Here is a 72089-nt window from a genome sequence, read left to right on the forward strand (position 1 = left end):
AAGGTAACCTGTGACTAGACTTTAAGGACATTTTGGACATTTGATGACTTTTTGACCGTGAACTTTGTAATAAATATACATTCTTTTTGCAAACTGGTTTCAAAGAGTCATATATGTTGCACTCACACCACCCCTAGGGTGGGGGTCGTAACATATTTGGGGGCTCGTGCCGGTTTAGACACCCTTTTTGGTAATTTGCATATATTTAAGTTAATTTATGGTGATAAGTAACATATATGTGAAAAATCGTCTAAACAGTTAATTAGTGGCTCATTTGATGGTAAATGGAAAAAGGTGCATTCGTTAGTGAACGTTTGGTTTTTGGAAAACATGTTTGAGACTATATGATTTGTTAATTGTTTGGGTTTTTTGTTTTCAGTTGGGTCAGTGGTTAGCCGAATGGATGTGTTTTCGGCAGGTGGAGGTAAGCAGGGTTTGTGTGGACTTTTTGGTAACTTGGAGAACTTGGTTCTTTTAATTCGGTTCTCATGTTCACACGGTCTGGGAGATCGGCTGGTAGGATCTTAACTAGGGCTTCTCTAGAAAAGTGTAATAAGAGACAGTTATTGGCCATTGCTAAAGAGTTCAGGCTGCTGGTGATAGCAGGCCAAAAGCAACAAATCCTCAATAGTGTGGTGGATCAACTAAGAAGGAGGGGTATTCTGGAGTCACAGCCAGAGAACAAAGAGAGTGGCACACAGGGTACTAGTGGAGCAATGACGACTGAGGCCGCAAATGTCTCAGGCTCACTAGGAACTCCTGGGGGTCCGGGGATTTCTCTTGTAGAAGGCTCGGGCTCGACCACTCAGACATCACCAGATGGCACACCTGGGGGGGAATTGGAGGAGAACATGCAGCTGAAACTCCGTCTCAGAGAGACAGAGTGCAAGTTAATGCGTGAGGAACGCTTAAAAAGTGAGCAGGAAAGGTTAAAAAGTGAGCAGGAAAGGTTAAGGAGTGAGTTGGAACTAAAAAAAGAGGAGGTTAAATTGCAACAGCAACAAAAGGAGTTGGAACTCATGCATATGAGAGCTAGGTTGCCGGCTGCATCCCCCCAGGTTACTACTCCGCTGGAAGCTCCAGAAAGCAACAGCACTACCCCCAGAGCAGTGTTCGATGTGGGCAGGCACATTGCCCTTGTGCCACCCTTCAGAGAAGGTGAGGTTGACTCCTACTTTCATGCGTTTGAACGCATAGCAAATACACTGAAATGGCCAGAGAATATGTGGGCTTTGTTATTGCAGTGCAAACTAAGTGGTAAAGCGCAGGAGGTCTGTACCAGCCTGACCCTAGACCAGAGTCTCGACTATGAGACGGTGAAAAAAAGCATTTTGCGTACTTATGAATTGGTCCCAGAGGCATATCGCCAAAAATTTCGTTCCACTGAAAAACCTGCTGACCAGTCATTTGTCGAATTTGCTCAGGTGAAAACGGTGTTGTTCAATAAGTGGTGTACAGCAAGCAAAGTGGCTGACTTTGAGCAGCTCAGGGAATTAATTCTATTGGAGGAATTTAAGAACTGCATTCCAGAGCGCATTGTCATGTACCTTAACGAGCAGAAAGTTAACACCGTGTCTAAAGCTGCCGTTTGTGCAGATGAGTTTGTGTTAACACACAGGTCAAACTTTTCTCCTATGCACCGGGAGTCCAGGGGTAACCACGGGAAAAATGGGAAACCTTGGAATAAAGCAAAGTCACCAAACAGTCCGCCGCGTAACGGCAATGGTAATGGTGCGGGCGGGGCTGGGAACAGTGGGGAAGCACGCAAGTGTTTTGCTTGTCATGAGGAAGGCCATTTAATTCGGGAGTGTCCAACACGCTCACAGAGCAACGAAAAAGAAGGTCAAAATCAGAAATACAGGAAGTCAAAAGCAGTGTCGTTTGTGCGTAATGTTGCTCAGTGTCAGCCTGAGGCAGTGTCTGTCCGGGCGGAGACTGAGGAATGTTTCGGTCCTTTTCTATTTAAAGGTACTGTGTCTCTGTGCGATGGTGAGAAAGAACAAATTCCCATTACCATCTTACGTGACACAGGTGCGGCACAGTCGCTGATGTTACAGTCTGTTTTGCCTTTTTCAGAAGGCTCTTCCTGTGGTTCTGATGCGTTGCTGCTGGGTGTGGAGATGGCATCCTCTCGTGCGCCTCTCCATAGGGTGTTTTTGCGCTCACCGTTGGTTACGGGCCTTGTGCAGGTGGGCATACGGGAAGGTTTACCAGTAGAGGGGATCGCGTTGATCCTTGGTAACGACTTGGCAGGTGATAAAGTTTTCCCTACTTTTGAGGTGATAGAGCATCCAGTGATTTCTGAGTTTGTGTGCGAGGGCGCACAGAATGTTTTTCCTGCTTGTGCTGTGACTCGTGCGCAGGCTAGGAAAAACGCTGAGGAAATTAGTCTGAGTGATTCGTTTTTCTGTAGTGATGATCCGTTGTGCACTTCTGCTACTAGCCCCAAGAAAAAGGTGGAAAACGTGTTGCCTATTAAGCCAGATTTTGCGTTCGATGTAAAGAGGGATTCATTTGTGTTTGCGCAGCAGAATGACCCGTCCTTGGCTTCATGCTGGGAAGCAAGCCGTGTGGGGGGCACAGATTGTGCCTACGGTCTGGATGGTGATATTCTGGTGCGTAAATGGTGTCCATCGTCTGCTGTGGAGGCAGAGTGGAACACGGTGTACCAAATTGTTGTCCCCAAAACATTTCGTTCTCAAATTCTGAGTTTGTCTCATGATAATTTTTCTGGGCACTTGGGTGTTCGGAAAACTTATCAGCGCATTTTGCGCTACTTCTTTTGGCCTGGATTGAAAACCGACGTGTCTGATTTTTGTCGCTCGTGTCATGTGTGCCAGGTGATGGGGAAACCTAACCAGGTGATTCCCCCGGCTCCGTTAAAACCTGTCCCTGCTATGGGGGAGCCATTTGAGCACATTATTATTGACTGCGTGGGGCCGTTGCCCAAAACGAAATCTGGCCACCGTTTTCTGCTTACTTTGATGTGTGTCGCCACTCGCTATCCAGAGGCGATCCCGCTGCGCACAATTAAAGCTAAACCGGTGATCAAAGCGCTGACTAATTTCTTTTCGACTTTTGGTTTAGCTCGTTTTTTGCAGAGTGACAACGGATCTAATTTCACGTCCAGAGTGTTTTCTCAGGTGATGGAATCACTTGCTATTAAGCACATTAAATCTAGTGCCTATCACCCAGAGAGTCAGGGCGCGCTTGAGCGTTTTCATCAGACTCTTAAAGCTATGCTGAAGAAATTTTGTCTAGAAACAGGCAGACAGTGGGATGAGGGATTGCCCTTTCTAATGCTAGCTGCGAGGGAATCAGTGCAGGAGTCGCTGGGATTTAGCCCAGCAGAACTAGTCTTTGGACACACAGTCCGAGATCCTTTGCGTGTGCTGAGAGACAGTGTGTTGGCCAAGCCAACAAGCCCAGCAAAAGGTGTGTTAAGTTACGTGAGCAAATTTCGTGAGCGCCTGCACAAGGCTCGTGAGGTTGCTACGGCTGCATTAAAGCAGTGCCAGGATCAAATGAAGGAACGTTTTGATAAAAAAGCAGTTCAGAGGGAATTTGCGGTGGGACAAAAGGTTCTTGCTCTCCTCCCGATTCCTAGTTCAGCTTTTCAATCAAAATTTTGTGGTCCATATGTAGTTCAGAAGAAACTATGTGAAACTGATTATGTGGTGGAAACACCAGACAGAAAAAGGAAAACGAGAGTGTGTCATGTGAATATGCTGAAGCCATACGTGGCCCGTGCGTCTGTTGCGCCGGTGGCAGTGGCCACTGTTGCGCCAGCGGCTCCCTCACTCTATACCCCCGAGAGTGATGGGCTGCGGGTTAAGAATTCTGCTGGTGCACGTTTGCAGAATTCTGATGTGCTGCGAGACTTGCCGACATTTTTGTCTCATTTGGATAAGGGTGCACAAGCAGACATTATGGCATTAATTAAAAATAACATGGGTTTGTTTTCAGATACGCCATCCCGCACCACAGTCCTGGCTCATGATGTGGATGTGAGGGGGCACTCGCCTATTAAGCAGCATGCTTATCGTGTTAATCCCACGAAACGGGAATTGATAAAGAAAGAAATTGATTATTTATTGGGGAATAATTTGGCTATTCCGAGCTCAAGTGCCTGGAGCTCTCCTTGTCTGCTAGTGCCCAAATCCGATGGCAGCATGCGTTTTTGCACGGATTATAGAAAAGTGAATAATGTAACAGTGGCTGATTCTTATCCTCTTCCGCGCATGGAGGATTGCGTCGACCGGGTCGGCGCCGCCAAATTTGTTACTAAATTGGATTTACTCAAAGGCTACTGGCAAGTGCCTTTGACTGAGCGTGCGTCTGATATTTCGGCTTTTGTTACACCCGATGGGTTGTACCAGTACACAGTGATGCCTTTTGGCCTCCGTAACGCGCCGGCTACTTTTCAAAGGTTGATGCGCACAGTTCTGAGCGGAGTAAAAGACTGCGAGGTCTATTTGGATGATGTGGTGGTTTTTTCTAATACATGGGCTGAACATATTCACACGCTAAGGGAGGTTTTTGAAAAGTTACTGGGGGCTAATCTCACAGTGAATGTGGCTAAATGTGAGTTTGCCCGTGCCACGGTAACATATCTTGGAAGGCAGGTGGGACAAGGCAAAGTGCGTGCATTGGACGCAAAGATCAAAGCAATACTTGACTATCCAGTACCTAAAACCAGGCGGGAACTTCGCCGGTTTATTGGTATGAGTAGCTTTTATAGGTCTTATTGCAAAAATTTCGCAGCAGTGGTTGTACCACTGACTAGTATGACTAGTGAGAAGAAGCCTTACGTCTGGTCACCTGCCTGCCAACACTCTTTTGAGTCCTGTAAAGCGCTCCTCTGCAGTGCGCCTGTCCTGGCGGCGCCTGACTTCAGACGTCCATTCAAGCTGGAGGTAGACGCCTGTGACAGCGGTGCGGGTGCTGTGTTGCTGCAGGAGGACGAGCTGGGCATCGACCATCCCGTCTGCTACTACTCGAAGAAGTTCGGTGGGGCTCAGTTGAACTACAGCACAGTGGAAAAGGAGGCTTTGGCCTTGGTTTTAGCTTTGCAGTTTTTTGAAGTGTATGTAGGTTCAAGTCCATTGCCAGTGCTTGTGTATACTGACCATAACCCTTTGGTTTTTCTGAAACAGATGCAGAACTCGAACCAGAGACTAATGAGATGGTCTCTATTGGTACAGGATTTTAATATTGAGATACGCCACAAGAAAGGGCTGGATAATGTCCTTGCAGACGCCCTGTCAAGAGTTTATTGTTAATGTTTTTTTTTTGTGTCTTTTTCCCTATAGATACATTACAGGTGGAGGTCCTTATTGAGTGAACTTCATCTGGGGGAGATGAAGTTCCCTCTTGAGGGGGAGGTGTTACGGTCAGGTGACCTTATGATTATGTATTATTATGATGTATGAGTAATATATTATTGACATGTATGAGGAAGAGGTGACTGACTGCATGTTTCTTCCTTATCATGCAGGAGGTGTCTGTCATGGGTGAGGAGGAGTGAGAGAAGGCTCTAAATCCCACTGTGATTGGCTAGACTCTGCTATAGAGGTGCAATTGGCTAATGGGCTGTGTGCTCCACAGGTGGACTTGATCACCCATCATGTGATGGCTATAAAAGCACTGCAGGCAGCTAATTCATTGAGATGAGACCTTCCCTGTCCTCTCCACCACTGACCCCTCGTTTGTTTGGTTTGTTAAAGTATGGTTTGAGCCCTTAGGAAAGGCTGACTTTGACTTAATGTTTGGATAACCCTTTTGAGTGATTTAACAGTCTTTGTTTTTGTTTCCTTTTCAATTGGCCAGTTAACTTGTTTTTGTTTTCTTTTGTTTTGCTTATTTACCTGCAGCCACAATAGCATATGTTGATATTGTTAAAAGGTAAAAGGTAACCTGTGACTAGACTTTAAGGACATTTTGGACATTTGATGACTTTTTGACCGTGAACTTTGTAATAAATATACATTCTTTTTGCAAACTGGTTTCAAAGAGTCATATATGTTGCACTCACACCACCCCTAGGGTGGGGGTCGTAACAGTCATGTACGACTATAAAAACATATCACTGACAGAGAGCTTGTGATTCAGTGTAATGTTTAATGTTTATATGTTTATCTTTAGGCAACAACTATGAAGTAATCGATGGATCTGGTGCCCTTGAAGATGATGTTAAATGTTTGTGTGATGTACTGTTTAGGTTGTCTGTTAGTTTGTCTGGTTGTCTGTGATGTATTAAGAAATACATCACAATGAGAATGAGAATTGAACAAAAGTCTGTCAACCAAATGAGAGATGTTGAATACACCAACATCTTCATTAAACTGTTCAAATATGACCCACATTCTGTAATGCTGCTACAGTAATTGTTTTGAACTCATGTTTTACTCACAGTACCATCAAGACCTAACTGTTAAACTTATCCAACTTATTCAAATCTGGAATAAGTCTACTAACTGAATGTCGAGGTTAAATCTTGGATAAATGTGAAAGATTTTTTTGTTCAGAAGTATTGGATATACATTTCCCATTATGAACAACAAAGGGTTTATTGGGAGGTAAGATAGAGTAACTTCAAAAGAATTACAATATTTGATTAAGATGGAACCTTTCTCTCAATTAAGTATAATACGGTACTTAATTATGTTTAACTATAGATAATTGGAAGATGACAAAATTGAATGTCATTATAGAAAGCTGGATTGAAGATTATCTGGATTTGGTATCTATGGATAGATACGATAGACCTTATTGTAGAATATCTATGGAGCCAGCAGCATTGCTTCTTCAAGATCTGGGCAGTGACTTGAGTCTGATCATGTCAGTTTTGAACAAACCTTTTATTAATTAGGATGCACATGGCTAATAACATCCAGTCAGAGTCCCTGTTTTTTTCTTATCTCTTATTTGTATTTTTTTGTTTTGTTTGTACTTTTACTTAAAGTACAAACATATGTATGTGATCATTTTCAATGAGCATACATGGTTGCTGGTCCCCAAAACCAGGATGTAATTATATTGTATAATGTATGTTGGTGTATTATATAAGCCTGAATACAATCTGGGAACCCATCGCCAAATAAAAAGGAAAAACAGCGCCCTCTGCTGTTTTTTTACTTATTCACTTTGCTCTGGGAGGAGCTCAACGAAGCACCTGTGCGCAAGGAAACCGGAGTTTTTGGTCTGCCTTCAGCCTTTCACTTCCGGTGGTGCGACTATGTTTTCATTCCCACTAACAATATTTCTCCACGGAACACTAACACCAATTCTCCCAAAGAACATGGATCGTTTTGGTTATAAGCCCACTTGTTTCTATGATAGAGAAATTTAAAATGTTACTAACTTTCCGTGGTCTTGTCGGTTTCGAGGACGCTGTTGTTAAATGAGTTTCGGTTTGTTTCTAGTGGGGAAGGAACGGCACACACGTAAATCCCGCCCAATACATTTAATTGGGTAAAGTGCGGCCTGCTTCCTGATCTGATGCATGCCCACTTGTAACCAATGCGCACGGGCTGTCAACATGGCTACTGACAGATTCAAACGCAGAGCAGAATCTGTTCTTGAGAGATTAGCCTGAATATAGATTATAGAGTTTATTTTATATCCATATTGTGAACCCAGGAGGTGAGATGTAATCATCAGGACACAAGGTGGTTTCCTTCCTTCCCCAAATTATGAAAATGTTTTTGTTATATTGTATGTTCTCAGATGGTGTTAATATGCTTTTGTTTTTTATTATTGCATAAATATGTTTTCAGATGGTTTTGAGATGGACGGAAATGTTTTAGATCTATTGTAAAAAGAAATTCAGATGATTTTAATGTATGAAAATGTATTTGTTTTAGTGTCTCCGACAGGCCGAAAGGCATGGCGAGAGTATTTTTTGCACCCTGTCCGTCTGTCCATGTGTCCGACTGTCCGTGTGTCCGTCCGTGTGTCTGTCCGTCCGTCCGTCCGTCCGTCCGTGTATCTGTCTGTGAACAGCTAATCTCCGGCCCGGCCGCTGCGAAACTGTGCACAGACACTCCCTGGATGCGAATATTTCAGATTGGCCTGTTATAGCGCCACCAGGAAAACACATTTTTGGATATCACTCCTACAGACTTTGTCCAAACCTCACGCAAATCGGTACACATTATCTCTATAGTCATGTGATCAACACTGATCTGTCCGATTTTCCATATTCTATCCTGATTGGCTAAGATTGGCTTCCAAAGTTTGCAGGATTGCAGGTGCATTTTGAACAAAATGCCTCAAATCATCAACGTACCATGAAATTTTGTGCTCACTTTTCCACCAGGCCGAGGAAGAAATACCACCCTTTTCACATTGGCCTGTTATAGCGCCACCAGTAGTTCTAATTTAGCAAAACACATTTTTGGAACAAAATGCCTCAAATCATGAATGCAGTGTCCGATTGAAAGGCCTAAGAAGAAAAGGCACCATTTACACATTGGCCTATTATAGCGCCACCAGGAGGCCACAATAACCTACCTGACCTGGCGGAGACCTGTGCTCAGAGCAGCACTTTTTCTAGTTGTGTTTTAAGAAATGATAACTTTTTTGTTTTATTGTAAAAATGTTTTCAAATGTGCTTAAGATATGAAGCCTGTTGTTGTGTAGCTGCTCACACAACCACAACATTACCATTGTCTGTTGCTTTTATAGCTTTGTATTATTATATTACAGTCAATTTGTAAAAGCAGGGAATTTGTTGAAATCATTATTCCATGTGTCATTTAACCATGAACACTGATCATTACATAAAACATCCGTTTACAGGTAAATGGAATTTTCTACAGGCTAAACAGAAGTTACTTTGGCCTGTAATGTGAGAATAAATGTATATGTTTCTGCTAAACTCTACAGACTTAAAATATGAACTTTGGAAACCGGCGATAATCTCTTCCATCCACTATGCAGGCTGCTCGCCACAGGCACTCGCTCACCTAGCAGCTCACTCAGGTGCACCTCATGCAACTGCAAGGCCTCACTGTGGCAAGCCCTGTCTTGTCTTTTAACCCATTTAGACCGGGAAAGAATCTTTATTTTTTTTTATTTCTTTGGGCTATTAACCCTTGCATTGTGTTACCCACTGGTGGTGTTAGCGGGTCAAATTTGACCCGTGATTTAAATCAGCCCAAAATACAAAAAATAAATTAAAAAAAACATTAATTTATTTCTCCCACCTCATAGCTGACTTGTAATGCATTCATATCGATGTAAACACTTTTAAAAATATTATGTTGAGTTAGGGCTAGGGTTTCATCTTTCAATATATCTCGTTTTCTATTATAAAAATGTTAAAATTCACTCATTAAATTTCCTAACATGAAGGCAATGGATAATGATGTTATGTAGCTATAATAGAATAATTAAGAATAATAATTAGAACACATTTCCTCAAAAAAATATTTAAAAAATACTTGTTTTCGTTTTTTAACTTTAAAAAATGTTATTATTAAAAATAGTGACACTATACTAGTGGTGTTAGGGTAATTTTTGACCCGTATACCATAGAAGGTAAAAAGTCATTTATTTTTCATAAACTCAAACTTTATTTTACTCCTGATAGCAAATGCTAATTGAGGACAAGTCTCTCTCACTCTCAAACATGTTAACATTGAATATTGACAATTTGGGGGGAATTGAGCCACACTTCTCTGCCGCGTCATTTCGGACCCTAAAGGCGGTTACACACCAGCGAATATACGCAAAATTCGGACTCGTTCCGAATAATTAAAAGACGCTTTTTCGCTTCGCTTTTTCGCTCCATGTAAGCTTGCATTGACTTTATAAGGTTTTTTAAAAAAACGTATTATTCGCATGAAAAAAATCGCCCCGGTGTGTAAGGACCTTAACACCACAAGTGTCTTCGTTCCAATGAAGTGTAAAGGGTACTTTTTACCTATTTTAACTTGAAAACTGGTCAAAAATGACCCTAACACAATGGAAGGGTTAAAGAATAGCAGATATACAAGCTTGTAGCGCGGCATGAGCTTGTAGATCTGCTATTTTTGAAAAATCACGACATTTTTGCAAATCTTTGAATATATATAATATATTTTTAAAGCAGCAAACATTTTTAACCCAAATATTTGCTTCATGTGTGTGTGTGTGTGTGTGTGTGTGTGTGTGTGTGTGTGTGTGTGTGTGTGTGTGTGTGTGTGTGTGTGTGTGTGTGTGTGTGTCAGATTTCTGAAAAAACGTACAGTATGTTATAATATCAGTGGTTCTCAAACTTTTTCATGTCAAGGACCCCCAAAATTATATGTATTTGGCCGCGGACACCCATCTCAAAATATGTTGTTCCAGGGACCCCCCCCAGAAGCAAAGATTTGAGTTAAAAATATTCACTTTAAAATATATATTCAAAGATTTGCACAAAGAAATACATGATTTTTCAAAAATAGCCAAAGAAATCTTAAAATGACAGAGATGCGTCCCCGGATTGAATGGGTTAAGACATGTAAAAAGTCATGCATGTAAAACCATCCTTTATTCACTTGAATTCACGTGAAACAAAACAAAACATCAGCGCTCTCCCTGACCCCGGCCCATCCAATCTATTGATAACCGTATCATTGCAATTGAAATCATCTCTTCCATCTACCACGGTTTGTCAACTCAGGTGCACCTCATGAGCCTCAAGGCCTTGCCGTCGCCACGCCCGCCTTGTTTTGAAGTGATGTACAAATACATGTATGTAAAACCATTCTTTATTTAGTTGAGAGTGATTTCCATATAGCAATACATTATTTGCCCTGATCCCCCCTATGTTTTTGTTGTTGTTGCAAAAATAGCCAATATACAAGCTCACATCGTGTGACGCACTGTGAACTCGTAGATATTTTCACAAGAAGGGGTAGAGGAGGACATGGTACCGTACGATCAGCTGGGGTAGCGTTTTATCTTTTTTTATACACCAGTGTCTTTTTGAGATTCTGAATTCTTAGCCCCCCTCCCCCTCCCTGAAGTTTTGACAGTAGTTTAAAAAAATATTAGTCATTTGTACCATTACTGTATTTTGTGAAATAAACAGCTTTATTATTTACACATTTCACAGATAGTAATATTAAAGGTAGGGTAAGTGATTTGCGTTGGTTAAAAAAATTGTTAAATAGCTCTATATTCTGATAGTACTCATTGCTATAAAGTGTTTGTTCAGCATTAGGAGTCTACTTGTATCTCCAGCTCTTTATAAAACAGAAACTGCTTTTTCGTTTCAGTTTCAGTTTCATTTCCAATTTTATCCAACCAGGACAGAGAACTCAATCAGGATACAGATTAAACAAGTGAAATTGGAAGTGATGACACTAAGAAATGAGCATGCAAAATTGGAACTGGAACACTATACAAATTAAGCTTAAAATGGGTACTTTCTCCTGATTGGCTGGGATTTTGACACCTACCGAAAAATGTATTTTCTGTTTATTAAAGAGCTGGAGAGACGGGGAGACTCCTGTTACTGAACAAACACTCTATAGCAATGATTACTATCAGAATATAGTATTTTAACCTTTTAACAAAATACTTTTTGTTTTAACCAAAAAATATCACTTACCCTACCTTTAAGTATTGAAATTGAATTATTTATGTGGACTTAAAATTATTGTTTTATTTGTTTGATGGCCTTCCTGCCCTGGAATTTGGCCTTTGTGCCCTCAAAATATTTACATCACCAAAAGCCAAGTGGCCGTGCCCATAATATGATGAAATTCCAGGCCTGATATGATGATTATATCATCATATCATAGATATGATGATGTAGCATTATTCTAGCATTATTCTAATGAAAACTGCTGTTTTGTATCAGGGTTTAGATGATAATGTTTGAGAAATACTATATTGAGATATCAGGCCATGTGAGGGAAAATATAATTTACTGGAGGTTCGGGCCGCTACGAGGCCCTCACACCTACGTTGCACCGCCGATCCGACCGATATGTCTGAGTCATAGTGTCAGGGGCTTTGTCAGAGCACCTGTTGTACCCGTCTATCTGTGTCCCTTCTGTGCCCATACTGTACAGGTATATGGAGATCTCTTTATCTGTCTGTCTACCTGTCTCCCTTTTATGTCCATGTATGGAGATCCCTGATGTCATCAGTATATGCCCATAATATTGGCATGTCCATATATGGGCATATCGGTTCGATCAGCGGTTCTGGACAACTGGATATCTATTTTGCCTATTGACATATTGGTCGGATTCTGGAAACCACAACGCTCTACCACCTGAGCCACTGCAGTTATTGTTAACTGAGCCATTCATTGTTTATAGTCATAGTCCATAGTTCAGAATACCACAGACCACCAGCATACAGGTACCATGCATGCATATGGGGAAAATGTAATGTTTATAAATTTTGACCAAACGAAAAACTGTGCTTTTTACTCTCCGCAGGAGAGTATTGTTTTCACTTTCTAAATATGACACACCGATTGGTCAAGCCTCACGTGACACGTGACAATACGGTGAAATACTGTATAAATACATGGCGTCACTTTGACAGTGTCTCTGCCACTGTCAAAGTGAGGTAAGACAGGAACCATCACAAAATGGCTGCATGGCTGATACATAATTGGCAGATAGGACAGATAGGACACTTATATAGACAGGAGGGATATGACACTTACACAGACGGATAGGACACTTACAGTACACAGACAGGACGGATAGGACACTTATACAGACAGGACGGATAGGACACTTATACAGACAGGACGGATAGGACACTTATACAGACAGGACGGATATAACACTTACACAGACAGGACGGATAGGACACTTACATAGACAGGAGGGATATGACACTTACACAGACAGGACGGATAGGACACTTACAGTATACAGACAGGACGGATAGGACACTTACAGTATACAGACAGGACGGATAGGACACTTATACAGACAGGAGGGATAGGACACTTACACAGACAGGAGGGATAGGACACTTACATAGACAGGACGGATAGGACACTTATACAGACAAGACGGATAGGACACTTATACAGACGGATAGGACACTTATACAGACAGGACGGATCGGACACTTATACAGACAGGATGGATAGGACAGTTAGAACATAAGAATTAGAACATTCCCAACATTCCCAACACAAGTCTGGTAAGAGTGAGGTAAGACAGGAACAATCACGAAATGGTTGAGAAATGGCGGATACTGTAACAATTGGATAGGACACTTACACAGACAGGACGGATAGGACACTTACACAGACAGGACGGATAGGACACTTACATAGACAGGACGGATAGGACACTTATACAGACAGGAGGGATAGGACACTTATACAGACAGGACGGATAGGACACTTATACAGATAGAACATTCCCAACATTCCCAACAGCGGAGAGTTGTGCTCCGAGGAGCACTTTTTCTAGTTTATTTTGGGTTGATGTAGATTAGTTTTAGAGGAGGACAGTCCTACTGGACTTGTCTGTATCATTAACAGCTTTAAACGTGCTTCAACTGATGAAGACCACTTGAAAATATAGACATGCATGACATCAGTCACAGGCACAATATAACAGTTAAGTATAACTGGTAAGTAAGTATGGAGCTTGAACAAAACATTACAATAATTTAACACACTTCTTTACCACATACACCTGTGATGTGACAATAAAGCTGATTCTGAACCAAGTGGTTAATATGTGACTTGTTGCTGATAACAATATCTTACACTCGGGGTTACAGTCTAACCGATGGAACACAAACACACCTAGTAAAAGAAAAAGAAAAAATAAGGAATTAAGTCATTTAGATCATATCTACAGTAAATCAGCCAGACGGAAGTCAAAGGTCGTTTAAAGACGCAGTGCCACAATTTGGGTGTTTCTTACTGTTCTGTGTCTATGGAGTTGATTCACAGGCGGACTCACAGACGGACAAGTGGACAGGAGTGAAAATATAACGTCTGGCTAACTGGTAATGTCAGTATGCACTTGTGTATTCTATTGCGATTTGTACAACATTGGACAATGTTTTGCTTTAGTGGTTATTTTATATTGTACAGTATAAGTTCCTTTTTCCAGAACTAGTGGGGGGTTGGCTAATTCAGCTTCCTGCATTTATTATTTATTTCACACATCAAATAGAGTAGTACTGCGCTGAATACCAGTGCATACACGTTAAATAAAGTATTTATGTCTGAATACCAGCACCCACAAGTCAAATGGACCCTTACAGATCTGTAATTCTGAGAGTGTACAAATGGAACCAAATGAACCCTTACAGCTGTGTAACTCAGAGAGTGTACAAATGGAACCGAATGAACAATTACATGTCCATATGGTTCCATTTGCACGCTTTAAGAGTTCAATTAACACTGAGGACAATACAGTGTAGATTGGGGTCCTAGAGATTAAAAACAATTATATCAAATGGTGGTCCGTGGCCTAATGTATGGGGGTCATTGAACTGCAGAACGTTGAGAATCACTGAGTAAGAGTAATACGTAAGAGTAAATGATGATTATCACATGTTAACCTATAATATCATTACATTGATCTGAAAGCCTTGCATTAGAGCAGGGGTCTTCAAAGTTCCCCTTAGAATAGGGATTCAAGGGTTCAAGTGGCAAGTGTAAAAACAAATATTCTATCACACAAAGATTTGGCGGACCCCTTGTAGTAACTCTGAGGACCCCCTAGGGGTCCCGGACCCCCTGTTGAAAACCCCTGCATTAGAGAACTGGAGGAGGAGATGGAGGCCAAGGTTGAGAAGCAGAGGGATGACCACTCCAGGGAGCAGGAGGAGATCAGTGAGAGTCTGGAGGAGGAGGAGGAGGAGGAGGAGGAGGAGGCTGGTGGAGCCACCGCTGCTCAGATGGACATGAACAACCAGCAGGTAGAATGCATGTGTACGATCCTGAAGAAAAAACTAAACAAATCACACACTCCTATAGTAACAAATTGGGGAGGGAAAATGACAGGGGTACAAAAGTGATGCATTGGGAATGGGCTAGAGCTTCAAATAACACCCGAAACAATGGCCCCTAACCCTAAAACCTAACCCTAACCCTTTAGTGTATGCGGTCTAACTTAGGTTGGACGCCCCTGCCATTCACAGTCCCCAGTGAATATGCCTCACAATATTCACTGGTACTATCTTGTTATTGCTTTTAACCATCTTGGTGCACTGTATGTTTATCTTTTATGAGGCCGCCATCTGGTGGCCAAAGGAATAAACAATAGATTTTTTTTATTGGAGGCAGTTTTTAGGAACAACTGATATAGGCCATTGCAACAGAGCATTTAACTTGCCTTTTTAAACACCTCCCACTAACACTAGCCCTAAGGTTAGTGGGGAACATAGAACCCGGGGAACATAGAACCTGGGGAACATAGGGATGACTCAGCTGGAACAGCAAGCTCAGTGGCGTAGTCACTTTGAGAGCTTAGTCTGCAACCCTAATTGAATCTAGCCTTGGGTGTGCCTTTTGTTCCCCACTCCAAAGCACGTCGCAACAAATGGCTGTTTTTGATTACTGTGAGGTTAGGTTTATGCATCATTTTTTGTGAGGTTTTGGTTAGGGTTTGGGTTAGGGGTGGGCATAGTTTCGCCAACATGTGACGTCGCACTGGGTCATGTCAAATGTTGACATTAAAGGGCTACTGATAGAGCTGCAAAATGTGCCATTTTGGGAGTGAGAACGGGTAGCAATGAAGGTTTTTGGTGTAAGTGAAGTACATTCAATAACTACATTTGTTTTACTTGTATTCTCAGCATGTACAAATGGACTCTCCCCCCAGCAGTCTCGCGTCCCTGTGTCCGTGTGGTCTGGGTATGTCCACCACTCCATGTGGACACTGCAACACCTGTATCAAGGTTAAAGAATCAAATCAGCAGAAAACACCTTCTGACACAAACCAAGAACCTGCTAAACCAGATAAAGAGAAAACTGCCAACAAAAACCAAGAACCTGCTGAACCTTCCCTAACCCAAATCCTAACTGTACTTGGTGTAATCCTAGCCATAATCCTAGCCTCAACCCTTTATCCGTCCAGCACTGAGTCAGATCACAAGTTACATCAATTTGGACCTCTGATGAAGGAATATGAAGGAAAGATGGCTGAGCTGGTAAAGACAGAGGCTGCGGTTCAGCAGAAGATCCAGGAGAGACGACTGAAGATTCAGGAGGTCAAACACTCAGTAGAACTCAACAAGAAAGATGCAGACACAGTGATAGCAGACAGTGTGCAGGTCTTCACTGCTCTGATCAGCTGTATTGAGAGAAGCCAGGCTGAGGTCATTGATGGGATTGAAGAGAAGCAGAAAACAACAAAGAAACAGGCTGAAGGCTTCATTAATGAGCTGCAACAGGAAATCACTGAATTAACAAAGAGAAGCTCTGAGCTGAAGCAGCTCTCACACATTGAAGACCACCTCCAACTAGTCCTCCTCCTCCAGAGCGTCCCAGCCATCAACACCCTTCCACCCACCAAGGACTGGACAAAGGTCAATGTCCATCAGTCTTCATATGTGGAGACTGTGAGGACAGCCGTGGCTCAGCTGGAGAAGACAGTCAGTCAAGAGATGGAGAAGCTGCGTGATGCTGAGCTACGGAAGATCCAGCAATATGCAGTGGATGTAACTCTGGACCCTGAGACAGCAAATCCCTTTCTCATCCTGTCTGAGGATGGAAAACAAGTGAGTTGCGGAAACATAATGAAGAATCTCCCAGACAACAAAGAGAGATTCTCTCACTGTGTCGATGTCTTAGGAAAACAAAGCTTCTCCTCAGGAAGGTTTTACTATGAGGTTCAGGTTAAAGGGAAGACTAAGTGGAGTTTAGGAGTGGCCAGAGAGTCCATCAACAGGAAGGGAACAATCACACTGAGTCCCAAGAACGGTTACTGGACTATATGGTTGAGGAATGGAAATGAGTACGAGGCTCTTGCTGGCCCGGTTGTCCTCCTCTCTGTAAGAGAGGAGCTCCAGACAGTGGGAGTGTTTGTGAATTATGAGGAGGGTCTGGTCTCCTTTTATGATGTGGGGGCCAGAGTTCATCTCTACTCTTTCACTGGCTGCACCTTCACTGAGAAACTCTATCCATTCTTCAGTCCTGAGCCTAATGCTGGTGGTACAAACTCTGCTCCACTGATCATCTCTCCTGTTAGTTTGGCCTAAATTTGGTATCGCAATAATATTTTCTTATCTTTCTTTTTAAATGTTTTTCTTATTTACTTTTTGAGTTTTTATGACACCACAGATCATATCAGGAATAGCATACTCACGTACACAAAATAAACGCCATACACAAAAAGGGAAAAACAAAACAAACAAAAAACATATTTTTAATGTAGGCCTACTGTATAAAATGTGTTCTGTACAGAACTGTACAGAGTGTGTGTGTGTGTGTGTGTGTGTGTGTGTGTGTGTGTGTGTGTGTGTGTGTGTGTGTGTGTGTGTGTGTGTGTGTGTGTGTGTGTGTGTGTGTGTGTGTGTGTGTGTGTGTGTGTGTGCCTAGGCTAAGTCGTTGCTGTTGGGTGGAAACCTTGTATGTCCAAAACATTTCCTATATTTTAATTATTTAAAAAAAACATTTTTAAATTGTGAGTAGACAGTAGATCTACAAGCTCACAACAAGGTGACTGGCACAGTGATATGCTTGTGGTTCAAGAACGTAGGGCTACAAAATAAAAGTCTATCTTTGAAAAAGTCGTTGTCATGGTTAATCATTTACCAACCATTTACCAACTATTGTAGCCTATATCTAAGCTAAAACTGAATTTCTGGTTATTTGAAGAGGTTCTTCAACCCTCTCCAGCTGTCTATCAATCCCCCCCCCCCCACCACGTATTTGCCAGGCCTTACTCAAGGCATCCTGTGTCTGCGCCTGGTCTTCATAAAAGAAGGGGGGGAGCACAGGAAAAAGCACAGTTCAATACAAGGTCAGCTAAGAGGATTTAAAACTCAAGAAAGCCCAAGGCTTGAAGTTGTTTCCGTTGGGGTCCTATCTACTGATAGTATCCTTCACATTTCCTAAAAAAAGAATCCTGATGGTAATTATCAATGTTGCAGATGAGCACAATGTCAATTAACCTACAAATGTCACACATTTAAAACAGTTTAACATTTTCATCAAATCAGTCAGTAGAAACTCTATTTTATAGTATCATAAAGATTTTTAAATGATCTACCTTCTCCTGAAATAATATCCTGTATGTCAGAATAGAATATAGAATAGATTTTATTAAGTGGAATGCATTCAGTTATCTCTGCTTTGTGAATAGACACAATAAGCTAAAACCTTTTATCATTATCAGTGGTGTAAAGTAAATAAGTACATTTACTCAAGTACTGTACTTAAGTACAATTTGGAGGTACTTTTACTTTACTGGAGTATTTCCTATTTTCAATACTTTTACTTCTACTCCACTACATCTCAGAGGCAAATATTATACTTTTACTCCACTACAATTATTTGAAAACTTTAGTTACTTTACTTTGCAGATATAAATTATTATATAATAAAACACACATTAACCACTTCAGCCCTATTTTTACATACTGTAGGCTATTTAATTGAAAATAGCAGATCTACAAGCTCACAACGCGTCGCGTCACAACGTGTTGTGAGCTTGTAGATCTGCTATTTTCAAACATTTTTGTACTTTTACTTTTGGTACTTTAGGTGTATTTTGATGCCAGTACGTTTGTACTTTTATTATTTTACTCAAGTTGAACATAGGCCTTTTACTTGTAACAGATCTACTTCTACATTGTGGTATTGGTACTTTAAAAAAAAGAAAATGTAAAAAATGTCAGTACTTTTTCCACCACACTGCACTTCATCTAGAACTCAGTAAAGACAGCTGAGCAACATGTGACCTCTACTGGTAACACTATTTAATAGCAGGTGAATTCGAAAGCAAAAAGTGACAGTACTGAAGGAACAGGATGCCGTCTACCTCGGTCTCTTGTTTGTTGTTGTAAATGGTGCATTTATATATTGTTGTAAAATCAACCATGAGGAGGATTTCTTTACATATGTTCCTGGTAACTTGGACCAGCTGGTTCACTACACCTGTAGCCCCTGCAACATCTGTAACATCTGTAACAGGTAAGACTAGTGGTGTAAAGTAAGTAGTAACTAAGTACATTTACTCAAGTACTGTACCTAAGTACAATTTTGAGGTACTTTTACTTTACTGGAGTATATTTCCAATTGTCTATGCTTTTACTTCTACTCCACTACATCTCAGAGGCAAATATTGTACTTTTACTCCACTACAATACTTTCAAAACTTTAGTAGTTACTTTGCATATATACATTATTACGTTATAAAACATACATTATCCACTTCAGCCCTATTTTTAAACCTAGGCCATTTGAAAATAGCCGATCTACAGATCTGCTATTTTCAAACATTTTAGTACTTTTACTTTTGGTACTTTAAGTACATTTTGATACCAATACTTTTGTACTTTTACTCAAGTAAAGTTTTTAATTCCAGACTTTTATTTGTAACAGCTCTCTCTTGTCTATGAGCCACATATAATCCACTTCACTGTCAGTCTATAGCCCTGGTCCAGAGCGTTATTTAGGCGCGCTGGCAGACTCAAAGACCGAAAATGCTTTTAATTGCATTTAATTTTTGTATTTACTCCACTGCACGCTCTACAAATCTGATCAATGGTAATTTATATTCACCAGATCTGTAGAGGGCGCAGTGGAGTAAAATAAACAATTTCCGTCTGGTGGACATATTTTATTTTCTGCCCGAAAAGTGTATTCTACAGAGAAGGTGGGGTGCTAAGATGCTTCCCACCCTGGAGAATAGACTTTCAACAACACAAAACAGCCTTTGCACCTTGCACGGTAGTGTAATGTTGGGTCTATGAGTAAAGCAGGGTGGCTGGCAGAGCGTTTGAGAGAACTCACTAAATAAAAGGTTCTGGACCAGGGCTCTGTCAGTCCATTCTGTAGAGCAGTGGACAGTGGTTCTCAACCTTTTCAGGCCGTGACCCCCCCCCCCCCCCCCTTCTATCACTCAGAAGATTAGACCTAACCAAATTATAACTAAAGAAAAATGTAAATACATCACTTATTGGAATGAACTTACACAATCACAACACAAACTAAAAACATATTTGGCCATAAACAGACAGTATACTGTGGCAAACTACCTAAGCACAGTAACTGATACAATCCTGAGAAAGACATTGACAATGTACAGACTGAGAGATCATACTGTTTGGCAATAGAGAAGGGCAGACACAGACAGACCTGGCTGCCCAGAGAGGAGAGGCTGTGCTCATTGTGATGAGGAAGCTGTAGAGACTGTTACAATTTATTTACAATGTACAATTACACTTCCTAACACAATGTAAAAACTACACAAAATTGGGAGGAGTTCTTTCCAAATGTTTAAATTAAAATGACAGAAAGGGAGAGAGAGAGAGAGAGAGTGTGTGTGAGTGAGTCACTGAGAGGGAGAGAGAAAGCGAGAGCGAGAGAGAGTGAACCCCCCCCCCCCCACCCTCGTTTACTTCCTGTACTTCCTGTAATACCAGCTTTCACTGGATGCGCCCGTCACTACCGCCCATTTAGGAATACAGGGAACTTCCAACAGAATCTGACACAGACGGTATTAAAACACATATATCTATTGAAAAATAAGGGCTAATACAGTGTAACAGTGTACAGTCAGCAGTCAGCACTTTAACTATTTTTTTTTTGTACATGTACACACAGGGCCGTGTTTAAGCACAGGCAATCTAGGCACATGCCTATGTCTTGTCGGGGGGGGGGGGCGAAAAATGCACCCATAAAAAAAATAAAAGCGTTTTTGTTTTTTTTTCTCTAAATTAAATAACATAAGCCTAACCTAACCCTAACCCTAACCCTAAAACCGAAATAAAGTAACAAAGAAACGCCCAAAAACGGCCACAATCCACAAAATAACCGCAAAATTTTGCGCGCGCATTGGTCGCGCACATGCACGCGCACGCTGGGGGGGGCCCGAAAATTGTCCGTTGCCTAGTGCGCATTTTGACCCTGTGTACACACACAGGCACACACACACACACACACACACACTTGTGAGGACATCAACATTGTAGGATAGACTGAAGGAGAGGGATTTTGTTTTCACCCCTGCAAGTCCGTCTGTCCGACAGTTGATTAGACTGTTTTCTCCTCTTGTCTCTTTCCTGTCAGTTTGCTTTTTAGACACCAGTGATGGTGTTTTGATTGATTGATTGATTGATTGATTGATTGATTGATTGATTGATTGATTGATTGATTGATTGATTGATTGATTGATTGAATAAATACTTTATTGGTCAGAAATGTAATCAACACGTGGTACAGAATGTCATTTTGAATTGTGAAATCCAAAGCTACAGTACATTTAAAATGTAATCATCCTTAACCCGTACATTTGTACCCCAGTTTATGATTTCCATGGACATATCATTTTATTTGGGGAGGGAGTTGCTGAACAGCATACGTAAATCTGAATATGAATTAAACATTACACATTAATATCACTACACTAAATCCTTTTTGTTTTGTTTTAAGGACATCGGGTGATTGGTTCATCTCAGCCTGTAACGGTCAAAGTGGGAGATGATGTCATCCTTCCTTGTCATTTTGAACCTCCTCTCAACATGGAGCAGGAGACGGTGGAGTGGATCAGACATGACCTGGGGTGGTTGTCACCATACGTGCACCTTCTCCAAGATGGACATGTGAATTCTAAGGATCAGAACCCGTCATACGAACAGAGGACGTCCCTGTTTGATGATGAGTTGTCTCATGGTAACATCTCACTGAAGCTGACCAGGGTGAAGCTCTCAGATCAGGGAACATACTGGTGTTCTGTTCCACACCTGAACAAAAGCATTGGGATCCAGCTCATTGTTGGTAAGATTTACTCTTCAAAACATGAATGAAAAAACAACAATAAAAGAGCAGTACTAAATAGTTTTCATTTACCCTCTATGGCAGGCGTCTTCAACAGGTGATTTGTATGATCAATAAGGAGACTAAATTAGTGTTTGAAGTTCCAACTCATAATTGTAGTTGTAATTGTTTAACAGTAAATAATAAAACAATGACATCCCTGAACTATTTTAATGCTATAAGATTATACTTATAATCATCACAGGATTGTTTTCTCCCTGGGAATAATCACATTCTAACACTACAGAAAATGTGTTCTCTATCTCTCCGACCAACATATTCTGTGAGAAGACTACTTACGAGTGTTGGCAGCCTATATAATCCAGTAAATCCACTGCAGTGTGCAGTTCATAGAGCTGGCGTTGAGTCGCCCCTCTCTGGGTTGCTGTCGGGGCTTGGTTGTAGGTACAACAAACAAAATCCTTGGGAATCGGACGCAGTCTATTCGGTACACCATACAAACATATTGCTGCCGAGTTCGGCCAGCTTCCGCGTTCAGGTGTAGTTCTGTCTGTGGATCTGGGTCCAGTGACACAGACAGAATGTGCTGGGTCTGTTGAACTTTCCTTTCAAATTGGGCAGTCATTATAGCACACATAATTATGAGTGACACATCACTGACAAAGCTGCACTCAGATCACATTAATTATATTCCAGTTCTTAATGTACTTTGGTGTTAAAGAAAATCTATTTGGTACAAATTCTCAGATCCAGGGCCATCAACTGTGACCTTTTTGTCAAGATACAATAACATTCAGCTTCAAAGATTAGGACATGGAGCTAACTTTAAACTGAGTCCATCTGTTAAAAAATAATAATAATAATAATAATGAATGCATAGTGTAACTGTCATGAAGGGCGTTTTGATTACAGTGATTACACATATTATTTCACCAGATCATAAGTAACATCTGGTGATATGACACAATACCTCATACAGCCTTCTTTGTGACCACATTCTCTGCTCTCATGAGAGCAGAGGATGTGGTCACAAAGAAGAAGCTGTTATATGCAGTTTCATAATGTACGTTACCTACACGCACAACCGTTAACCGTCAACCGTCAAAACAAGATGACGCCGACATGCACAGCGGCAAACTTCACACTGTCAAAACAAGATGGCACAGAGACAAGCCGACTTGCTTGGTCTCCACACAAATAACATTTGATTTCCTATACTAACACATCTGGTCGAAATTCACCTCAGATCCTGTAGGTGAGACATGACCTTTGCCACGATCTACATGTCTCAATAGAATAGCAAGGAGACAAAATATAACCGCCCCAATTGTATAAGTTATATTGTATTAATATACTCTACCATACAGATTGGACAAAATTGTATTCATTAAACAAAAGTTACATAGTGCCTCTTTAAGTAAAGTAAAAGTAAAAGTAGACGTATATTTCTTAATTCTAATATCAATGAATTGCTGTAATGTTTTCACAATGAATTTCTAGGACCTTGTAACTCTTGTTTCAGAGAAGTAACTCTCTGAAACCCCCTGCACTGATGTGCTTGCTTGTAGATCCACTACGTTATACAAAGCCTGCAGAAACACCTATAAAAACGAAAATAGAAATGACCTATACACCCATACAGGATGTAACACAAAGAGGCGAGCGGAGGGGGAAGCCAGAAACACGGCTAGTGTGAGAGCAGCATGTGGAAAAAAGAAACAGCCAACCTAGAAATGTACCTAAGTAAAAGTAAAATGTATTATTATTATTTAGTATAAAAAAAATCTAATACTCAAGTAAAGTACAGATCCTCAGAATCTGTACTTAAGTACAGTACTCAAGTACATTTACTCCGTTAATGTCCACCACTGCATGTCTGCATGTCCCGTCATACGAACAGAGGACGTCCCTGTTTGATGATGAGTTGTCTCATGGTAACATCTCACTGAAGCTGTCCACGGTGAAGCTCTCAGATGACGGGAGATACAGGTGTTATGTTCCATTCCTGGACAACTACAGTTACATCTATCTCCATCTGGGTAAGATTTACTGTTCAAAACATGGATGAAAAAACAATAATAAAAGAGCTTGACTAAATAGTTTTCATTAACCCTCTATGGTATTACTTTTTCTTTTTGGGGGAGAATATTGTACCAATGTTGTGGTAGTATGGGTGTTCCTGATAATATATCAATAATAATAAATCAGTTCTTCCTGATAGCTGTTATTAATTCAACAAGGACTGTCACATCTACCCCCCCTCCTCCATAGCATGTCATGTTAGGCTATATGGGACTATACTTTGTAATAATGCTTTAATATCTACAACATCAGTCAGTATCCTAAAGGGATGTTGAATTGTTTATGGTTTGGATTCAGTTCAGCAGCATTATATTTATATTTATCAATTATAAATCTGTTCATGGAATTTAAAGTAGGTATTTTGTGCTACAGGATCATAATAAAACTACTAGTTGAAACAAATAAATGATAGGCTTAAAACTTTGGGACTGTTAACCGCTGGTCTAAGTGACATCCTATTTTAATAACTATATGTTAATACAGTATGTTGATAAGTGAACAACATACATCTATGTAAAAAAAATAAAAAAAATAAATAAACATGAACTTTGGACCTGTGCCGACAAAACGTTAGTGGCGGATTTTCCATAAGTGAAGAAGAAGAAGAAGAGTGAATAATGCCAATAACAAAACGGAGCCTTGCTCTGCAGAGCCTGGCCCCGTAATTGCACATTAATATCACTCTAAATCCATTTGGTTTTGTTTATAGGACATCAGGTGATTGGTTCATCTCAGCCTGTGGAGGCCAAAGTGGGAGATGATGTCATCCTTCCTTGTCACATTGAACCTCCTCTCAACATGGAGGAGAAGACGATAGAGTGGATCCGACGTGACCTGGAGAGGTCATCCGTGCACCTTCTCCAAGATGGACGTGTGAATTCAGAACGTCAGAACCCGTCATACGAACAGAGGACGTCCATGTTGGATGATGAGTTGTCTCATGGTAACATCTCACTGAAGCTGTCCAGCGTGAAGCTCTCAGATCAGGGGAAGTACAGGTGTTATGTTCCAGACCTGGACAGAGGCACTGGCAGAAGCAGTGATCTCCGTGTTGGTAAGATTTACTGTTCAAAACCTGGAAGGAAAAACAACAGTAAAATAACATGACAATAATGTTTTCATTAACCCTCTGGCATGAATGTATGTATTATTTATGTATATATTATGATGATTATTAATAATTGTATTTTATTTGTATAATTTTTTTAGGGGGTACTGTACCCATTTTTGTGGTAGTGATAATGTATCAATATTAATATATCAATTAATTATAACACATTACTGTTATTAATTCAATACTAAAAAGCCCAGGGGCCTATACAGTGATAAAAGTACTCGTTATGCAGAATGTGCTATTTCCCATTCTTGTTTAACAATCCAACTATAAATGCGCAGAATTCCACAAAATTGTGCTAATTTAACGTAATAATATCATAAAGAAAAGAAAAGAAGAACAACATTAAGAATATACAATGAAACATATACCATAATGATAAAATACTGGATGTAATATAATATATTTATTTGTTTTTGCAGGGGCTGTGTCTCAGCCGGTGATCTCTTTAACTGGAAAAAAAGGTAATCTCTTATCTTGGAGATGTGATTCTAGGTGCTGGTTTCCTAAACCTGAGGTGTCCTGGTTGGACCGTGATGGAAAAAACATCACTGCTGAACCCTCAGTGACAGAGAAACCTTCTGATCACTGTTATGTTGTCCAGAGGACTGTGACAGTGGCTCTAACAGAGCATGTGACCTGTAGAGTTCACCTACCACACATCAACCACACTGCTGTCATCTCATCAGGTAATGAACATGTCCAACATTCTTTAACACCTTGAAGAACCTCTGTAAACACCTCTGTCATACTGTTGCATTCAGTTTTGTACTGTTATATTGTCATTTTTGCAGTGGTGTAAAGTAACTAAGTACATTTACTCAAGTATTGTAATTAAGTATCATTTTGAGGTACTTTTACTTTACTGGAGTATTTCCAATTGTCTATACTTTTACATGTGGCAGCGGTGGCCTAGTGGTTAGAGGGGCGCCCTTGATACCGGAAGGTCCCTAGTTCGATTCCCCAATTCATCACATCAATCACGAATCACCGCTGTATAGCCCTTGAGCAAGGCTTCCATGCAGGGTCTGGCTGTAAATAAGTTCCGCACTTAGTCCAACACCCTGGGTAAACAACAAACTTTGCTTTGCTTACATAAACATTTGAGTACTTTTTCCACCACTGCATTATTTTGGACGGAGATCCGTCTCCGTCGCAAAATAAACGGTCCGCAAGAAAGGGGCGTGCACTTCTATTCATATTTATACACCTACCCAGGAAAGGGGGCGTGGCTGTGGAAAGGGGGCACTGTTGATTTGATTGATTTCATTTCATAACGTTAATACCAGTTGTCACTGTCTTTCAGAGTGGAGTACCATTACAGATGACTGTGATGTGACTCACAATCATCTGTATGCAGGGATTATTATTTTTATTGCAGGGATTATCATCATCCTGGTGTGGCGAGCGCTGTGCCAAACTAGTAAGTATTCAACTCAATTATTCATAATTATTAAGTCATCAATATATGTATCTAATAATGCATCTGATAATGATAACAATGTGGAACATGAACATTAGTAGAGTGACTCCAGATTCAGTAGAGTTTATAAGAGTTGGCATCATGTGTAAATAATGTATACCTTTTTTTAATTATAACCTCATGATTATGTCTCCATGATTACCATAACAGGATCACCAAAACCACTAGAATGGCATCAAATCAGTAAAAGATGGAGGCCACAGTTAGAGAAGCTTGCGAAACTTGCGAACATTGGTGACTGTAAAGTTAAGAAAGTTGGCAGTCTTGTGTTTGTGGAAGACGATGAATTCCTCATTGCAAATGGAATGGATGGAAATACTCAGGTCTTCTTGGGGTTAAAAGACGATGGCACCGAAGTTGCAGTGAAGAGAATGTCTACGTCCAACTATAAAGTGCTGGAGAACGAGAAAGACTTGGTACGTCTTCCAGAGCTTGATGATCCTTCGATTGTACGATATGTGTACTCTGCAAAGGACAAGAACTTTGGTTACCTTGCTCTTCAGCTGTATGAATGCAACCTGGAAGAATACATCAAGAAAGGAATTGAGTTTCCTGGCGGCCGTCTTTCTGACCGGGAGCTTGCAGAACAGGTTGTCAAGGGCTTAAAGTTACTCCATCAGCAGAATCCTCCAATTCTCCACCGTGATATCAAGCCCCAGAATGTCTTGATTGGTATGATACAAAAATAAAAATAAAATTAGCGGCTGATTCTTTTTTTTTTTTTAACTTAAATCATTCATTATATTTATCTACCCAATTTACCTTGCGATATTGGCTGCTTTTAGTATAAGCAGACAGTCGCCCAGAGGACAAACAGTAAGCAACAAGCAGTGCTTGTTTAAGATGTTTCTCAATCTAAATCATCATTATATTGATCCTTACAGATATTAAAAATAAAGCAAAATTGGCAGATTTTGGAATAAGCCGTCGATTTCTCCAAGGACAAAGCACCCTCCTTACAAGAGGTGCAGGAACATCCTGCTGGATGGCTACAGAGATTTTGAAGATGAAGGAGGATGGTGGTGATATCCCACACAAAACTAGCACTGATATCCAGGTTGTAGTTTTTTTATTCTGCATGAGAACAATTCAATTGTTGACAACAACATAACAATCTTCTTACTAATTTTCGTTGTCTATTGTAAAGGTGGCTGGGATGTTGATATATTACATCCTGTCTGGAGGACACCATCCATTTGGCCAAAGTGTTGAATGTGAATACAACATCTATAGAGGCCACTACAACCTGCACCATGTTCAGGATGAGGTTGCCAAGGATCTTATCGAGAGGATGATCAATACAGAGCCAAAGGGAAGACCTACAGTGGAGGAATGCTTGGATCATCCCTACTTCTGGGAAAATGAAAAGTATGAGAAACAGTCAAATCTTTTCCATTGTACATACAGTATTTTATTATACACTCACTGACACCTCAATGCTATTTATTCCTGCTTCTAGTGACTGATATTGTCCTTCTAAGACATTCCCTTTTTTCCATTTAAAAAACATATTTTTCATAATAAGTCATTGAAAGATGGTCTCATCATGCATTAGAAGGACAATATCAGTCACTAGAAGCAGAGACGTGTGTTTTAATGAGTCTAACATTCATTGGAAGGACAATATCAGTCACCAGAAGCAGAGACGTGTGTTTTAATGAGTCTAACACTCATTACAAGGACAATATCAGTCACTAGAAGCAGAGACATGTGTTTTAATGAGTCTAACATTCAGTAGAAGGACAATATCAGTCAGGCTTCAAGTGGTTAATAAAAACATGGAGGGGAAAAGTTCCTTTCACACAAAGGTTTGGCGCCCCCCCTTGTAGTAACTCTGAGATCCCCTTAGGGGTTTAAAAGTGTTTTAAGGTGAAATACCATTTTAAGCCCTATTTTCAAAAGTAGTAAATACCTGATTCCATGCTCTCAACCTTGCATCACATTTTGTGAGCTTGTAGATCTGCTATTTTTGCTAGCTATCTCTTTTTCTTTTTTTCATTTGTAATGACATTTTAAACATACATATATCAGGTTTAAAGTAGTTAACGGTTTGATCTAACAGTAACCTTTCTACCAACAAAGTCCAACATGTTTTATGAGTGATGGTTTCAGTATATTATTTTTGTTTTGTAAAATCTTCCAGGAGAGTAGATTTCCTGAAACTGGTTGGAAATGAAGAGGAAGTAGAGAAGCACTACACAAACCCAGACCACCAGAAACTCATGGCAGTATTGCTCCAGCGTGCTGAGAGGGGACTGTTTGATGGATGGAAAGGCAAAATGAAAGACAAGGTAACTAAAGCATATTTAGAGGTTAACATGTCTTGACGTCTATTAGACTAGTCCATGGGTTCCCAAACCTTTCAGGCCACGCCCCCAAAAATAATCATATTTGAACTGGGGACCCCTCACCCTGACAAGCACTTGGAATTGTAGGCATTACCTTTAGTTTGACTCGGTTCCACAGATAAATATTGTGAAAATAGCCGATCTACAAGCTTGTAGGCTATTTTGACAATGTTTGGCTCTTTCTTGACAATTTGTCCAATTTGGTATTGAGGTCTTAAGACATTAAATTATAACTTTATAAATGTGCAGATACTCTGTATACACTTATACTGTATGTTGGTTTGTTTACTGTTGAGTGAGAAAACAATGTTGCACATTAAGATAATCATCTGCTCATGTAAGCTCATGTAATATTTAAGTGTGTTTTCCAGTTGCCATCCAAGGTGTTCCAGGAGATGGAGAAAAGGAGGGGGAAGACAGGATACTCTGAGAATGAACCATTTGAATTGCTGCGCTTCATACGCAATCTCTATGCACACCAGTAAGTTGAATTTAATTACAAAATAACAGTGTTGTCGCTCCCATTCATTTCTAAGTACAAATATATATTTGTTCTATTGAGATCATTTCCCTGGGTGTGTAGTCTAAAGTGGGATAGGATCTACTTTATAAAGCAGCAGTTAGATAGATGTCAGTGTGTTCAGTACTTTATAAAGCAGCAGATAGATAGATGTCAGTGTGTTCAGTACTTTATAAAGCAGCAGATAGATAGATGTCAGTATGTTCAGTACTTTATAAAGCAGCAGTTATATAGATGTCAGTGTGTTCATCATAACATGTAGTGTTCAGTGATCATTGCTTTGTGGGTTTACAGCAGTGGTGGAAAAAGTACTCAAATTCTTTACTTAAGTAAAAGTATCAATACTGCAATATAGAAATACTCTGTTACAAGTAAAAGTCCAGAATTCAAAATTTACTTGAATAAAAGTACAAAAGTATTGGCATTAAAATGTACTTAAAGTACCAAAAGTAAAAGTACTAAAATCGGCTATTTTCAAATAGCCTATGTATAAAATAGGTCTAAAGTGGTTAATATATGTTTCATAATATCATAATGTATATCTGCAAAGTAACTAATAACTAAAGTTTTCAAATAATTGTAATGGAGTAAAAGTACAATATTTGCCTCTGAGATGTAGTGGAGTAGAAGTAAGAGTATTGGAAATTGGAAATACTCAAGTAAAGTACAAATACCTCAAAATTGTACTTAAGTACAGTACTTAAGTAAATGTACTTAATTACTTTCCACCATTGGTTTACAGTGAGGCTGCTGCTGCTGACATTGACCTGATGGAGATGTTTCCTGGTCTGCTTCTCTGTGTCTACCTGTTTGTCAAAGATCAAGGCTGGAATGAACGACGTACTCTGAAGAAGATGTTACGGCCGACGTCCACACATCTTAAGGACAGTGGTGCTTCTAGCTCTGATGGTGTCCTGGATGAAGCCTTCATTCAGCCCCTCGCCCCAAACCGGCCCAGAGCTTCTAGCTCTGATCCCCCCGCCCCAAAAAGTCCCAGAGCTTCTAGCTCTGATGGTGCCCTGGGTGAACCCTCCATTCAGCCTCTCGCCCCATAAAGACCCCATAAATCTGCGTGATGTAGACGTCATTTAACTCAACTCTGACAGTAGAGATATCCTGCATTATAATGACAGGAGAAATGACTGTATTTGATGTATTTGATTTGCACAACATTGTATTGTATACATATACAGGAAATGTTCATTCTTTCCAAGGGATTTATTTAGTTGTGCCAGGAAACCCTGGGGGGCTTATGTGAGAACCTCACCGTTTACATATACATACATATAATTAGATTAGTTTAATATTAAAAGCAAAAGACAAACAACAAAAAAACAACAGCAAAAGAAAAAATATGTATACATTTATATAGAAACATATATTAGAGAATAGTTCAAATGATAAATATAAATGTACAAAACTGGGCAGAAGAGACAGAAACAAAAACATGATGCCGTTACATATTTATGTGAACATAAAGATTAAGATGGGTCTAATTATCCACTATGGTATTCAATTTACTTATCAGGCTTATTTTATACTGTAGGTAGCTATGTGGTACCTATCAGATGGAAATGTGCGTTCCACAGTGAAACTCCTCTATATTTTATGGCGAACTGCCCCCTACTGGTGGTACACAGTGGGACATGCTGTTGTTGGTTTGCTTGTCTGGTTGGATACTGGTGAAAGCTGGAATTTGGCTGGAAATACATTTTGAATTATAGGTGAATAGACATAAGTATATATTAGGCTGTAGTAAAGGGTTTTTAGACAGGCTCTATTTAGAAATGGGCTGATTTTTCTAATAATCCCACTAATTTTGAAACCTTTTTTGTTACCTGGTCCATGTGTTCTTTCCAGCTGTATTTTTCATCAATCATTATTCCCAAGAATGGGGTGGAGGCTACTCTACCCCATTCTCTGTGTGTGTGTGTGTGTGTGTGTGTGTGTGTGTGTGTGTGTGTGTGTGTGTGTGTGTGTGTGTGTGTGTGTGTGTGTGTGTGTGTGTGTGTGTGTGTGTGTGTGTGTGTGTGTGTGTGTGTGTGTGTGTGTGTGTGTGTGTGTGTGTGTGGCTACTCTACTTATCAATACTGAGCTTAGTTTCCTCTGGGTTGAATTTCTTCCTACCAGAAAATATTATAAATGTAGTTGTTTTTATGTTTAATGACAGTTTATTAAGTTGTAACCATTTGGAGAGTATTTGCAAATCTTGATTAGCTTCATTGATGAGTGTATTGAGATTTTTGTGGGAAAGGATGAAAGGATGACACTTGTGTCGTCGGCAAATAGGATTGAAAACAAAGTATTTGATGCTGCCGGTAGATCATTTATATAAATTAGAAATAGCAGTGGGCCAAGAATCGATCCTTGCGCCACTCCACATGATAATATTTCTCTGGATGATTCAGTATTTTTGACTGTCTGTCAGTGAAGACAGGACCACCACCACCAAACACATATATAGACACTTTTGTAAGCAGTATATTATAATTGACCGTGTCAAAAGTCTGGGAAAGATCCAGAAAAAGTCCCAGCGCATATTCCTTGTTATCTAGTGCATTTGATATTTTCTCAGTGAGGTCAAGTAAAGCCATGTAAGCAGAGTGTTTTTTACGGAAGCCATATTGATGGTTGTAAAGTATATTATTTGAGTTTATATGTTGGAGGATTCTTTTGTAAACACGTTTTTCTAGAATCTTTTGAAAAAGACGATAATATTGATTTAGGGCGATAGTTGGTAAAGTGGTTGTGATCCTCTGATTTAAAAAAAAGACTTTAGCTATTTTTAGGTCACTTGGTACCACTCCAGTTTTCAGTGAGATAGTACAGATAACAGTTAGTGGGTCTATGATTTTTTGGATTGGTTCTCTGGGGTTATATACATTTTATAGAGTCCGTTTTTTTCCCTTGATGACTTCTGCAATCCGGGGATAAACCAGGGCTTAGTTGCAAGGCTCCTGATTTTTAAGGTTTCGAGGCCAATAGGCTCGAAGCCTTATTACATCTGTAAGAGTTCATGATCTTCCGCCGGTTTTGCCAGTTCTGGCCTAACCGCGTGGTCACTTTTTATGAAATTCGGCAATATGGTAGAGGGCTATGCCAAACGGCGAAAACCCGAAACTCACAAACATTGGCCAAAGGGTGGCGCTGTAGCACTCAATTGAATATGCCAACTTTGAACAGGTACAGCTCATGCCCTGTTTCACCTACAGTCATGAAACTTTGATACACACATGCGTCTCCTCATGCCTAACAACTTTCACTGTTTGACTTTTGACCTCTGACCTTTAGATCTCCCACCATTTCGAATTCTATGAAAAGCAGTAAAAAGCAGTAAAAAGCCTACTCCTCCTGGGATTTATGAGCAATCTGTACGAAACTGTATACACATGAACTTTGGACCAATGCCGACAGACGTAACCAAGCGGATTTTCCATAAGTGAAAACGTTAAGCTTTTATAAGCCAATGAAAATTGCAGCTTTTTTTAAATTATTCATCTGCCCCTAACACATACATGCAGACTCACATTTGTTTGACACTTTGCAATATTGTAGAGGGTCCTTCCAGGTATCACTGAAACCAATCTTACTACAATTGGTCAAAGGGGGGCGCTATAGCAATTTTCTGAAAATGCAAACTTTAAACAGGCAAAAGTCATGCCTCGTTTGGCCGACAGCCGTTAAACCTGCTTACACATGTGCCTTGACTCATGAGGAACACATGTATCACTTTGACCAGTAAGCTCTGCCCTTAGATTGTCTGCAATTTTGAGCAGTTTGAAAAACATTTAAATCCAGGATTTCTGAGCAATTTGCATGAAACTGTGTCAAATACATGTTTGAGGCCCTTTTTCACAGGTTCAGGTGTGTTGGTTCAATAGCTTGATCGCTTAATCATCTGCCTTGAAACCATAGGGTAGCCGGTTCGAATCCCACCTCAGGTAGACTTAATTATAATTGCATTGCACACAACATGACTATATCAATGAATACATGTGCAATTGTTAAAGATGACGAGAAATGCATACTTGAAAGTAGTTATTTTCAATGTATGACGTACTTCATTCGCGCTTTTGTTTTGTTTTGTTGGATTCTCCCTTTTCACTGTCTAAGGCTGTGTATTGGATAGCTCCACCAGTAGAGTGTGAGTCTCATGTGCCGAAGGTCCCTGGTTCGAATCCCACTTATTACAGTTCACATTTAAATTGCATTGTACAAAACATGACCCTGTTAATTCAGACAAGTGCAATGTTTAGACAATAACACGAAATGCTTTTGAGAGTAGTTTTTTTTTATGTATGACATACTTTCTTGTGAAAATAGCCGATCTACAATCTCACACCTTTTTAGATAGCAACGCGTTGTGAGCTTGTAGATCGACTATTTTCCACTAGTTTCCATTCCGAAATATATTGAGCAGTTTGAAAAACATTTAAACCAAGGATTTCTGAGCAATTTGCGTGAAAGTGTGTCATGTGTGTGAACTCCCTTTTCACTAGTACAGGTCTGTTGGCCCAATGGCTTAATCATCTGCCTTGAAACCACAGGGTTCCTGGTTCGAATCCCACGTCATGTAGAATTCATTATAATTGCATTGCACACAACATGACTGTATCAATGAATGCATGTGCAATTGTTAACCAGTAAACTCCGTCCTTAGATTGTCTGCAATTTTGAGCAGTTTGAAAAACATTGAAATCCAGTATTTCTGAGCAATTTGCGTGAAAGTGTGTCATGTGTGTGAACTCCCTTGTCATCAGTTCGGGTCTGTTGGCCCAATGGCTTAATCATCTGCCTTGATACCAGAGCGTCGCCGGTTCAAATCTCACCTCATGCAGACCTCAACTCAATTGCATTACACACAACATGACTGTATCAATGAATAAACATGCAATTGTTAAATGAAACGCTTATTGAGAGTAGTTGTTTTCAATGTATGATGTACTTCATTCCCTCTTTTGTTTTGTTTTGTTTTGTTGGATTCTCCCTTCTCACTGACCAAGGCTGTGGATTGAATAGCTTGATCAATACAGTGTTAGTCTCATGTGCCAAAGGTCCACGGCTCAAACCCCACTTGTCACAGTTTACATTTAAATTGCATTATGCAAAACATGACCCTGTTAATTCAGACATGTGCACTTTGCTCTCTCTCTCTCTCTCTCTCTCTCTCTCTCTCTCTCTCTCTCTCTCTGTCTGTCTGCCTGTCTGCCACTCTGTCACTGTCTGTCTGTCTGCCAGTCTGCCACTCTGTCACTGTCTGTCTGTCTGTCTGTCTGTCTGTCTGTCTGCCAGTCTGCCACTCTGTCACTCTGTCACAGTCTGTCTGTCTGCCTGTCTGCCACTCTGTCACTGTCTGTCTGTCTGTCTGCCAGTCTGCCACTCTGTCACTGTCTGTCTGTCTGTCTGCCAGTCTGCCACTCTGTCACAGTCTGTCTGTCTGTCTGCCAGTCTGCCACTCTGTCACTGTCTGTCTGTCTGTCTGCCAGTCTGCCAGTCTGCCACAGTCTGTCTGTCTGCCAGTCTGCCAGTCTGCCACTCTGTCACTGTCTGTCTGTCTGTCTGCCAGTCTGCCACTCTGCCACTCTGTCACAGTCTGTCTGTTTGTCTGTCTGCCACTCTGTCACAGTCTGCCAGTCTGCCAGTCTGTCACAGTCTGCCAGTCTGCCAGTCTGTCACTGTCTGTCTGTCTGTCTGTCTGCCAGTCTGCCAGTCTGCCACAGTCTGTCTGTCTGCCAGTCTGCCAGTCTGCCACAGTCTGTCACAGTCTGCCAGTCTGCCAGTCTGCCACTCTGTCACAGTCTGCCACTCTGCCAGTCTGCCACTCTGTCAAAGTCTGCCAGTCAGCCAGTCTGCCAGTCTGCCACTCTGTCAAAGTCTGCCAGTCTGCCAGTCTGCCACTCTTGTCACAGTCTGCCAGTCTGCCATTATTCTCGAAACCGCTAATTGCTGCTTGCAGCTATATTATGTATTTTTTTTACAGTTGTTAGAGGAAAGCATTTGTTGAAGACATGATTAATAGATAGGATAAAGGATTGGTGTGTTCCATTTGCATCGGTTTGTGTGTAGACATTTTCCCAGGTTATATACATGTAGCTTCAATTAAGTTTTTAAATGTTGACATATTTTTTTCATTATATTTTCGGTAGGTCAAATTGTCATCACACTGATTATTTACTGAAAACATTATCTAGTGAAAACGTCAGGGGTCCTAGGAAAGCCCTGTGGCACTCCAGGGATTCAAACCCAGGTCCCAGTAGTAAGCCAGCAATATGTTAGGGTAGTTACACATTCAGATGTTAATAATAAACTGCCCCTTTTGATACGAAAATAACCCACGGGAACATTTAAGGTATGCCACTGCACCTATGCAGACACCAGATGCAGTGTTGTCGTCGCAATTTCAGAATGTTGTTTTATGTCTATGACAACAGCTTGTAAATCAACGCAATTAGTTGATAGTAAGGCTAGTAAGACAAATTATCAATATTAATATACTAATTAATATTAATATATTAATATACCAATATTACAACTACTTCATTATCCTAAAGTAGTTTTCAGTGGCAAAGTATTCTGTCTGTGGGATTTATGTTAGTTAAAATAAGGTTATATTCTGGGCCAGATCTGACTAGTTATGATTTGACTTGATCTGGCCTCGATCGGACTCTCTCTGATTCATCCAGGACGTCCGTTTTCGTGGTCATTAATTATTTTGGTGATATTCTGGGCCAGATCTGACTAGTCTTGGTTTGACTGGATCTAGCCCCAATCGAGACGTCACTGATTCGTCCAGGTCCTGACTGTGCTTGCTGGGCTATCTGCTCCCGATGAGCAGGTTGGTACCTTGCATGGTTTCCTCTGCCGTCAGTGTGTGAATTTGAGTGTGAATGGCTGAATGTATTGCACTTTGGATATGAAAGTGCTATATAAATGCACCCTCTACCACAATGGTTCTCAACCTGTGGGTCGGGACCCCCAGGCGGGTCCCCATATGATTTTGGGGGGGTCCCCATGTGACAGTGAAGTGACAATTTAAGGACTTTTAAGACCTTTTTAATACCTAAAACAAAAGAAAAGAAAAAGACCATTACTGCATCAAAAGTAATCAACAAACTATACAATAAAAACGGATAAAACTGACCTGACGAAGCTCATGGGTGAAATGCGTCATGCTAATAAAATACTTAATGCAGTAGTAAGTTGTCCATCTCTGTTCTCTGGAGTGTGCAGTCCCTTACTTATGGATGGTCCATCCTTTTCCCTTGTTTACAGTTTATATGCCTGCTGACTACACTTGCACCTCCTGGGTGTTTTGAATGTGTAGTAGTTATCTTTTTGTTCTCATATATATATATATATAGCAAGGTGGAAGGTGGAACACTCGGCCTGCTTGGTGAGAACAGTTGGCACCAGTGAGGTGGAACACTTGGCCCGTTTGGTGAGAACAGTCGCACCAGCGAGGTGGAACACTCGGCCTGCTTGGTGAGAACAGTCGGCACCCGCAAGGCGGAAGTAGGGCTTTCACCAACTAGTCGACTGTTGGTACTAGTCGAATAGCTGAATTATTTATTTTTTTGTTTTGTTTTAATGCCGTAGTGATGGCCCATCTTACAATTATTATTATCCTCCTGACTTTATTTTTTTTAACAAAAGGGGGTCAAAGGTATGCCCAATACAAACCTATTATTGGGCAATAGGGATCCTTGGAGACGCTGCTGTGGTGCTGTGCTGCTGTGCCAGAAGCGCTTCTGTTACTCCATGAGCAGAATCCTCCAATTCTCCACCGTGATATCAAGCCTCAGAATGTCTTGATTGGTAAGATACAAAATAAAAAAAAACAGATTTATTTATTTTCTAACTTAAATCATTTATTATATTTATCTACCCAATTTTCCCTGCGATATTGGCAGTGGTGGAAAACATACTAATTATTTACTTAAGTAAAAGTATCAATACTGCAGTGTAGAAATACTCTGTTACAAGTAAAAGTATGGTATTCAAAATTGACTTGAGTAAAAGTACAAAAGTATTGGTATTAAAATGTACTTAAAGTACCAAAGGTTAACTAAAGCTGTCAAATAATTGTAGTGGAGTTTGCCTCTGAGATGTAGTGGAGTAGAAGTGAAAATGAGAAATACTCCAGTAAAGTAAAACAAAAACTCAAAAGTGTATTTAAGTAGGAGTACTTAAGTAAATGTACTTAGTTACTTTACGCCACTGGATATTGTTCGATTTCGGTATGAGCAGACAGTCGTCCAGAGGACAAACAACATCAGTAATCAACAAGCAAGGCTTGTTTAAGATTTTTCTCAATCTAAATCATCATTATATTGATCTAGCCAATTTGCCATACAGATATTCAAAACAAAGCGAGATTGGCAGATTTTGGAATAAGCCGTCGATTTCCTCAAGGACAAACCACCCTCCTTACAAGAGGTGCAGGAACGCTTTGCTGGATGGCTACAGAGATTTGGAAGATGATGATGGAGGATGATGGTGATATACCCCATAAAACAAGCACTGATATCCAGGTTGTTGTTTTTTTTATTCTGCATGAGAACAATTAACCCATTCAATCCCGGGAACGCATCTGTGTCATTTTAAGATTTATTTGGCTATTTTTTTTTTATCGTGAAAATGTGTGCAAATCTTTGAATATATATACATTTTTAACTCAAATATTTGCTTCTGGGGGTCCCTGGAACAACATATTTTGAGATGGGATGGGGGGGGGGTCCGCGGACAAATACATATCATTATGGGGGTCCTTGACATGAAAAAAGTAAGTTTGAGAACCACTGATATAGTAATCTCTCAAGAACAGATTCAGAGCTGCGTTTTACCTGGGATCTCAGATTGCTGATATAGCAACAAAGTAAAAAAAAAAAAAAGAAATGTTAGGATTTAGAAGACATTTGTAGAATCCCCAGAAGCAAAGATTTGAGTTAAACATGTTCACTTTAAAAATATATATATTCAAAGAGTTGCACACATTTTCACGATTTTTCAAAAATAGCAGATCTATTTAGATCTATTTAGATCTATTTATGAGCTTGTACTGTAGATCTGTTATTTTTGAATAGCCAAAGAAATTACACACAGATGCTTTCCCGATCTCAATGGGTTAAATGAATGACAACAACATAAACATTTTCTTACTTATTTTCATGTTTATTCTAAAGGTGGCTGGGATGTTGATATATTACATCCTGTCTGGAGGACACCATCCATTTGGCAACGTTGCCAACATTTTGAGTGGAGAGTACAACCTGGACCATGTTCAGGATGAGGTTGCCAAGGACCTCATCGAGAGGATGATCAAAATAGACCCAAAGAAAAGACCTACAGTGGAGGAATGCTTGGATCATCCCTACTTCTGGCCTCCCCAAACGTAATAGAAACATTGGCCCTCATTTATCAACGCGGTGCAGCCCAAATAATGAGCGTACGGCGTAATCACCGCACCTTTCGGCATTTATCAATATATCCTGACGTGGGCTTCACCCTACCATACGCTGAGATCTCACGTCTGGTCGAGACCAGTTGTTGACGTTGGCTGCACCCGTTTATTCCATCCTAGACCTGCGGAGCAGCATTGTCTGACTGTCTGACAGGCATCTAGACACATAATCCACTCCTAAATGTGTATATCTACACTAATAAATAATCACTGTGAAAATATATCATTTTATAAAGTAATTTAAACAAACTGCTTTAACAGTCATTCAGATAAGATTGTAGATCTGTCTGTATTGAAAATAGCAGATCTACAAGCTCACAAGCCAGCGTTGCATCGCGACGCGTTGTGAGCTTGTAGATCTGCTATTTTCAAAAATATACGAGCGCTTTTTGTGCGTGAGCTTGTGCGGCGAGGCGAAACTATTTCTTATTGGCTTTTCATGTCTTTGGTCGTATTCTGGTTCGTCTTCATGTCGTAAAATCGGGGCGTTTTGAGAATTTTTAAGGGCGTGTTATTTAAATTACGCTCGGTTTCAGCCGTGACATTTATCAACGCTGGGACCAAGTGTACGCTCGGATCAGCTGTGTAGGATGCGTTGATAAATGTGACTTCGACGTTGGTGTACGGCCGAATATATGGAAAAATATGCGCCGGTTTATACGCTGCGTTGATAAATGAGGGCCATTATCTGTTGCACAGACAGTATTTCTTTTCTCAATGTTATTTGTACTTATTATGAGCACTTAATCACAACCATAGCTCATATATTAGGCACTGCAACATGTTGTGAGAACAGTTTGACCCCATGCTACGTTTTCTACCAACATGTTTTAAAGCAACAGTACACCTTGGTAGAGTTTTGGGTTGTGTAGTTACCTTGCCATGATGATGTAACTCCAAAGGTGGGCGAGATATCAAAAACAGTTGCCTTATTGATTAGAAGTTGATCATTCAAAATATGATGATATGGACTTAAATTTTAACCATAAACAGCTCTCAAAGTCACTCTTTTAGCACATACGCAAATATGCAAACAAAGACAATTCTGCCAATAGAACATCACAAGATCTAGTTCTGCATTTTAACCACTATAGTTGAGTGGAGTCCCTCAGGGCTGATCGATCGTTGTCTATGTTGTGCAAAAGTTCTCCCTCTGAATATGGATCCTGGAATATAGGTGGTCTATGCATTTGATGTATTATCGTGTGTTGTCCTTGCTTACTGTAAATCGCTCTGGATTAAGAGCGTTTGCTAAATTGTAAATTGTAAATTTTACTTTATTTTTATGTATTTATTTTATGTCAACATAACCCCCTTGGGGGTCCTCGGGTCCCACTTTGAGAACCAACGGCTTACAGAGTGATAATTTTCAGTACAATATTTTTATTTTCGAAATATTCCAGGAGAGTTGATTTCCTGAAAGCGGTCGCAACTGAAAAGGAAATTGACCAGTTCCATAAACACCCTAAGGACGTTCAGTCGAACCTCATGGCGGTACTGGACCAGTGTGCTGAGGAGGGACTATTTGTAGCATGGAAAGACAGAATGAAAGACAAGGTGACTAAATCATTTAAACTTCTCGTGTGTCTTCATGTCCAATAGAATAGCTAATTTAAAGGGATAGTTCACCCAGCGGTTCCGGTAGGAGATACAAAGGAGACTCTTTGTGTCTCCTACCGGAACCGCTGACGGTCATCAAATTATTGGCTTAGCAATGCGACGGAAAAAGAATATCCATGAATTCAAGTCTCCAAGGGGTGAGTAATCGATAGAAAAAAGTCATTTAGGGGGTGAACTATCCATTTAACTTTGTGTTGTGTGTGTTTCCAGTTGCCGCAGGAGGTGTTTGAGGAGATGGAGAGATGGAACAGGAAGTTTCCCTACCGTGACGATGGGTTTGGATTGCTACGCTTCATAGAATCTGTACAGGCACCAGTAAGATGAATTTAAATCTATAACAGTTAAACCGCTCCCATTCGTTTATAAATTGTACATTGTAAATAAGTTAAATTATATTTTTATTTTCTAATGTGTGTTCCATTCCCTGGGTGTGGATCCAAGTCTGAAGTCTTACCTATGTTGTAACAGGTTGTGTTACATTGTTCCCATCACAACGTTATTTCCATAGAAAGAAGAGGGGTGGGGGAGGGGGCAAGTGGGAAGGAGATCAAACAAGAGAACAACAAAAAGGCCAAACAAGTTATCTACATATTTACATTAGTACCTGAGATTAAAAAAAATATGACGAAGGTGCCTGAGCATAGCAGCAATGTATACTGTGCATGATGTACTTATGGACGTTAAGGTGCTTAGAGAAAAAAAAAGAAAAGCACAATAAAAGACAAAACAAAGTCAGTGCGTGGCTTCTGTCAGTTCCGTGGAGTGGCGCTGCCCCGACCCATAGCATTGGGCATATGACTTGTGTCCGGTGATGTGGGTCGAGGTTTTTGACATCGCCAGTCCGTGGTGAGGGGCTGCAGGGGCGTGGGGCTCTCCTCGCTGCACATTGTTGTCCTCCCCTCATTGGGGTGGTGGGATCCGTGCTAGGGATTTAACTATTTTAACTTAACGATAACTATACTCCCCTATTTCTGAAGCTTTACCACTTGATAACTATCTTTTTATTTTTACTTTTTGTTTTACTGTTTTTGTTTTTTGTCTTATGCGTATGATTTTCTGTGTGTACACTGTTTTGTATGTCTGTATGTTTGAATGTAGGTCTGAGTTTGTTGTAGTCTCGACTAAATGTAAACTGAAAAAACATGCAAAAATAAATGATTATAAAAAAAATGCAGCAGTTAGATAGATGTGAGTGTGTTCAGTACTTTATAAAGGAGTGGTGTGAGTGTGTTCATCATAACATTTAGGGTGCGTTCGGAAATTACGCACCGGAGCACACTCGCCTATTAGTTTGTATTGGTCAGTGCACTCAGTGCTGTATTTTCGAACGCGCCCCAAGTGTTCAGTGACCACTGCTTTGTGTGTTTACAGTAAGTGACGTTGACCTGATGGAGCAGTTTCCTGGTCTGATTGGAAGTGTCCACATGTTTGTCAAAGAGCTCGGCTGGAACACACGGGTCACCCTGGAAGATTTCTTCAAGAACACACATCCCAAACTTGATCCACATAAAGTAAACTGACACTGGTATAATCCACATAAGGTAGACTGACACTGGTAGAATCCACATAAGGTCAAAGTAACAATACCACAATGTAGAAATACTCTGTTACTGTTAAGTAAAGGCCTGCATTCAAACATGTTACTTGAGTATAAATAGTGCAACAGTACCTGCTAAAGTAGCCTATGCTCACAGCCTATAGCCCCATATTTATCATCAATTTGTTTTTTAGATTTTTTTTTGTTTTTCGGACCTTCAAATAGTAAAATCAGACATTTTTATAAAAAAAAATAAACATTACTGGGTTTGGTTATGTTCTATTGAATCAGCTTTGTTTGTGTTCGTTTACGTGCTAAAAGAGTGACTTTAAAAGCTGTTTTACCGTACAATGTCGATGAGGAGCATATTTTGAATTATCAATTTCTAATCAATGGAGCAATTATTTTTCATTTCTTGTCCACCTTTGGAGTTACTTTAAAGGCTTTACCTTTGGTATTTTTGCTCTGATATATTATAGCTTGTATTTTAACCCACTGTCCTTTTTGTGTTTTAATCATTGTTTCATAATAAATTGATGATCTTTTGGCACATCTGTCTTTGTTCACGGTTTGTACACCGCTAAGCTGCTCTCCATATCCGGTAAAAGAACCGAAACTAGCCTTTTGTACCTGGTTCCTGTTCATTGTAGTTCCTCTAGTAATGTTGAGTCAAATTGTTGTAGCTTCTCTTTAAATGCTGATAAAGGAGTTCCCATAGGCTCCTGGTTCAACCCTAGGTGGCGTAGTCGGTTTAGTTCAAAAGGTCCCACTATTTGGGCCCTGGCCACACATGATAAAACATGACGCTGTTGGTTCACTAAGAAAAGAAACAACTTTGATTATTGCACCATAAAACATATCAATTTAATATCTGCATTGGCCACAATAATAAAAGTGATTAAGCTAGCAAAACCATTTTTACACCTTTCAATCTGTGTGATGTAACAAGTTAGCTCAAGTAAACATCCCTGGAACAATAATACATATAACAATAATAATAACATTAAAGAACACCTGCAATTTTCAAAAGTACCTACTGGACAGTATAGATAAGTCTTCCAGCTTGTCAGCAGAAAATGAAAATAATCTAAAAAAAAATAGATGTCTCAGTTTGCACAACATTTTAACAACAATTTAATTGAAAATCGTTTCTGTTTTGTTCCTCACAAGGTCAGTGGCTATACTTTGTTTTTAGTTTTTTTGTTGAGAATTAAACAGCACACACGTAAATCATCAACAGCAATACGTGTATTGTGAATGTTATACTCCAGAATAAAAACATTTCCGCAAAAACACAGATTTCTGTTTTTCAGTAGAAACACCTATAGAGACACCAGGTAAACTGGGAATATAGTCTTGAGCTCAGATTCACATTCCTTAATTTGCTACATCAGGCAGGTAACGTGGTTCAACCTTCTGCAGAACATTTTAAAAAACATTGTTTTTATGTTGAGTAATCTCTTAACTACAATTATTTGAAAACTTTAGTTACTAGTTACTTTGCAGATTTAGATTATAATTACTAAATATACATTAACCACTTAAGCTTTATATATATATATATTTCGGCTGTTTGAAAATAGCCGATCTACAAGCTCACAACGCGTCACATCACTACGCGTTGTGAGCTTGTAGATGCTACTTTCAAAAGATTTCTATACATTTAGAAAACTTGAAATGGGACATTTCTGTATAATGAGTAATTTTACTTTTGCATGGACTTTTAATTGTAACGGAGTATTTCTACATTGTCATACTGATCCTTTTACTCAAGTAAAGAATGTGAGTACTTCTTCCACCACTGAAACGTAGGCTGTGTATTATGCAGAGCAGCACTCAAAAGTACAATTTGTTGAAAAATAGAATGTATTGATTAGCATGAAGCATGTGATTTTGGACGTCATGATGAAACTGCAGCCAAGAGAGTCCAGATGACAGCACCCTCTGACCCACAGGTTAGTATCATTTATAAGCACGAGCAGATGTGACTTATAGCAGAGGGTAGTGAAAGGCCTAAGAACAAATGCTCCCCTTTTCACATTGGCCTATTATAGCGTCACCAGGAGGCCACGATAACCTACCTGACCTGGCGGAGACCTGTGCTACGAGGAGCACTTTTTCTAGTTGACACTGTTTTACTGTTCAGAAACATTGTACATTTTGACTTTCTTTGCAAAATTATAGCAACTGTTGACTGCAGAGGATCAGACTTTTGTTAAATGTAACTTTAATCTAATGCCACAAATTTCAGGCAATTTAGAGTTGATTGGTAGTACTTTGTAGTGACTTTTTTTTTTGGTCCCTAACATTCATCGAGCTCTGGACTTAGTCAATTTTTTTTTTCACCATTGTGTCACTACCGAAACGAAAGTTTGTCACTACCGAAACGAAAGTTAAATCCGAAAAAATCATTAAGTGTGGAGGCCAAAATCGTCCCCCCAAAAACCTCTTAGGAGTACGTTTCAGGCAATTTAGAGTTGATTGGTAGTACTTTGTAGTGACTTTTTTTTTTGGTCCCTAACATTCATCGAGCTCTGGACTTAGTAAAAAAAAATCACCATTGTGTCACTACCGAAACAAAAGTTTGTCACTACCGAAACGAAAGTTAAATCCGAAAAAAACACTAAGTGTGGAGGCCAAAATCGTCCCCCCAAAAACCTCTTAGGAGTACGTTTCAGGCAATTTAGAGTTGATTGGTAGTACTTTGTAGTGACTTTTTTTTTTGGTCCCTAACATTCATCGAGCTCTGGACTTAGTACATTTTTTTTCACCATTGTGTCACTACCGAAACGAAAGTTTGTCACTACCGAAACGAAAGTTAAATCCGAAAAAATCACTTAGTGTGGAGGCCAAAATCGTCCCCCCAAAAACCTGTTAGGAGTACGTTTCAGGCAATTTAGAGATGATTGGTAGTACTTTGTAGTGACTTTTTTTTTTTTGTCCCTAACATTCATCGAGCTCTGGACTTAGTCAATTTTTTTTTCACCATTGTGTCACTACCGAAACGAAAGTTTGTCACTACCGAAACGAAAGTTAAATCCGAAAAAATCACTAAGTGTGGAGGCCAAAATCGTCCCCCCAAAGACCTCTTAGGAGTACGTTTCAGGCAATTTAGAGTTGATTGGTAGTACTTTGTAGTGACTTTTTTTTTTGGTCCCTAACATTCATCGAGCTCTGGACTTGGTAAAAAAAGAAAAAATCACCATTGTGTCACTACCGAAACGAAAGTTTGTCACTACCGAAACGAAAGTTAAATCCGAAAAAATCACTAAGTGTGGAGCCCAAAATCGTCCCCCCAAAAACCTCTTAGAAGTACGTTTCAGGCAATTTAAAGTTGATTGGTAGTACTTTGTAGTGACTTTTTCTTTTTTGGTCCCTAACATTCATCGAGCTCTGGACTTAGTAAAAAAAAATATTCACCATTGTGTTACTACCGAAACGAAAGTTAAATCCGAAAAAATCATTAAGTGTGGAGGCCAAAATCCCCCCCCCAAAAACCTCTTAGGAGTACGTTTCAGGCAATTTAGAGTTGATTGGTAGTACTTTGTAGTGACTTTTTTTTTTGGTCCCTAACATTCATCGAGCTCTGGACTTAGTCCATTTTTTTTTTCACCATTGTGTCACTACCGAAACGAAAGTTTGTCACTACCGAAACGAAAGTTAAATCCGAAAAAATCACTAAGTGTGGAGGCCAAAATCGTCCCCCCAAAAACCTCTTAGGAATACGTTTCAGGCAATTTAGAGTTGATTGGTAGTACTTTGTAGTGACTTTTTTTTTTGTCCCTAAAATTCATCGAGCTCTGGACTTAGTAAAAAAAAAAATCACCATTGTGTCACTACCGAAACGAAAGTTTGTCACTACCGAAACGAAAGTTAAATCCGAAAAAATCATTAAGTGTGGAGGCCAAAATCGTCCCCCCAAAAACCTGTTAGGAGTACGTTTCAGGCAATTTAGAGTTGATTGGTAGTACTTTGTAGTGACTTTTTTTTTTGGTCCTTAACATTAATCGAGCTCTGGACTTAGTACATTTTTTTTTTCACCATTGTGTCACTACCGAAACGAAAGTTTGTCACTACCGAAACGAAAGTTAAATCCGAAAAAATCACTAAGTGTGGAGGCCAAAATCGTCCCCCAAAAAACCTGTTAGGAGTACGTTTCAGGCAATTTGTTGATTGGTAGTATTTTGTAATGACTTTTTTTTTGGTCCCTAACATTCATCGAGCTCTGGACTTAGTACATTTTTTTTCACCATTGTGTCACTACCGAAACGAAAGTTTGTCACTACCGAAACGAAAGTTAAATCCGAAAAAAATCACTTAGTGTGGAGGCCAAAATCGTCCCCCCAAAAACCTGTTAGGAGTACGTTTCAGGCAATTTAGAGATGATTGGTAGTACTTTGTAGTGACTTTTTTTTTTTTGTCCCTAACATTCATCGAGCTCTGGACTTAGTCAATTTTTTTTTCACCATTGTGTCACTACCGAAACGAAAGTTTGTCACTACCGAAACGAAAGTTAAATCCGAAAAAATCACTAAGTGTGGAGGCCAAAATCGTCCCCCCAAAGACCTCTTAGGAGTACGTTTCAGGCAATTTAGAGTTGATTGGTAGTACTTTGTAGTGACTTTTTTTTTTGGTCCCTAACATTCATCGAGCTCTGGACTTGGTAAAAAAAGAAAAAATCACCATTGTGTCACTACCGAAACGAAAGTTTGTCACTACCGAAACGAAAGTTAAATCCGAAAAAATCACTAAGTGTGGAGCCCAAAATCGTCCCCCCAAAAACCTCTTAGAAGTACGTTTCAGGCAATTTAAAGTTGATTGGTAGTACTTTGTAGTGACTTTTTCTTTTTTGGTCCCTAACATTCATCGAGCTCTGGACTTAGTAAAAAAAAATATTCACCATTGTGTTACTACCGAAACGAAAGTTAAATCCGAAAAAATCATTAAGTGTGGAGGCCAAAATCGTCCCCCCAAAGACCTCTTAGGAGTACGTTTCAGGCAATTTAGAGTTGATTGGTAGTACTTTGTAGTGACTTTTTTTTTTGGTCCCTAACATTCATCGAGCTCTGGACTTGGTAAAAAAAGAAAAAATCACCATTGTGTCACTACCGAAACGAAAGTTTGTCACTACCGAAACGAAAGTTAAATCCGAAAAAATCACTAAGTGTGGAGCCCAAAATCGTCCCCCCAAAAACCTCTTAGAAGTACGTTTCAGGCAATTTAAAGTTGATTGGTAGTACTTTGTAGTGACTTTTTCTTTTTTGGTCCCTAACATTCATCGAGCTCTGGACTTAGTAAAAAAAAATATTCACCATTGTGTTACTACCGAAACGAAAGTTAAATCCGAAAAAATCATTAAGTGTGGAGGCCAAAATCGTCCCCCCAAAAACCTCTTAGGAGTACGTTTCAGGCAATTTAGAGTTGATTGGTAGTACTTTGTAGTGACTTTTTTTTTTGGTCCCTAACATTCATCGAGCTCTGGACTTAGTCCATTTTTTTTTTCACCATTGTGTCACTACCGAAACGAAAGTTTGTCACTACCGAAACGAAAGTTAAATCCGAAAAAATCACTAAGTGTGGAGGCCAAAATCGTCCCCCCAAAAACCTCTTAGGAATACGTTTCAGGCAATTTAGAGTTGATTGGTAGTACTTTGTAGTGACTTTTTTTTTTGTCCCTAAAATTCATCGAGCTCTGGACTTAGTAAAAAAAAAAATCACCATTGTGTCACTACCGAAACGAAAGTTTGTCACTACCGAAACGAAAGTTAAATCCGAAAAAATCATTAAGTGTGGAGGCCAAAATCGTCCCCCAAAAAACCTGTTAGGAGTACGTTTCAGGCAATTTAGAGTTGATTGGTAGTACTTTGTAGTGACTTTTTTTTTTGGTCCTTAACATTAATCGAGCTCTGGACTTAGTACATTTTTTTTTTCACCATTGTGTCACTACCGAAACGAAAGTTTGTCACTACCGAAACGAAAGTTAAATCCGAAAAAAATCACTTAGTGTGGAGGCCAAAATCGTCCCCCCAAAAACCTGTTAGGAGTACGTTTCAGGCAATTTAGAGTTGATTGGTAGTACTTTGTAGTGACTTTTTTTTTTGGTCCCTAACATTCATCGAGCTCTGGACTTAGTCCATTTTTTTTTTCACCATTGTGTCACTACCGAAACGAAAGTTTGTCACTACCGAAACGAAAGTTAAATCCGAAAAAATCACTAAGTGTGGAGGCCAAAATCGTCCCCCCAAAAACCTCTTAGGAATACGTTTCAGGCAATTTAGAGTTGATTGGTAGTACTTTGTAGTGACTTTTTTTTTTGTCCCTAAAATTCATCGAGCTCTGGACTTAGTAAAAAAAAAAAATCACCATTGTGTCACTACCGAAACGAAAGTTTGTCACTACCGAAACGAAAGTTAAATCCGAAAAAATCACTAAGTGTGGAGGCCAAAATCGTCCCCCCAAAAACCTGTTAGGAGTACGTTTCAGGCAATTTAGAGTTGATTGGTAGTACTTTGTAGTGACTTTTTTTTTTGGTCCTTAACATTAATCGAGCTCTGGACTTAGTACATTTTTTTTTTCACCATTGTGTCACTACCGAAACGAAAGTTTGTCACTACCGAAACGAAAGTTAAATCCGAAAAAATCACTAAGTGTGGAGGCCAAAATCGTCCCCCAAAAAACCTGTTAGGAGTACGTTTCAGGCAATTTGTTGATTGGTAGTATTTTGTAATGACTTTTTTTTTGGTCCCTAACATTCATCGAGCTCTGGACTTGGTAAAAAAAATTTTTCACCATTGTGTCACTACCGAAACGAAAGTTTGTCACTACCGAAACGAAAGTTAAATCCGAAAAAATCACTAAGTGTGGAGGCCAAAATCGTCCCCCCAAAAACCTGTTAGGAGTACGTTTCAGGCAATTTAGAGTTGATTGGTAGTACTTTGTAGTGACTTTTTTTTTGTGGTCCCTAACATTCATCGAGCTCTGGACTTGGTAAAAAAAAATGTTCACCATTGTGTCACTACCGAAACGAAAGTTTGTCACTACCGAAACGAAAGTTTGTCACTACCGAAACGAAAGTTAAATCCGAAAAAATCACTAAGTGTGGAAGCCAAAATCGTCCCCCCAAAAACCTGTTAGGAGTACGTTTCAGGCAATTTAGAGTTGATTGATGGTACTTTGTACTGACTTTTTTTTTTGGTCCCTAACATTCATCGAGCTCTGGACTTAGTTAAAAAAAAATCACCATTTTGTCACTACCGAAACGAAGGTTTGTCACTACCGAAACGAAAGTTAAATCCGAAAAAATCACTAAGTGTGGAGGCCAAAATCGTCCCCCCAAAAACCTGTTAGGAGTACGTTTCAGGCAATTTAGAGTTGATTGGTAGTACTTTGTAGTGACTTTTTTTTTTGGTCCTTAACATTAATCGAGCTCTGGACTTAGTACATTTTTTTTTTCACCATTGTGTCACTACCGAAACGAAAGTTTGTCACTACCGAAACGAAAGTTAAATCCGAAAAAATCACTAAGTGTGGAGGCCAAAATCGTCCCCCAAAAAACCTGTTAGGAGTACGTTTCAGGCAATTTGTTGATTGGTAGTATTTTGTAATGACTTTTTTTTTGGTCCCTAACATTCATCGAGCTCTGGACTTAGTACATTTTTTTTCACCATTGTGTCACTACCGAAACGAAAGTTTGTCACTACCGAAACGAAAGTTAAATCCGAAAAAAATCACTTAGTGTGGAGGCCAAAATCGTCCCCCCAAAAACCTGTTAGGAGTACGTTTCAGGCAATTTAGAGATGATTGGTAGTACTTTGTAGTGACTTTTTTTTTTTGTCCCTAACATTCATCGAGCTCTGGACTTAGTCAATTTTTTTTTCACCATTGTGTCACTACCGAAACGAAAGTTTGTCACTACCGAAACGAAAGTTAAATCCGAAAAAATCACTAAGTGTGGAGGCCAAAATCGTCCCCCCAAAGACCTCTTAGGAGTACGTTTCAGGCAATTTAGAGTTGATTGGTAGTACTTTGTAGTGACTTTTTTTTTTGGTCCCTAACATTCATCGAGCTCTGGACTTGGTAAAAAAAGAAAAAATCACCATTGTGTCACTACCGAAACGAAAGTTTGTCACTACCGAAACGAAAGTTAAATCCGAAAAAATCACTAAGTGTGGAGCCCAAAATCGTCCCCCCAAAAACCTCTTAGAAGTACGTTTCAGGCAATTTAAAGTTGATTGGTAGTACTTTGTAGTGACTTTTTTTTTTGGTCCTTAACATTAATCGAGCTCTGGACTTAGTACATTTTTTTTTTCACCATTGTGTCACTACCGAAACGAAAGTTTGTCACTACCGAAACGAAAGTTAAATCCGAAAAAATCACTAAGTGTGGAGGCCAAAATCGTCCCCCAAAAAACCTGTTAGGAGTACGTTTCAGGCAATTTGTTGATTGGTAGTATTTTGTAATGACTTTTTTTTTGGTCCCTAACATTCATCGAGCTCTGGACTTAGTACATTTTTTTTCACCATTGTGTCACTACCGAAACGAAAGTTTGTCACTACCGAAACGAAAGTTAAATCCGAAAAAAATCACTTAGTGTGGAGGCCAAAATCGTCCCCCCAAAAACCTGTTAGGAGTACGTTTCAGGCAATTTAGAGATGATTGGTAGTACTTTGTAGTGACTTTTTTTTTTTTGTCCCTAACATTCATCGAGCTCTGGACTTAGTCAATTTTTTTTTCACCATTGTGTCACTACCGAAACGAAAGTTTGTCACTACCGAAACGAAAGTTAATCCGAAAAAATCACTAAGTGTGGAGGCCAAAATCGTCCCCCCAAAGACCTCTTAGGAGTACGTTTCAGGCAATTTAGAGTTGATTGGTAGTACTTTGTAGTGACTTTTTTTTTTGGTCCCTAACATTCATCGAGCTCTGGACTTGGTAAAAAAAGAAAAAATCACCATTGTGTCACTACCGAAACGAAAGTTTGTCACTACCGAAACGAAAGTTAAATCCGAAAAAATCACTAAGTGTGGAGCCCAAAATCGTCCCCCCAAAAACCTCTTAGAAGTACGTTTCAGGCAATTTAAAGTTGATTGGTAGTACTTTGTAGTGACTTTTTCTTTTTTGGTCCCTAACATTCATCGAGCTCTGGACTTAGTAAAAAAAAATATTCACCATTGTGTTACTACCGAAACGAAAGTTAAATCCGAAAAAATCATTAAGTGTGGAGGCCAAAATCGTCCCCCCAAAGACCTCTTAGGAGTACGTTTCAGGCAATTTAGAGTTGATTGGTAGTACTTTGTAGTGACTTTTTTTTTTGGTCCCTAACATTCATCGAGCTCTGGACTTGGTAAAAAAAGAAAAAATCACCATTGTGTCACTACCGAAACGAAAGTTTGTCACTACCGAAACGAAAGTTAAATCCGAAAAAATCACTAAGTGTGGAGCCCAAAATCGTCCCCCCAAAAACCTCTTAGAAGTACGTTTCAGGCAATTTAAAGTTGATTGGTAGTACTTTGTAGTGACTTTTTCTTTTTTGGTCCCTAACATTCATCGAGCTCTGGACTTAGTAAAAAAAAATATTCACCATTGTGTTACTACCGAAACGAAAGTTAAATCCGAAAAAATCATTAAGTGTGGAGGCCAAAATCGTCCCCCCAAAGACCTCTTAGGAGTACGTTTCAGGCAATTTAGAGTTGATTGGTAGTACTTTGTAGTGACTTTTTTTTTTGGTCCCTAACATTCATCGAGCTCTGGACTTGGTAAAAAAAGAAAAAATCACCATTGTGTCACTACCGAAACGAAAGTTTGTCACTACCGAAACGAAAGTTAAATCCGAAAAAATCACTAAGTGTGGAGCCCAAAATCGTCCCCCCAAAAACCTCTTAGAAGTACGTTTCAGGCAATTTAAAGTTGATTGGTAGTACTTTGTAGTGACTTTTTCTTTTTTGGTCCCTAACATTCATCGAGCTCTGGACTTAGTAAAAAAAAATATTCACCATTGTGTTACTACCGAAACGAAAGTTAAATCCGAAAAAATCATTAAGTGTGGAGGCCAAAATCGTCCCCCCAAAAACCTCTTAGGAGTACGTTTCAGGCAATTTAGAGTTGATTGGTAGTACTTTGTAGTGACTTTTTTTTTTTGTCCCTAACATTCATCGAGCTCTGGACTTAGTCCATTTTTTTTTTCACCATTGTGTCACTACCGAAACGAAAGTTTGTCACTACCGAAACGAAAGTTAAATCCGAAAAAATCACTAAGTGTGGAGGCCAAAATCGTCCCCCCAAAAACCTCTTAGGAATACGTTTCAGGCAATTTAGAGTTGATTGGTAGTACTTTGTAGTGACTTTTTTTTTTGTCCCTAAAATTCATCGAGCTCTGGACTTAGTAAAAAAAAAATCACCATTGTGTCACTACCGAAACGAAAGTTTGTCACTACCGAAACGAAAGTTAAATCCGAAAAAATCATTAAGTGTGGAGGCCAAAATCGTCCCCCAAAAAACCTGTTAGGAGTACGTTTCAGGCAATTTAGAGTTGATTGGTAGTACTTTGTAGTGACTTTTTTTTTTGGTCCTTAACATTAATCGAGCTCTGGACTTAGTACATTTTTTTTTTCACCATTGTGTCACTACCGAAACGAAAGTTTGTCACTACCGAAACGAAAGTTAAATCCGAAAAAATCACTAAGTGTGGAGGCCAAAATCGTCCCCCAAAAAACCTGTTAGGAGTACGTTTCAGGCAATTTGTTGATTGGTAGTATTTTGTAATGACTTTTTTTTTGGTCCCTAACATTCATCGAGCTCTGGACTTAGTACGTTTTTTTTCACCATTGTGTCACTACCGAAACGAAAGTTTGTCACTACCGAAACGAAAGTTAAATCCGAAAAAAATCACTTAGTGTGGAGGCCAAAATCGTCCCCCCAAAAACCTGTTAGGAGTACGTTTCAGGCAATTTAGAGATGATTGGTAGTACTTTGTAGTGACTTTTTTTTTTTTGTCCCTAACATTCATCGAGCTCTGGACTTAGTCAATTTTTTTTTCACCATTGTGTCACTACCGAAACGAAAGTTTGTCACTACCGAAACGAAAGTTAAATCCGAAAAAATCACTAAGTGTGGAGGCCAAAATCGTCCCCCCAAAGACCTCTTAGGAGTACGTTTCAGGCAATTTAGAGTTGATTGGTAGTACTTTGTAGTGACTTTTTTTTTTGGTCCCTAACATTCATCGAGCTCTGGACTTGGTAAAAAAAGAAAAAATCACCATTGTGTCACTACCGAAACGAAAGTTTGTCACTACCGAAACGAAAGTTAAATCCGAAAAAATCACTAAGTGTGGAGCCCAAAATCGTCCCCCCAAAAACCTCTTAGAAGTACGTTTCAGGCAATTTAAAGTTGATTGGTAGTACTTTGTAGTGACTTTTTCTTTTTTGGTCCCTAACATTCATCGAGCTCTGGACTTAGTAAAAAAAAATATTCACCATTGTGTTACTACCGAAACGAAAGTTAAATCCGAAAAAATCATTAAGTGTGGAGGCCAAAATCGTCCCCCCAAAAACCTCTTAGGAGTACGTTTCAGGCAATTTAGAGTTGATTGGTAGTACTTTGTAGTGACTTTTTTTTTTGGTCCCTAACATTCATCGAGCTCTGGACTTAGTCCATTTTTTTTTTCACCATTGTGTCACTACCGAAACGAAAGTTTGTCACTACCGAAACGAAAGTTAAATCCGAAAAAATCACTAAGTGTGGAGGCCAAAATCGTCCCCCCAAAAACCTCTTAGGAATACGTTTCAGGCAATTTAGAGTTGATTGGTAGTACTTTGTAGTGACTTTTTTTTTTGTCCCTAAAATTCATCGAGCTCTGGACTTAGTAAAAAAAAAAAATCACCATTGTGTCACTACCGAAACGAAAGTTTGTCACTGCCGAAACGAAAGTTAAATCCGAAAAAATCACTAAGTGTGGAGGCCAAAATCGTCCCCCCAAAAACCTGTTAGGAGTACGTTTCAGGCAATTTAGAGTTGATTGGTAGTACTTTGTAGTGACTTTTTTTTTTGGTCCTTAACATTAATCGAGCTCTGGACTTAGTACATTTTTTTTTTCACCATTGTGTCACTACCGAAACGAAAGTTTGTCACTACCGAAACGAAAGTTAAATCCGAAAAAATCACTAAGTGTGGAGGCCAAAATCGTCCCCCAAAAAACCTGTTAGGAGTACGTTTCAGGCAATTTGTTGATTGGTAGTATTTTGTAATTACTTTTTTTTTGGTCCCTAACATTCATCGAGCTCTGGACTTGGTAAAAAAAAATTTTCACCATTGTGTCACTACCGAAACGAAAGTTTGTCACTACCGAAACGAAAGTTAAATCCGAAAAAATCACTAAGTGTGGAGGCCAAAATCGTCCCCCAAAAAACCTGTTAGGAGTACGTTTCAGGCAATTTGTTGATTGGTAGTATTTTGTAATGACTTTTTTTTTGGTCCCTAACATTCATCGAGCTCTGGACTTAGTACGTTTTTTTTCACCATTGTGTCACTACCGAAACGAAAGTTTGTCACTACCGAAACGAAAGTTAAATCCGAAAAAAATCACTTAGTGTGGAGGCCAAAATCGTCCCCCCAAAAACCTGTTAGGAGTACGTTTCAGGCAATTTAGAGATGATTGGTAGTACTTTGTAGTGACTTTTTTTTTTTTGTCCCTAACATTCATCGAGCTCTGGACTTAGTCAATTTTTTTTCACCATTGTGTCACTACCGAAACGAAAGTTTGTCACTACCGAAACGAAAGTTAAATCCGAAAAAATCACTAAGTGTGGAGGCCAAAATCGTCCCCCCAAAGACCTCTTAGGAGTACGTTTCAGGCAATTTAGAGTTGATTGGTAGTACTTTGTAGTGACTTTTTTTTTTGGTCCCTAACATTCATCGAGCTCTGGACTTGGTAAAAAAAGAAAAAATCACCATTGTGTCACTACCGAAACGAAAGTTTGTCACTACCGAAACGAAAGTTAAATCCGAAAAAATCACTAAGTGTGGAGCCCAAAATCGTCCCCCCAAAAACCTCTTAGAAGTACGTTTCAGGCAATTTAAAGTTGATTGGTAGTACTTTGTAGTGACTTTTTCTTTTTTGGTCCCTAACATTCATCGAGCTCTGGACTTAGTAAAAAAAAATATTCACCATTGTGTTACTACCGAAACGAAAGTTAAATCCGAAAAAATCATTAAGTGTGGAGGCCAAAATCGTCCCCCCAAAAACCTCTTAGGAGTACGTTTCAGGCAATTTAGAGTTGATTGGTAGTACTTTGTAGTGACTTTTTTTTTTGGTCCCTAACATTCATCGAGCTCTGGACTTAGTCCATTTTTTTTTTCACCATTGTGTCACTACCGAAACGAAAGTTTGTCACTACCGAAACGAAAGTTAAATCCGAAAAAATCACTAAGTGTGGAGGCCAAAATCGTCCCCCCAAAAACCTCTTAGGAATACGTTTCAGGCAATTTAGAGTTGATTGGTAGTACTTTGTAGTGACTTTTTTTTTTGTCCCTAAAATTCATCGAGCTCTGGACTTAGTAAAAAAAAAAATCACCATTGTGTCACTACCGAAACGAAAGTTTGTCACTGCCGAAACGAAAGTTAAATCCGAAAAAATCACTAAGTGTGGAGGCCAAAATCGTCCCCCCAAAAACCTGTTAGGAGTACGTTTCAGGCAATTTAGAGTTGATTGGTAGTACTTTGTAGTGACTTTTTTTTTTGGTCCTTAACATTAATCGAGCTCTGGACTTAGTACATTTTTTTTTTCACCATTGTGTCACTACCGAAACGAAAGTTTGTCACTACCGAAACGAAAGTTAAATCCGAAAAAATCACTAAGTGTGGAGGCCAAAATCGTCCCCCAAAAAACCTGTTAGGAGTACGTTTCAGGCAATTTGTTGATTGGTAGTATTTTGTAATGACTTTTTTTTTGGTCCCTAACATTCATCGAGCTCTGGACTTGGTAAAAAAAAAATTTCACCATTGTGTCACTACCGAAACGAAAGTTTGTCACTACCGAAACGAAAGTTAAATCCGAAAAAATCACTAAGTGTGGAGGCCAAAATCGTCCCCCCAAAAACCTGTTAGGAGTACGTTTCAGGCAATTTAGAGTTGATTGGTAGTACTTTGTAGTGACTTTTTTTTTGTGGTCCCTAACATTCATCGAGCTCTGGACTTGGTAAAAAAAAATGTTCACCATTGTGTCACTACCGAAACGAAAGTTTGTCACTACCGAAACGAAAGTTTGTCACTACCGAAACGAAAGTTAAATCCGAAAAAATCACTAAGTGTGGAAGCCAAAATCGTCCCCCCAAAAACCTGTTAGGAGTACGTTTCAGGCAATTTAGAGTTGATTGATGGTACTTTGTACTGACTTTTTTTTTTGGTCCCTAACATTCATCGAGCTCTGGACTTAGTTAAAAAAAAATCACCATTTTGTCACTACCGAAACGAAGGTTTGTCACTACCGAAACGAAAGTTAAATCCGAAAAAATCACTAAGTGTGGAGGCCAAAATCGTCCCCCCAAAAACCTGTTAGGAGTACGTTTCAGGCAATTTAGAGTTGATTGGTAGTACTTTGTAGTGACTTTTTTTTTTGGTTCCTAAAATTCATCGAGCTCTGGACTTAGTACATTTTTTTTCACCATTGTGTCACTACCGAAACGAAAGTTTGTCACTACCGAAACGAAAGTTAAATCCAAATCGCTAAGTGTGGAGGCCAAAATCGTCCCCCCAAAAACCTGTTAGGAGTACGTTTCAGGCAATTTAGAGTTGATTGGTAGTACTTTGTAGTGACTTTTTTTTGGTCCCTAAAATTCATCGAGCTCTGGACTTAGTACATTTTTTTTCACCATTGTGTCACTACCGAAACGAAAGTTTGTCACTACCCAAACGAAAGTTAAATCCAAATCACTAAGTGTGGAGGCCAAAATCGTCCCCCCAAAAACCTGTTAGGAGTACGTTTCAGGCAATTTAGAGTTGATTGGTAGTACTTTGTAGTGACTTATTTTTTTAGTCCCTAAAATTCATCGAGCTCTGGACTTAGTACATTTTTTTTTCACCATTGTGTCACTACCGAAACGAAAGTTTGTCACTACCGAAACGAAAGTTAGATCCGAAAAAAATCACTAAGTGTGGAGGCCAAAATCGCCCCCCCAAAAACCTGTTAGGAGTACGTTTCAGGCAATTTAGAGTTGATTGGTAGTACTTTGTAGTGACTTTTTTTTTGGTCCCTAAAATTCATCGAGCTCTGGACTTAGTACATTTTTTTTCACCATTGTGTCACTACCGAAACGAAAGTTTGTCACTACCGAAACAAAAGTTAAATCCAAATCACTAAGTGTGGAGGCCAAAATCGTCCCCCCAAAAACCTCTTAGAAGTACGTTTCAGGCAATTTAAAGTTGATTGGTAGTACTTTGTAGTGACTTTTTCTTTTTTGGTCCCTAACATTCATCGAGCTCTGGACTTAGTAAAAAAAAATATTCACCATTGTGTTACTACCGAAACGAAAGTTAAATCCGAAAAAATCATTAAGTGTGGAGGCCAAAATCGTCCCCCCAAAAACCTCTTAGGAGTACGTTTCAGGCAATTTAGAGTTGATTGGTAGTACTTTGTAGTGACTTTTTTTTTTGGTCCCTTACATTCATCGAGCTCTGGACTTAGTCCATTTTTTTTTTCACCATTGTGTCACTACCGAAACGAAAGTTTGTCACTACCGAAACGAAAGTTAAATCCGAAAAAATCACTAAGTGTGGAGGCCAAAATCGTCCCCCCAAAAACCTCTTAGGAATACGTTTCAGGCAATTTAGAGTTGATTGGTAGTACTTTGTAGTGACTTTTTTTTTTGTCCCTAAAATTCATCGAGCTCTGGACTTAGTAAAAAAAAAAATCACCATTGTGTCACTACCGAAACGAAAGTTTGTCACTACCGAAACGAAAGTTAAATCCGAAAAAATCACTAAGTGTGGAGGCCAAAATCGTCCCCCCAAAAACCTGTTAGGAGTACGTTTCAGGCAATTTAGAGTTGATTGGTAGTACTTTGTAGTGACTTTTTTTTTTGGTCCTTAACATTAATCGAGCTCTGGACTTAGTACATTTTTTTTTTCACCATTGTGTCACTACCGAAACGAAAGTTTGTCACTACCGAAACGAAAGTTAAATCCGAAAAAATCACTAAGTGTGGAGGCCAAAATCGTCCCCCAAAAAACCTGTTAGGAGTACGTTTCAGGCAATTTGTTGATTGGTAGTATTTTGTAATGACTTTTTTTTTGGTCCCTAACATTCATCGAGCTCTGGACTTAGTACATTTTTTTTCACCATTGTGTCACTACCGAAACGAAAGTTTGTCACTACCGAAACGAAAGTTAAATCCGAAAAAAATCACTTAGTGTGGAGGCCAAAATCGTCCCCCCAAAAACCTGTTAGGAGTACGTTTCAGGCAATTTAGAGATGATTGGTAGTACTTTGTAGTGACTTTTTTTTTTTTGTCCCTAACATTCATCGAGCTCTGGACTTAGTCAATTTTTTTTTCACCATTGTGTCACTACCGAAACGAAAGTTTGTCACTACCGAAACGAAAGTTAAATCCGAAAAAATCACTAAGTGTGGAGGCCAAAATCGTCCCCCCAAAGACCTCTTAGGAGTACGTTTCAGGCAATTTAGAGTTGATTGGTAGTACTTTGTAGTGACTTTTTTTTTTGGTCCCTAACATTCATCGAGCTCTGGACTTGGTAAAAAAAGAAAAAATCACCATTGTGTCACTACCGAAACGAAAGTTTGTCACTACCGAAACGAAAGTTAAATCCGAAAAAATCACTAAGTGTGGAGCCCAAAATCGTCCCCCCAAAAACCTCTTAGAAGTACGTTTCAGGCAATTTAAAGTTGATTGGTAGTACTTTGTAGTGACTTTTTCTTTTTTGGTCCCTAACATTCATCGAGCTCTGGACTTAGTAAAAAAAAATATTCACCATTGTGTTACTACCGAAACGAAAGTTAAATCCGAAAAAATCATTAAGTGTGGAGGCCAAAATCGTCCCCCCAAAAACCTCTTAGGAGTACGTTTCAGGCAATTTAGAGTTGATTGGTAGTACTTTGTAGTGACTTTTTTTTTTGGTCCCTAACATTCATCGAGCTCTGGACTTAGTCCATTTTTTTTTTCACCATTGTGTCACTACCGAAACGAAAGTTTGTCACTACCGAAACGAAAGTTAAATCCGAAAAAATCACTAAGTGTGGAGGCCAAAATCGTCCCCCCAAAAACCTCTTAGGAATACGTTTCAGGCAATTTAGAGTTGATTGGTAGTACTTTGTAGTGACTTTTTTTTTTGTCCCTAAAATTCATCGAGCTCTGGACTTAGTAAAAAAAAAAATCACCATTGTGTCACTACCGAAACGAAAGTTTGTCACTACCGAAACGAAAGTTAAATCCGAAAAAATCACTAAGTGTGGAGGCCAAAATCGTCCCCCCAAAAACCTGTTAGGAGTACGTTTCAGGCAATTTAGAGTTGATTGGTAGTACTTTGTAGTGACTTTTTTTTTTGGTCCTTAACATTAATCGAGCTCTGGACTTAGTAAATTTTTTTTTCACCATTGTGTCACTACCGAAACGAAAGTTTGTCACTACCGAAACGAAAGTTAAATCCGAAAAAATCACTAAGTGTGGAGGCCAAAATCGTCCCCCAAAAAACCTGTTAGGAGTACGTTTCAGGCAATTTGTTGATTGGTAGTATTTTGTAATGACTTTTTTTTTGGTCCCTAACATTCATCGAGCTCTGGACTTGGTAAAAAAATGTTTTCACCATTGTGTCACTACCGAAACGAAAGTTTGTCACTACCGAAACGAAAGTTAAATCCGAAAAAATCACTAAGTGTGGAGGCCAAAATCGTCCCCCCAAAAACCTCTTAGGAATACGTTTCAGGCAATTTAGAGTTGATTGGTAGTACTTTGTAGTGACTTTTTTTTTTGTCCCTAAAATTCATCGAGCTCTGGACTTAGTAAAAAAAAAAATCACCATTGTGTCACTACCGAAACGAAAGTTTGTCACTACCGAAACGAAAGTTAAATCCGAAAAAATCACTAAGTGTGGAGGCCAAAATCGTCCCCCCAAAAACCTGTTAGGAGTACGTTTCAGGCAATTTAGAGTTGATTGGTAGTACTTTGTAGTGACTTTTTTTTTTGGTCCTTAACATTAATCGAGCTCTGGACTTAGTAAATTTTTTTTTCACCATTGTGTCACTACCGAAACGAAAGTTTGTCACTACCGAAACGAAAGTTAAATCCGAAAAAATCACTAAGTGTGGAGGCCAAAATCGTCCCCCAAAAAACCTGTTAGGAGTACGTTTCAGGCAATTTGTTGATTGGTAGTATTTTGTAATGACTTTTTTTTTGGTCCCTAACATTCATCGAGCTCTGGACTTGGTAAAAAAATGTTTTCACCATTGTGTCACTACCGAAACGAAAGTTTGTCACTACCGAAACGAAAGTTAAATCCGAAAAAATCATTAAGTGTGGAGGCCAAAATCGTCCCCCCAAAAACCTCTTAGGAGTACGTTTCAGGCAATTTAGAGTTGATTGGTAGTACTTTGTAGTGACTTTTTTTTTTGGTCCCTAACATTCATCGAGCTCTGGACTTAGTCCATTTTTTTTTTCACCATTGTGTCACTACCGAAACGAAAGTTTGTCACTACCGAAACGAAAGTTAAATCCGAAAAAATCACTAAGTGTGGAGGCCAAAATCGTCCCCCCAAAAACCTCTTAGGAATACGTTTCAGGCAATTTAGAGTTGATTGGTAGTACTTTGTAGTGACTTTTTTTTTTGTCCCTAAAATTCATCGAGCTCTGGACTTAGTAAAAAAAAAAATCACCATTGTGTCACTACCGAAACGAAAGTTTGTCACTACCGAAACGAAAGTTAAATCCGAAAAAATCACTAAGTGTGGAGGCCAAAATCGTCCCCCCAAAAACCTGTTAGGAGTACGTTTCAGGCAATTTAGAGTTGATTGGTAGTACTTTGTAGTGACTTTTTTTTTTGGTCCTTAACATTAATCGAGCTCTGGACTTAGTAAATTTTTTTTTCACCATTGTGTCACTACCGAAACGAAAGTTTGTCACTACCGAAACGAAAGTTAAATCCGAAAAAATCACTAAGTGTGGAGGCCAAAATCGTCCCCCAAAAAACCTGTTAGGAGTACGTTTCAGGCAATTTGTTGATTGGTAGTATTTTGTAATGACTTTTTTTTTGGTCCCTAACATTCATCGAGCTCTGGACTTGGTAAAAAAATGTTTTCACCATTGTGTCACTACCGAAACGAAAGTTTGTCACTACCGAAACGAAAGTTAAATCCGAAAAAATCACTAAGTGTGGAGGCCAAAATCGTCCCCCCAAAAACCTCTTAGGAATACGTTTCAGGCAATTTAGAGTTGATTGGTAGTACTTTGTAGTGACTTTTTTTTTTGTCCCTAAAATTCATCGAGCTCTGGACTTAGTAAAAAAAAAAATCACCATTGTGTCACTACCGAAACGAAAGTTTGTCACTACCGAAACGAAAGTTAAATCCGAAAAAATCACTAAGTGTGGAGGCCAAAATCGTCCCCCCAAAAACCTGTTAGGAGTACGTTTCAGGCAATTTAGAGTTGATTGGTAGTACTTTGTAGTGACTTTTTTTTTTGGTCCTTAACATTAATCGAGCTCTGGACTTAGTAAATTTTTTTTTCACCATTGTGTCACTACCGAAACGAAAGTTTGTCACTACCGAAACGAAAGTTAAATCCGAAAAAATCACTAAGTGTGGAGGCCAAAATCGTCCCCCAAAAAACCTGTTAGGAGTACGTTTCAGGCAATTTGTTGATTGGTAGTATTTTGTAATGACTTTTTTTTTGGTCCCTAACATTCATCGAGCTCTGGACTTGGTAAAAAAATGTTTTCACCATTGTGTCACTACCGAAACGAAAGTTTGTCACTACCGAAACGAAAGTTAAATCCGAAAAAATCACTAAGTGTGGAGGCCAAAATCGTCCCCCCAAAAACCTGTTAGGAGTACGTTTCAGGCAATTTAGAGTTGATTGGTAGTACTTTGTAGTGACTTTTTTTTTGTGGTCCCTAACATTCATCGAGCTCTGGACTTGGTAAAAAAAAATGTTCACCATTGTGTCACTACCGAAACGAAAGTTTGTCACTACCGAAACGAAAGTTTGTCACTACCGAAACGAAAGTTAAATCCGAAAAAATCACTAAGTGTGGAAGCCAAAATCGTCCCCCCAAAAACCTGTTAGGAGTACGTTTCAGGCAATTTAGAGTTGATTGATGGTACTTTGTACTGACTTTTTTTTTTGGTCCCTAACATTCATCGAGCTCTGGACTTAGTTAAAAAAAAATCACCATTTTGTCACTACCGAAACGAAGGTTTGTCACTACCGAAACGAAAGTTAAATCCGAAAAAATCACTAAGTGTGGAGGCCAAAATCGTCCCCCCAAAAACCTGTTAGGAGTACGTTTCAGGCAATTTAGAGTTGATTGGTAGTACTTTGTAGTGACTTTTTTTTTTGGTTCCTAAAATTCATCGAGCTCTGGACTTAGTACATTTTTTTTCACCATTGTGTCACTACCGAAACGAAAGTTTGTCATTACCGAAACGAAAGTTAAATCCAAATCGCTAAGTGTGGAGGCCAAAATCGTCCCCCCAAAAACCTGTTAGGAGTACGTTTCAGGCAATTTAGAGTTGATTGGTAGTACTTTGTAGTGACTTTTTTTGGTCCCTAAAATTCATCGAGCTCTGGACTTAGTACATTTTTTTTCACCATTGTGTCACTACCGAAACGAAAGTTTGTCACTACCCAAACGAAAGTTAAATCCAAATCACTAAGTGTGGAGGCCAAAATCGTCCCCCCAAAAACCTCTTAGAAGTACGTTTCAGGCAATTTAAAGTTGATTGGTAGTACTTTGTAGTGACTTTTTCTTTTTTGGTCCCTAACATTCATCGAGCTCTGGACTTAGTAAAAAAAAATATTCACCATTGTGTTACTACCGAAACGAAAGTTAAATCCGAAAAAATCATTAAGTGTGGAGGCCAAAATCGTCCCCCCAAAAACCTGTTAGGAGTACGTTTCAGGCAATTTAGAGTTGATTGGTAGTACTTTGTAGTGACTTTTTTTTTGTGGTCCCTAACATTCATCGAGCTCTGGACTTGGTAAAAAAAAATGTTCACCATTGTGTCACTACCGAAACGAAAGTTTGTCACTACCGAAACGAAAGTTTGTCACTACCGAAACGAAAGTTAAATCCGAAAAAATCACTAAGTGTGGAAGCCAAAATCGTCCCCCCAAAAACCTGTTAGGAGTACGTTTCAGGCAATTTAGAGTTGATTGATGGTACTTTGTACTGACTTTTTTTTTTGGTCCCTAACATTCATCGAGCTCTGGACTTAGTTAAAAAAAAATCACCATTTTGTCACTACCGAAACGAAGGTTTGTCACTACCGAAACGAAAGTTAAATCCGAAAAAATCACTAAGTGTGGAGGCCAAAATCGTCCCCCCAAAAACCTGTTAGGAGTACGTTTCAGGCAATTTAGAGTTGATTGGTAGTACTTTGTAGTGACTTTTTTTTTTGGTTCCTAAAATTCATCGAGCTCTGGACTTAGTACATTTTTTTTCACCATTGTGTCACTACCGAAACGAAAGTTTGTCACTACCGAAACGAAAGTTAAATCCAAATCGCTAAGTGTGGAGGCCAAAATCGTCCCCCCAAAAACCTGTTAGGAGTACGTTTCAGGCAATTTAGAGTTGATTGGTAGTACTTTGTAGTGACTTTTTTTTGGTCCCTAAAATTCATCGAGCTCTGGACTTAGTACATTTTTTTTCACCATTGTGTCACTACCGAAACGAAAGTTTGTCACTACCCAAACGAAAGTTAAATCCAAATCACTAAGTGTGGAGGCCAAAATCGTCCCCCCAAAAACCTGTTAGGAGTACGTTTCAGGCAATTTAGAGTTGATTGGTAGTACTTTGTAGTGACTTATTTTTTTAGTCCCTAAAATTCATCGAGCTCTGGACTTAGTACATTTTTTTTCACCATTGTGTCACTACCGAAACGAAAGTTTGTCACTACCGAAACGAAAGTTAGATCCGAAAAAAATCACTAAGTGTGGAGGCCAAAATCGCCCCCCCAAAAACCTGTTAGGAGTACGTTTCAGGCAATTTAGAGTTGATTGGTAGTACTTTGTAGTGACTTTTTTTTTGGTCCCTAAAATTCATCGAGCTCTGGACTTAGTACATTTTTTTTCACCATTGTGTCACTACCGAAACGAAAGTTTGTCACTACCGAAACAAAAGTTAAATCCAAATCACTAAGTGTGGAGGCCAAAATCGTCCCCCCAAAAACCTCTTAGAAGTACGTTTCAGGCAATTTAAAGTTGATTGGTAGTACTTTGTAGTGACTTTTTCTTTTTTGGTCCCTAACATTCATCGAGCTCTGGACTTAGTAAAAAAAAATATTCACCATTGTGTTACTACCGAAACGAAAGTTAAATCCGAAAAAATCATTAAGTGTGGAGGCCAAAATCGTCCCCCCAAAAACCTCTTAGGAGTACGTTTCAGGCAATTTAGAGTTGATTGGTAGTACTTTGTAGTGACTTTTTTTTTTGGTCCCTTACATTCATCGAGCTCTGGACTTAGTCCATTTTTTTTTTCACCATTGTGTCACTACCGAAACGAAAGTTTGTCACTACCGAAACGAAAGTTAAATCCGAAAAAATCACTAAGTGTGGAGGCCAAAATCGTCCCCCAAAAAACCTGTTAGGAGTACGTTTCAGGCAATTTAGAGTTGATTGGTAGTACTTTGTAGTGACTTTTTTTTTGGTCCTTAACATTAATCGAGCTCTGGACTTAGTACATTTTTTTTTTCACCATTGTGTCACTACCGAAACGAAAGTTTGTCACTACCGAAACGAAAGTTAAATCCAAAAAAATCACTAAGTGTGGAGGCCAAAATCGTCCCCCAAAAAACCTGTTAGGAGTACGTTTCAGGCAATTTGTTGATTGGTAGTATTTTGTAATGACTTTTTTTTGGTCCCTAACATTCATCGAGCTCTGGACTTGGTAAAAAAATGTTTTCACCATTGTGTCACTACCGAAACGAAAGTTTGTCACTACCGAAACGAAAGTTAAATCCGAAAAAATCACTAAGTGTGGAGGCCAAAATCGTCCCCCCAAAAACCTGTTAGGAGTACGTTTCAGGCAATTTAGAGTTGATTGGTAGTACTTTGTAGTGACTTTTTTTTTGTGGTCCCTAACATTCATCGAGTTCTGGACTTGGTAAAAAAAAATGTTCACCATTGTGTCACTACCGAAACGAAAGTTTGTCACTACCGAAACGAAAGTTTGTCACTACCGAAACGAAAGTTAAATCCGAAAAAATCACTAAGTGTGGAAGCCAAAATCGTCCCCCCAAAAACCTGTTAGGAGTACGTTTCAGGCAATTTAGAGTTGATTGATGGTACTTTGTACTGACTTTTTTTTTTGGTCCCTAACATTCATCGAGCTCTGGACTTAGTTAAAAAAAAATCACCATTTTGTCACTACCGAAACGAAGGTTTGTCACTACCGAAACGAAAGTTAAATCCGAAAAAATCACTAAGTGTGGAGGCCAAAATCGTCCCCCCAAAAACCTGTTAGGAGTACGTTTCAGGCAATTTAGAGTTGATTGGTAGTACTTTGTAGTGACTTTTTTTTTTGGTTCCTAAAATTCATCGAGCTCTGGACTTAGTACATTTTTTTTCACCATTGTGTCACTACCGAAACGAAAGTTTGTCACTACCGAAACGAAAGTTAAATCCAAATCGCTAAGTGTGGAGGCCAAAATCGTCCCCCCAAAAACCTGTTAGGAGTACGTTTCAGGCAATTTAGAGTTGATTGGTAGTACTTTGTAGTGACTTTTTTTTGGTCCCTAAAATTCATCGAGCTCTGGACTTAGTACATTTTTTTTCACCATTGTGTCACTACCGAAACGAAAGTTTGTCACTACCCAAACGAAAGTTAAATCCAAATCACTAAGTGTGGAGGCCAAAATCGTCCCCCCAAAAACCTGTTAGGAGTACGTTTCAGGCAATTTAGAGTTGATTGGTAGTACTTTGTAGTGACTTATTTTTTTAGTCCCTAAAATTCATCGAGCTCTGGACTTAGTACATTTTTTTTTCACCATTGTGTCACTACCGAAACGAAAGTTTGTCACTACCGAAACGAAAGTTAGATCCGAAAAAAATCACTAAGTGTGGAGGCCAAAATCGCCCCCCCAAAAACCTGTTAGGAGTACGTTTCAGGCAATTTAGAGTTGATTGGTAGTACTTTGTAGTGACTTTTTTTTTGGTCCCTAAAATTCATCGAGCTCTGGACTTAGTACATTTTTTTTCACCATTGTGTCACTACCGAAACGAAAGTTTGTCACTACCGAAACAAAAGTTAAATCCAAATCACTAAGTGTGGAGGCCAAAATCGTCCCCCCAAAAACCTCTTAGGAGTACGTTTCAGGCAATTTAGAGTTGATTGGTAGTACTTTGTAGTGACTTTTTTTTTTGTTCCCTAAAATTTGGTCCCTAAAAAATAGCACAACTTTTTTTTCACCATTGTGTCACTACCGAAACGAACGTTTGTCACTACCGAAACGAAAGTTAAATCCGAAAAAATCACTAAGTGTGGAGGCCAAAATCGTCCCCCCAAAAACCTCTTAGGAGTACGTTTCAGGCAATTTAGAGTTGATTGGTAGTACTTTGTAGTGACTTTTTTTTTGTTCCCTAAAATTTGGTCCCTAAAAAATAGCACAACTTTTTTTTCACCATTGTGTCACTACCGAAACGAACGTTTGTCACTACCGAAACGAAAGTTAAATCCGAAAAAATCACTAAGTGTGGAGGCCAAAATCGTCCCCCCAAAAACCTCTTAGGAGTACGTTTCAGGCAATTTAGAGTTGATTGGTAGTACTTTGTAGTGACATTTTTGGTCACTACAAAGTGTAAGACCCATTTTTAATAATAACCATTCATTACTTAAAAGTTAATATCTCTGTATGATGGCAGGCACTGACCACACCCCCAACCGGGGGGTCTGGGGGTCCTCCCCCAGGTGAATTTTGGGAGTTTGTCAGTTTGATACCAAACCCGATGGTACTGGAGGACCATCGGTGGGACCGTGTCCCTCCCCTGTTTCCTGATAGTTAAAGGTGGGGGGGTTATGTCTGAAAGAACTCTTCCCAGCTAAAGTTTTACAGAAGGACATTTGTAGTTTTGAAGATGTCCAACTCCAAGCGCCCAATGCATTGTCGATGCGGCAATGGATATTTAAAGGGAAACGAGTACAGGCTACTAATCCTACATACTTACTGCTAGCAACCCCATTCATACTTTAAAATGTTCATCTTACTGTGGACATGTTTGCCTGAAAAGGAATCTTTGAAATGTTTAATAGTTTTAGAATTGTACTCCTTTAAAAGTTGAGAGATTTAGAATGGAGGTCGATGGACGAATTTGGGACCTCAAAAAAAACACTTTCACCTAAAAACTCCATTCATAGTTAAAAAATTCCACCTTACTGTGGACATGCATGCTTGAGATTTTTCTTTGAAATCATGTATAGTTTGGGAGATATTTAACTTTAAGCGCCCCATGCATTGTCGATGCGGCAATGGATATTTAAAGGGAAACGAGTACAGGCTACTAATCCTACATACTTACTGCTAGTAACCCCATTCATACTTTAAAATGTTCATCTTACTGTGGACATGTTTGCCTGAAAATGAATCTTTGAAATGTTTAATAGTTTTAGACCCAAAAGGGTCTTGAGTCGAACGCATTAGATCTAAGTAGACATCAAATTTCTCTTTTGGGCCTTAAGTTCTTGGGACTTAAGGCCCAAAAGAGAAATTTGATGTCTACTTGGATCTATTGCGTTCGACTCAAGACTCTTTTGGGTCTTGAGTCTTGGGACTCAAGGCCCAAAAGAGAAATTTGATGTCTCCGCGGGAGTAATTGGTTCGACTCAAGACTATTTTGGGTCTTGAGTCTTGGGACTCAAGACTCGAATCCTGGAAATCAAATCCTGGAAATGAAACTAAAATATTAGATAAAGGTGCAAGAGTCACGTAAAAGTTGGAAAAATGTGCAAGCTGGATTTTAACCAGGATCCTTCTGGTTGTAAGCCCTGTATCTTAACCACTGCACCAGAGTGATTCTTACTGACTTTGTTAACTTGTGTGTTGTTCACTGAAAGATTAGATAAAGGTGCAGGAGTCAGGTAAAAGTTCGAAAAATGTCCTTGTTGGATTTGAACCAGCAACCTTCTGGTTATAAGCCCTGTATCTCAATCACTGCACCACTGTAAATTCATCCTTATTCTGTACACTTGCATGTTCTTCATTGAAAGGTTAGATAAAGGTGAAAGAGCCACGTAAAAGTTGGAAAATATTCCTTTCCCTTTTTTAACTCAGAATCTTCTGTGTGCAAAGCCTGTATCTTATCCACTGCTCCACCAAGGTTCATACTTTCTCTGGTCTCTTGCACGCTCTTCAGTGAAAGATATACAGACCACAAGAGTCAGATAAAAGTTGGAAAAATGTCCTGGTTGCATTTGAACCGGGAACCTTCTTATTGCAAGTTCTGTTTCTAATCCACTGCACCACAGTGGTTCTTACTTACTCTGTTTACTATTGTGGTCTTCACTGAAAGATTAGATAAAGGTAAAAGCGCCAAGAAAAAGTTGGATAAACATTCTGACTGGATTGGAACTGGGAACCTTCTGGTTGCAAGCCCTTTATCTAAACCACTACACCACAGTGGTTCTTCCATAGACTGTTCACTTGTGTGTTGTTCACTGTAGGACTGGTAGCCTGCCAAAGTTTGTACTTTTCCCCCAGTTTAAATGTCCATTGCCATTGAGCATTGGGCGCTTAAAGTTGGGCGCTTAAAGTTAAATATTTCAAAAACTACAAATCATTTCAAAGTAAAACATCTCAAGGATACATGTCCACAGGAACATGACAACTTACCTGAATGTTGATGCATGGACAAACCCGCCCCCCCCTTACAGTCCAATGTTCCCCAGCTTGAGATCGGGTAGTGGTCTAAAGGTCGGACTCTCAGCACAGAAGTTCCATGTTCAAAACCCAGTTGTCCCATACTTCAAAGTTGTAGTACTTTGAAATTTTCAAGGCCAAAATATAAAAAAGGAAGTCAAAACCACAAAGAGACTTGTGAAGGGAGTGGCTGAGAGATGGGGTAGTGGTCTAAAGGTCGGACTCTAAGCACAGAGGTTCCATGTTCAAATCGCAGTCGTCCCATACGTCAAAGTTGTAGTCCTTTGAAATTTTCAAGGCCAAAATACAAAAAAGAAAGTCAAAACTACGAAGAGACACCTGCTGAGGGCCCAAAGGTGCAGTGGTGTGGTGTGCTTGATCGGTTGCCTCTGCTACAGACAGTTCGCAGGTTCAAGTCCCATGCCATCAATATACTGGAGGACCATCGGTGGGACTGTGTCCTTCCCCTGTTTCCTGATAGTTAAAGGTGGGGGGGTTATGTCTGAAAGAACTTTACCCAGCTAAAGTTTTACAGAAGGACATTTGTAGTTTTGGAGATGTCCAACTCCAAGCGCCCAATGCATTGTCGATGCGGCAATGGATATTTAAAGGGAAACGAGTACAGGCTACTAATCCTACATACTTACTGCTAGTAACCCCATTCATACTTTAAAATGTTCATCTTACTGTGGACATGTTTGCCTGAAAAGGGATCTTTGAAATGTTTAATAGTTTTAGAATTGTACTCCTTTAAAAGTTCAGAAATTTAGAATGGAGGTTGATGGACGAATTTGGGACCTCAAAAAAACACTTTCACCTAGGAACTCCATTCATAGTTAAAAAAATCCACCTTACTGTGGACATGCATGCTTGAGATTTTTTCTTTGAAATCATTTGTAGTTTGGGAGATATTTAACTTTAAGCGCCCGATGTATTGTCGATGCGGCAATGGACATTTAAAGGGAAACGAGTACAGGCTACTAATCCAACATACTTACTGCTAGTAATCCCATTCATACTTTAAAATGTTCATCTTACTATGGACATGTTTGCCTGAAAATGAATCTTTGAAATGTTTAATAGTTTTAGACCCAAAAGGGTCTTGAGTCGAACGCATTAGATGTAAGTAGACATCAAATGTATCTTTTGGGCCTTAAGTTCTTGGGACTTAAGGCCCAAAAGAGAAATTTGATGTCTACTTGGATCTAATGCGTTCGACTCAAGACTCTTTTGGGTCTTGAGTCTTGGGACTCAAGGCCCAAAAGAGAAATTTGATGTCTCCGTGGGAGTAATTGGTTCGACTCAAGACTATTTTGGGTCTTGAGTCTTGGGACTCAAGACTCGAATCCTGGAAATCAAATCCTGGAAATGGCACTAAAATATTAGATAAAGGTGCAAGAGTCAGGTAAAAGTTGGAAAAATGTGCAAGCTGGATTTGAACCAGGATCCTTCTGGTTGTAAGCCCTGTATCTTAACCACTGCACCAGAGTGATTCTTACTGACTTTGTTAACTTGTGTGTTCTTCACTGAAAGATTAGATAAAGGTGCAGGAGTCAGGTAAAAGTTCGAAAAATGACCTTGTTGGATTTGAACCAGCAACCTTCTGGTTATAAGCCCTGTATCTCAATCACTGCACCACTGTAATTCATCCTAATTCTGTACACTTGCATGTTCTTCATTGAAAGGTTACATAAAGGTGAAAGAGCCACGTAAAGGTTGGAAAATATTCCTTTACTGTTTTGAACTCAGAACCTTCTGTGTGCAAAGCCTGTATCTTATCCACTGCTCCACCAAGGTTCATAATTTCTCTGGTCTCTTGCACGCTCTTCAGTGAAAGATATACAGACCACAAGATCTGATAAAAGTTGGAAAAATGTCCTGATTGCATTTGAACCGGGAACCTCCTTGTTGCAAGTCCTGTATCTAATCCACTGCACCACAGTGGTTCTTACCTGCTCTGTTTACTATTGTGGTCTTCGCAGAAAGATTAGATAAAGGTAAAAGCGCCAAGAAAAAGTTGGATAAACATTCTGACTGGATTGGAACTGGGAACCTTCTGGTTGCAAGGCCTTTATCCAAACCACTACACCACAGTGGTTCTTCCATAGACTGTTCACTTGTGTGTTGTTCACTGTAGGACTGGTAGCCTGCCAAAGTTTGTACTTTTTCCCCAGTTTAAATGTCCATTGCCATTGACAATGCATTGGGCGCTTAAAGTTAAATATTTTAAAAGAAACTACATATCATTTCAAAGTAAAACATCTCAAGGATGCATGTCCACAGTAAGGTGGAAGTTTTGAACTGTGAATGGAGTTTCTAGGTGAAAGTGTTTTTTTGAGGTCCCAAAACCTTCCATCTGCCTCCATTATAAATCTTTGAACTTTTAAAGGAGTACAATTCTAAAACTATGAAGCATTTCAAAGATTTCTTTTCAGGCAAACATGTCCACAGTAAGATGAACATTTTAAAGTTTGAATGGGGGTTATAGGTGTACGTAAAATACAAAAAAGCAAGTCAAAAGCACAAAGAGACATGATGTGAGCAGCTGAGAGATGGTGTAGGGGTCTAAAGATCAGACTCTGAAAATGGAGATGAGATCTTCAAATCCGAGTCATTCTATGTTTCATTGCTTTTCAACTTTACTAACTGAAGGCTGACATATAAACACTTCAAGACTACAAATCCGAAAAAATCACTAAGTGTGGAGGGCAAAATCGTCCCCCCAAAAACCTGTTAGGAGTACGTTTCAGGCAATTTAGAGTTGATTGGTAGTACTTTGTAGTGACTTTTTTTTTGTGGTCCATAACATTCATCGAGCTCTGGACTTGGTAAAAAAAAATGTTCACCATTGTGTCACTACCGAAACGAAAGTTTGTCACTACCGAAACGAAAGTTTGTCACTACCGAAACGAAAGTTAAATCCGAAAAAATCAC

The 72089-nt window shown here is 39.4% G+C and overlaps 3 protein-coding genes across 3 annotated transcripts; all 3 read left to right on the forward strand.

Annotated features, from left to right (window-relative positions):
* Positions 1–4787: 4787 nt before the first annotated feature.
* LOC311053826 (uncharacterized protein) lies at positions 4788–17175 on the forward strand (the record flags this gene model as incomplete). The annotated part of the gene is made up of 6 exons (XM_084069520.1): positions 4788–5060; positions 5157–5198; positions 5313–5392; positions 14733–14892; positions 15801–15829; positions 16269–17175. The coding sequence occupies 6 exons, from the start codon at positions 4788–4790 to the stop codon at positions 17173–17175; spliced, it is 1491 nt and encodes a 496-aa protein (XP_083925646.1).
* Positions 17176–19011: 1836 nt separating this feature from the next.
* LOC311053830 (uncharacterized protein) lies at positions 19012–30521 on the forward strand (the record flags this gene model as incomplete). The annotated part of the gene is made up of 11 exons (XM_084069533.1): positions 19012–19111; positions 21575–21919; positions 24711–25055; positions 25538–25804; positions 26422–26538; positions 26749–27270; positions 27483–27655; positions 27746–27966; positions 28742–28889; positions 29318–29427; positions 30209–30521. Exons 1-11 carry the CDS (start codon positions 19018–19020, stop codon positions 30519–30521), a joined length of 2655 nt encoding a protein of 884 aa, XP_083925659.1. The 5' UTR covers positions 19012–19017.
* An 8136-nt stretch (positions 30522–38657) lies between these two features.
* On the forward strand, positions 38658–69640 carry LOC311053836 (uncharacterized protein; the record flags this gene model as incomplete). The annotated part of the gene is made up of 4 exons (XM_084069546.1): positions 38658–38857; positions 40330–40483; positions 40757–40861; positions 69554–69640. The coding sequence occupies 4 exons, from the start codon at positions 38658–38660 to the stop codon at positions 69638–69640; spliced, it is 546 nt and encodes a 181-aa protein (XP_083925672.1).
* Between the last annotated feature and the right edge of the window lie 2449 nt (positions 69641–72089).

The sequence above is a fragment of the Gymnoscopelus microlampas genome, assembly GCF_963454915.1.
Source record: "Gymnoscopelus microlampas genome assembly, chromosome: 2".
Lineage (NCBI taxonomy): Eukaryota > Metazoa > Chordata > Actinopteri > Myctophiformes > Myctophidae > Gymnoscopelus > Gymnoscopelus microlampas.